The sequence below is a fragment of the Dendropsophus ebraccatus genome, chromosome 13 (genome assembly GCF_027789765.1).
Source record: "Dendropsophus ebraccatus isolate aDenEbr1 chromosome 13, aDenEbr1.pat, whole genome shotgun sequence".
Lineage (NCBI taxonomy): Eukaryota > Metazoa > Chordata > Amphibia > Anura > Hylidae > Dendropsophus > Dendropsophus ebraccatus.
In genome coordinates this window covers 63,190,336-63,241,421 of record NC_091466.1, presented here as the reverse complement: position 1 = coordinate 63,241,421, position 51,086 = coordinate 63,190,336, and the positions used below count along the sequence as shown (strand labels likewise).

The 51,086-nt window shown below is 43.8% G+C and overlaps 2 protein-coding genes across 6 annotated transcripts; one reads left to right on the top strand and one right to left on the bottom strand.

Moving 5' to 3' along the window:
- Positions 1-1,551: 1,551 nt before the first annotated feature.
- Positions 1,552-22,882, top strand: TMEM62 (transmembrane protein 62). Of its 2 annotated transcripts, XM_069950881.1 has the most exons (14): positions 1,552-1,825; positions 5,275-5,386; positions 7,150-7,287; positions 8,172-8,217; positions 11,717-11,858; positions 12,142-12,266; positions 14,249-14,371; positions 14,450-14,605; positions 16,207-16,366; positions 17,519-17,632; positions 18,036-18,120; positions 20,238-20,342; positions 20,574-20,692; positions 21,980-22,882. In XM_069950881.1, exons 1-14 carry the CDS (start codon positions 1,637-1,639, stop codon positions 22,304-22,306), a joined length of 1,941 nt encoding a protein of 646 aa, XP_069806982.1. In that variant the 5' UTR covers positions 1,552-1,636; the 3' UTR covers positions 22,307-22,882. The 2 variants fall into 2 exon arrangements, with proteins under 2 accessions (XP_069806982.1, XP_069806983.1); XM_069950882.1 differs by lacking the exons at positions 1,552-1,825; positions 5,275-5,386; positions 7,150-7,287 and having other exon boundaries at positions 8,189-8,243.
- Positions 22,883-27,997: 5,115 nt separating this feature from the next.
- PTGR2 (prostaglandin reductase 2) lies at positions 27,998-50,742 on the bottom strand. Of its 4 annotated transcripts, none has more exons than XM_069949243.1 (10): positions 50,658-50,742; positions 45,942-46,028; positions 43,754-43,872; positions 38,142-38,333; positions 35,735-35,905; positions 34,414-34,623; positions 33,609-33,643; positions 33,096-33,183; positions 31,993-32,032; positions 27,998-29,395 (listed from the first exon to the last, which is right to left on the bottom strand). In XM_069949243.1, exons 2-10 carry the CDS (start codon positions 45,976-45,978, stop codon positions 29,331-29,333), a joined length of 957 nt encoding a protein of 318 aa, XP_069805344.1. In that variant the 5' UTR covers positions 45,979-46,028; positions 50,658-50,742; the 3' UTR covers positions 27,998-29,330. The 4 variants fall into 4 exon arrangements, with proteins under 4 accessions (XP_069805344.1, XP_069805342.1, XP_069805343.1 ...); XM_069949241.1 differs by having other exon boundaries at positions 33,609-33,730; positions 50,658-50,741; XM_069949242.1 differs by lacking the exon at positions 31,993-32,032 and having other exon boundaries at positions 33,609-33,730; positions 50,658-50,741.
- Between the last annotated feature and the right edge of the window lie 344 nt (positions 50,743-51,086).

Here is a 51,086-nt window from a genome sequence, read left to right as displayed (position 1 = left end):
TCCCATGTAAATAACATCACACCGCTTAGCCTCCTGTAACATACAGTCCCATGTAAATAACATCACATCGCTTACCCTCCTGTAACATACAGTCCCATGTAAATACCATCACACCGCTTAGCCTCCTTAACATACAGTCCCATGTAAATAACATTACACCACTTAGCCTCTGGACAACAGTCCCATGTAAATAACATCACACCGCTTAGCCTCCTGTAACATACAGTCCCATGTAAATACCATCACACCACTTAGCCTCCTTAACATACAGTCCCATGTAAATAACATTACACCACTTAGCCTCTGGACAACAGTCCCATGTAAATAACATCACACCGCTTAGCCTCCTGTAACATACAGTCCCATGTAAATAACATCAAACCACTTAGCCTCCTGTAACATACAGTCCCATGTAAATAACATCACACTGCTTAGCCTCCTGTAACATACAGTCCCATGTAAATAACATCACACCGCTTAGCCTCCTGTAACATACAGTCCCATGTAAATAACATTACACCGCTCAGCCTCCTGTAACATACAGTCCCATGTAAATAACATGGCTTCCCTCTCTTCATTGTACTCTAACATACAGTCCCATGTAAATAACATTACACCGCTTAGCCTCTGGACAACAGTCCCATGTAAATAACATTACACCGCTTAGCCTCCTGTAACATACAGTCCCATGTAAATAACATCACACCGCTTACCCTCCTGTAACATACAGTCCCATGTAAATAAACTACACCGCTTAGCCTCCTGTAACATACAGTCCCATGTAAAAAACATCACACCGCTTAGCCTCCTGTAACATACAGTCCCATGTAAATAGCATTACACCACTTAGCCTCCTGTAACATACAGTCCCATGTAAATACCATTACACCGCTTAGCCTCCTGTAACATACAGTCCCATGTAAATAACATTACACTGCTTAGCCTCCTGTAACATACAGTCCCATGTAAATAACATTACACCACTTAGCCTCCTGTAACATACAGTCCCATGTAAATAACATTACACCGCTTAGCCTCTGGACAACAGTCCCATGTAAATACCATTACACCGCTTAGCCTCCTGTAACATACAGTCCCATGTAAATAACATTACACCGCTCAGCCTCCTGTAACATACAGTCCCATGTAAATAACATTACACCGCTCAGCCTCCTGTAACATACAGTCCCATGTAAATAACATTACACCGCTTAGCCTCCTGTAACATACAGTCCCATGTAAATAACATAGCTTCCCTCTCTTCATTGTACTCTAACACACAGTCCCATGTAAATGTCACCACTCCCCTCACTTCATTGTACTCTAACATACAGTCCCATGTAAAGAACGCCTCCTCCAACCTATGGTCCTATGTAAGCAACCTTCAGCTTCCCACTACATGCAGCCCTATGTAAATCCCATCGCTGTACACCCTGTCACTGCTCCCCCCTCCCGCCTCACACAGCTTCTCCTACGGTCCTCCAATACCTGTGTGCAGACCTGACAGGTCAGGTAGACAAGACGTGCGCGTCTGGCCACGCTTCCCGTCTCTATGGTGACGTTGACAGGGCAGAAGTGATGATTGCGGAAGCGGGCCGGGCAGCAGACAGATTGCCCGCAGTGGGGCGGGGCCGGCATGTTGCTGGCCGGCTGTCATGTCAGGATGCTGAAGGTGGCGACCGGCTTGTTTGTGGCGCTGCTCCTGGCTATTATGTTGGGCAAGTACAGCAGCACGGGGCGCAGGGCACAGCTGAGGGCCAGACATGCCAAGGAAGGGGGCCCCGTGCCCGGGAAGGAGCTCCACAACATCTTCTGGGCTGTGCAGGTACCGGGGTATCGGCTGGATTATTATAGGAAGCCCTGTGGCTTCACAACTGTTGCAAAACTACAACTCCCAGCATGCCCAGACAGCCGAAGGCTGTCTGGGCATGCTGGGAGTTGTAGTTTTGCAGGACAGGTTGGGAAACCTTGTGACTTCTGGAATTATTATAAGGGAAGTGTCTATGACCTCAATAAAGGGGTAGTTCACAAAAAAAAATTCTTTCAAATCAGCTGGTGCCAGAAAGTGCCAGAGATTTGTAATTTACTTCTATTAAAAAAAAAATCCCGTCTTTCAGTACTTATCAGCTGCTGTATGTCCTGCAGGAAGTGGTAATATTGTCAGTCTGGAGAGCAGGAGAGGTTTTCTATGGGAATTTGTTCCTGCTCTGAAAAGTTCCTGACATGGACAGAGGAGGCAGCAGAGAGCACTGTGTCAGACTGGAGAGAATACATCACTTCCTGCAGGACATACAGCAGCTGATATGTACTGGAAGAGTCGAGATTTTTTAATAGAGGTAAATTACAAATCTCTGGCAATTTTTTTGTTAACAACCCCTTTAAAGGGATAGACGATAACTAGGTGGTTGGTAAAGATCTGACTGCGGGGGATGCCCACCGATCACATGTCCAAGTGAATGGAGCAGTAGTGGGCATGCTCAGTCATCACTCTATAGTAGAGGCTGAGAATGCACACTATTGCTCGCTTCACTTTGTAAGATTCTCAGGATCTCTTCAGTGTTCCTGCAGTCAGACCTCCACTAATCGGCAGGTTACCCGTTATCCTGTGGGTAGGGGATAACGTCTAGCCGTCTTGGGATGATCCCTTTAAATCTGTAAAACTATTCTTTTCATTGCATATTAAAGATCTTAGTCTTAAAGTGTTAAAGGGGTTTCCAGCGAAAATCTTTTTCTTTCAAATCAACTTATATCATAAAGTTTTATAGATTTGTAATTTATTTCTATTAAGAAAATCGCATGTCTTCCTGTACTTATTAGCTGCTGTATGTCCTGCAGGAAGTGTTATTTTATTTTCAGTCTTACACAGTGCTCTCTGCTTACCTCTCTGTCCGAGACAGGAACTGTCCAGAGCAGTACAGGTCTTCTATGGGGATTCATAGAAAACCGAGACAAAATTCCTGTCTCCGCCAAAGATGTCAGCAGAGAGCACTGTGTCAGACTGAAAATATAACAACATTTCCTGCAGGACATACAGCAGCTAATAAGTATGAGAAGACTTGAGATTTTTTAATAGAAATAAATTACAAATCTATATAACTTTATGATATCAGTTGATTTGAAAGAAAAATATTTTCGCTGGCTAACCCCTTTAAATAATAATAATAATAATATTAATAAAAATAAGTTGTCATACTGACATGTCAGAAGTTTTAATCAAGGTCTGGGTGTTCAGATCCTTGGAGAATCATGTGGCTTCACTCCGCAGCTCATGTCTATTTACAGGAGAGGGACCTATAGACTTATAATTTAGTCTGTCATCTGCCATTGGACAGAGGTCACAGTTGTAATGACCGGTGGGGGTCTGAACACCCTTACCCTGACTGCTCTATGACATGTCAAAAGTTTTGTCCACTTACAGGAATACTTTAAAGGAGTATTCCACCTAAACATAACTTTCCATATGTTGCTGCCCAAGGTGAGACTAACAATTTCTTCCATACTTGTTATTATCTATTCAGCCTCCTTCCCCCAGTTCTGAGCTGCTGCTTTCTGCTGAAGACACAAACATCTGTATGTGAGTTTCTCTCTCTGTCTCCCCCTCCCTTCCCAGAAAGGTGATGTAAACCAGTCCCTGGCAGGCTGTATCTCCAACTTTGTAGCTTCTTTGTAATGCTGGGAGGGTTGATCTGAGGGCAAGTTGCTGATGAACTCACTTTGATTAATCCTTCTGGCATTACAGAGTTGTTACAAAGTTGCAGATAGGGACTTGTTTACATCAGCTGTCTCACAAGGGGGGGGACAAAGAGAAAAGCTCACACACAGATTTTTGTGTCTTCAGCAGAAAACAGCAACTCAGAACTGGGGGAAGGATACTGAATAGATAATAAGAAGTATGGAAGGAATTATTAGTCTCACTATGGGCAGAAACATATTAAAAGTTATGTACAATGTCCAACAGAGTAGGGAGCCGTCACTGTGTTTTATACTCCAGGGCAACAAGGGAAGAGCCCAGATGTGCGGGGGAAGGAAAGCCCTTGGGGGGCCCTACTTAAAGGGGCACTCCAGTGGGGGGGGCACTTTTTTGCTGGGACCGGGGAGGAGGTGGCCGAGGGAAAAGACGTCCACTCACCTTCCCGGTTCCAGCCGCGGGTCCCGCATCACGGCGCTCCGGTGCCCGGTTCCCGACAGCTTCCTGGTGTCTGATGCAGGACCGAGACGTGACGTCTCAGGGCCGCTCAGCCACTCACTGAAGGAGGCGGGATCCGTTTCAAGTCCGCTCAGATCCTGCCTCCTTCACTGAGTGGCTGAGCGGACCTAAGACGTCACGTCTCGGGCCTGCATCAGACACCCGGAAGCGGCCGGGAACCAGGCACCGGAGTGCCGCAATTCGGGACCTGCTGCTGGAACCGGGGAGGTGAGTGGACGTCTTTTCCCTCGACCACCTCCTCCCTGGTCCCAGCAAAAAAGTGCCCCCCCCTTCCCGCTGGAGTAGCCCTTTAAATGCAGCATAACAATATAAACATTAGAGGAAGAGAAGTTGGCACTCACCGGTTGAGCTGAATACTTCACTCTTTTTTTTTTACACGTGTATATTACAGCGAGGGAGGTGGATAGGTGTAGTGTGGGCGCATGCTGTAATATACATGTGTGGTAATAAAATGAAGTATTCAGCTCAACCGGTGAGTGCCAGCTTCTCTTCTTCTACTGTTTATATGAAAAGTTATGTTTAAGTAGAATACCCCTTTAATCCTCTGGGATCCATATGGCAACACTAACTGACCTCCAGAGTTGGTACACGACCACTGCTGCCATCACATTTGTTGACATGTCATTGCGGGAGGCCGGTTGTTCAGAGAATGGGTGTGAAGGTGACCGTATCTTTATGCTTCATTCACATTGTTACCCCTACAGGTTTCAGCTGATTTCATCAGGGGACATAATATGATCAGCATCTTGTCGGGGAATCCTAGCAATGCTTTGTCCAATGAGAAAAGCCATCCTGGCACATTTTAGATGAGCTGTTTGCACGCAGGTCACACTGGAAAACATGAAAATTGGGGGAGATTTATCGAACATGGCATAAAGTAAAACTGGCTCAGTTGCCCCTAGCAACCAATCAGATCCCACCTTTTATTTTCAAAAGAGTCTGTGAGGAATGAAAGGTGGAATCTGATTGGTTGCTAGAGACAGTTTCACTTTACACCATGGTTGATAAATCTCCCCCATTGTGTTTTTCATCTTTGTTACACAACTTCTCTCTCTCCATTGTCACAGGTGACCGATATCCATGTCAGTAAGTTCTTGGATCCTCCCCGGGTATCAGAGTTTGAATCCTTCTGCACTGAAAGCCTTTCCGTCATTGGCCCGGCACTTGTTCTAGTAACAGGTAAGTGTCTGATATACATCCCACTAAGCATCAGTCTTATAATCCGGCTCTCCCATATGATTTGCATAGTGCGAGGGCCTGGTGGATGTAGGGAGGAGTAGCTGATGCTGGCCAGTATGTGGGTTAGTATGTAGAGGCCTCTAGAACCTGTTTCTCTGCCTATACAACAACTTAAGCAGCTCAGCAATTCTTCCTGCAGCATCGTCTCCCATGAATGATAAGAAGTCACTGGTCTCAGGGTGGAGAATATTCCATGAACTGTGGTGCATTGAAGTGATAGATTTATTGAATTAAAGGGGTTGTCCAGGATGATAAAAAAACACAGCTATTTTCTTGCGAAATAGCACCACCTCATTCCTCAGGTTATGTGTGGTATTACAAGACCCACACCCAAACTGAGGACAAGAGCTGTGCTGTTTCTGGAAGAAAGCAGCCATGTTTTTTTTTTTTTTAAACCCTGGATAACCTCATTAGTGGCATACAAAAATAAGTTTTATTTGGTATTAATCCTGACAGCCCATGCTTTGTTGCAGTTTCAAAAAGTACAGCAAGCTACATCTCTGATCCTGACTATAGGTGACTGAAAATGGATGCTTTGTCTGTACATGGAATGCAGACATGTGGCACCGCAAGCCTTGGCTATGTGAAGAGATGAACGCAACTCCAGCACGCTTAAGTCCGTCATTTGGCATTTGAATGTCGGTGGCTGAAGAAGTTGGATGCAGCCTTTGGGTATGTTCACACTGAGCAAAATTGGTGGAATTCCGCGACAGAGCTCTCCGCCACAGAATCCCACCTGCTTCAGTGTGTCTATGGGAGGGCTCGTGCTCCTCCGCTCAAAGAATTGACATGCCTCAGCGAAAAAAGAAGCCGCGGAGAGTGGATTCGCACCAGCCCTCCCATAGACACACTTAGACAGGCGGGATTCCGCCAATTTTGCTGAGTGTGAACATACCCTTAGGGTCCTATTCCACGGGCCAAGGAGGGCCCGATTAACGATGTAAACGAGCAGCGATCTGCTAGATCACCGCTCATTTACTGGGCCTATTCCACGGCCTGATGATCGTTGAGCGAGGGCTGCAAGGACATCGTTACCGATGTCCTTGCAGCAGCAGCATACATTACCTGCAGGTCTTCTCCGCGCTGTCTTCATCCCAGGGTCCCGCGCGCTCTATCTTCTGAATGGCCGGTCAGCTGACAGGCCACACTCAGCCAATCACAAGCCGCGGCGGTCCCGGCCTGTGATTGGCTGAGCACTTCGTCAGCTGACCGACCATTCAGAAGATAGAGAGCGCGGGACCCTGGGATGAAGACAGCGCGGAGAAGACCTGCAGGTAATGTATGCTGCTACTGCTGTCAAATCGTCGGTCGCCCGCCGCGCACCGATATTCAACCGTAGCGATGCGCGGTGGGGGAACGATGATTTTCGGTCTGGCCCTAAATGAACGATCAGCCGATGACACGATCATCGGCTGATCGTTCTCTCTATTTCACCGAACGATAATCGGCCGAATTGGGCCAAATGGGGCCGATCCGGCCGATTATCGTTACTGTGGAATAGGGCCCTTAGGCTGTTTCCATGTTTTCCACGACTCCCTGGGGCTGCATAATTACTTACTGGTATTTAAATGCCGAATGGTAGACGTAAGCATGCTGGAGTCGCGCTCATCTCTAGTCGTGTGACCTGTCTCACTGCCAGAGTTGCCCTTAAGCTCTAGACTTACTAGAATCTCCAAGTATCTCACGTTACCGTTTTATTTCAGGTGATCTCACAGATGGCAAAACAAAGGACAAGTTGGGTTCGGACCAATTTGAAGATGAATGGCGGATCTACCACTCTGTGTTAAAAAAGTCACGAATCTTGGAGAAGACGACATGGATAGACATCCGTGGGAACCATGGTAGGAGATTAGTAGGGATCTTTTCTGGTCTATGCTGGGTCTTCAGGCTGCCATCTGCCATCCGAAATTAGGGGGAGGGCAGCCTGGAAACAGAGTTGGCTGGAGAGCAGTCGGGCTCAGACAGTGTCACAGACCCGCCTCCGTGACACTGCCAACCTGAAATAAAGAAGCTAGTTTTCCAAAGACCTCGGCTCATAGAGCAGCACTAAAGTATGTAGGCAATGCTCGTGTGATAGATAACTGGAAACTGGCAGCGTTACATTGTGTGAACAGCTTTATTTCCGGACGTTGTTCACTGAACAGCGTCCGGAGATAATAGGCAATACATTATTTTGAGCCGTTCTATAGAACGGGTGTTAACATAACACTGCGGACGTCAATGCAATGCCGCCCCCGCAGTAAAGAACGAGCGCTGATTCCAGACACAATATTGATGCTTCCATATCATAATCCATATCCATAGACGCACTTGGCCTTACTGCTACACGGCCTTACACGGAATTTCGGAGCCGATTCCATAGAGTGAACAGGACATTAGGGTTTATGATTTCAAATGATAAGATCACCTTACAGAACACACAGATTCACACATTCCCTATATATGGTACATGCACGGACTGAATGCATTGAGCTCTGAAATGGTTAAATTTCCTCGCTACTGTACTGGCACTAACATAGCATACAGTCCATGTATGGACCGTATATACTGAACGTGGATCAAAGTGTCCTGGACTCCTTTGCCCTTGCCTCTTGGAATTCTGCACCCCTTACCCATAATTCACTTGGATAAATAAATTGAACTTTATAATAATTGCATGTTTTTGTTGCCATTATGATATATTTGTGTTTGCGTTTTCATAATCCATGTATTTTTATGCCTCTAGATACGTTTAACATTGCAGACCTGGGCAGCAGCAATAACTACTACAGGTAGAGAACATGAAGTTACCATTGGGGTATGTGGGATAGACTACTGTGTTGTACCTAATGGTATAAGGAGTGTCTCATGATGGAGCATAGTAACTTCGAAAATGATCCCATAAGACTCTGTGTTTTTCATTTATTTTTTCCCCCATTATTATATATTCTTACACAATGGCAACACACAAATTAAAGATATTATCCGGGCTTGGAAAAACATGGCTGCTTTCTTCCACAAACAGCTCCTCTCCTGTCCTCAGTTTGGGTGTGGTGTTTTGCAGCTCAATACTACTGAAGTGAAAGGAGCTGAAGTGTAATACCACACACAACCTGAACACTGGGGGGGTGCTGTTTATGCAAGAAAGTAGTTATGCACTTCTTAAAGGGGTTATCCAGCATTAGAAAAACATGGCTATTTTCTTTAAAGACAGCACGATTCTTGTCTCCAATTTACATGTGGTTTGCAATTAAGCTCCATTCACTTCAATGGAAGTTAGGGGCCTATTACACCAACAGATTATCTGACAGATATCTGAGCCAAAGCCAAGAATGGATACCACAGTATATAGTGCTCATACTAGTAGGCTGGCTACACCACAGTATATAGCGCTCATACTAGTAGGCTGGCTACACCACAGTATATAGGGCTCATACTAGTAGGCTGGCTACACCACAGTATATAGGGCTCATACTAGTAGGCTGGTTACACCACAGTATATAGTGCTCATACTAGTAGGCTGGCTACACCACAGTATATAGTGCTCATACTAGTAGGCTGGCTACACCACAATATATAGGGCTCATACTAGTAGGCTGGCTACACCACAGTATATAGTGCTCATACTAGTAGGCTGGCTACACCACAGTATATAGGGCTCATACTAGTAGGCTGGCTACACCACAGTATATAGTGCTCATACTAGTAGGCTGGCTACACCACAGTATATAGGGCTCATACTAGTAGGCTGGCTACACCACAGTATATAGGGCTCATACTAGTAGGCTGGCTACACCACAGTATATAGGGCTCATACTAGTAGGCTGGCTACACCACAGTATATAGTGCTCATACTAGTAGGCTGGCTACACCACAGTATATAGGGCTCATACTAGTAGGCTGGCTACACCACAGTATATAGGGCTCATACTAGTAGGCTGGCTACACCACAGTATATAGGGCTCATACTAGTAGGCTGGCTACACCACAGTATATAGGGCTCATACTAGTAGGCTGGCTACACCACAGTATATAGCGCTCAAACTAGTAGGCTGGCTACACCACAGTATATAGGGCTCATACTAGTAGGCTGGCTACACCACAGTATATAGTGCTCATACTAGTAGGCTGACTACACCACAGTATATAGGGCTCATACTAGTAGGCTGGCTACACCACAGTATATAGGGCTCATACTAGTAGGCTGGCTACACCACAGTATATAGGGCTCATACTAGTAGGCTGGCTACACCACAGTATATAGGGCTCATACTAGTAGGCTGGCTACACCACAGTATATAGCGCTCATACTAGTAGGCTGGCTACACCACAGTATATAGTGCTCATACTAGTAGGCTGGCTACACCACAGTATATAGGGCTCATACTAGTAGGCTGGCTACACCACAGTATATAGTGCTCATACTAGTAGGCTGGCTACACCACAGTATATAGTGCTCATACTAGTAGGCTGGCTACACCACAGTATATAGTGCTCATACTAGTAGGCTGGCTACACCACAGTATATAGTGCTCATACTAGTAGGCTGGCTACACCACAGTATATAGGGCTCATACTAGTAGGCTGGCTACACCACAGTATATAGTGCTCATACTAGTAGGCTGGCTACACCACAGTATATAGTGCTCATACTAGTAGGCTGGCTACACCACAGTATATAGTGCTCATACTAGTAGGCTGGCTACACCACAGTATATAGGGCTCATACTAGTAGGCTGGCTACACCACAGTATATAGTGCTCATACTAGTAGGCTGGCTACACCACAGTATATAGTGCTCATACTAGTAGGCTGGCTACACCACAGTATATAGTGCTCATACTAGTAGGCTGGCTACACCACAGTATATAGTGCTCATACTAGTAGGCTGGCTACACCACAGTATATAGTGCTCATACTAGTAGGCTGGCTACACCACAGTATATAGGGCTCATACTAGTAGGCTGGCTACACCACAGTATATAGTGCTCATACTAGTAGGCTGGCTACACCACAGTATATAGTGCTCATACTAGTAGGCTGGCTACACCACAGTATATAGTGCTCATACTAGTAGGCTGGCTACACCACAGTATATAGTGCTCATACTAGTAGGCTGGCTACACCACAGTATATAGTGCTCATACTAGTAGGCTGGCTACACCACAGTATATAGCGCTCATACTAGTAGGCTGGCTAAACCAGTTAGATTCTTTTTAACCAAGTTAAAGTAAAACAAATGGTATTCATTGTCCGCCTTGAAATACCTTGAGTACAAAGTTTTTCTAACAAAAGTGTTGACACTGACACAGCAGATTTTGCTTTTGTAGACAAGGGACCTTAGCTGCAGAGAACACAGAACTTTCCACAAACTTTACTCATTGTGTACTCCAGCGAAAATCTTCTTTCAAATCAACTGGTTTTAGAAAGTTATATAGATTTGTAATTTACTTCTATTTAAAAATCTCAATTCTTCCCATACTTATCAGCTGCTGTATGTCCTACAGGAAGTGGTGTTTTCTGTTCAGTTTGACACAGTGCTTTCTGCTGCCGCCCCTGTCTGGGACAGGAACTGTCCACAGAAGGAGAGGTTTTCTATGAGGGTTTGCTGCTGCTCTGGACAGGTGGCAGCACAGAGCAACATATCAGACTGGAAAGAATACATCACTTCCTGTAGAACATACAGCAGCTGATAAGTACTGGAAGACTTGAGATTTTTAAATAGAAGTAAATTACATATCTATATAACTTTCTGAAACCAGTTGATTTTAACAATTAGATAGGGGCGATATTTAGACCCTGCTCATCTCGTCATGCAGACCATCACATATAATTTTTGCTCAAAATTTTATCAACCCCATGTAAATTATTTGTACTTGAAGGACACATTTTGTTTTAAAAAATGTCCACAGCATCTAAGGGGATTAGCAGCAGGGTCAGAACGTACTCTGATCCTGGCTGTGGTTTTAAGGTTGTTGGCTGTAAGTGGTGTGGCCTTACCCTGTATGATGTGAGAACTACTGTAATGTATTATAAGGGCATGTTCATGATAACTGAGGACAGGGTGACGCCACCAAATCTCCACCGGGTGTTGGAGATCTGACCCCGTTTTCTGCTTGGTGCTCGACAACAGTGCCAACAGGTTCAGGTCACTGCTTTATGAATGGAACGTTCAAGCGACTATTCAGACTCCATAGTGAGTAACTGCAACAGGACGCAACCTTTCAGAATAGAAATGTGTAAATTAATTTAAAAAATCATGAGAAATTTCCCATACGTTGTCTTTTCTAGGAAATATTCTAGATGGCGAAAAGAAGGCTCCTTCCACTATGTCCACCACACCCCATTTGGAAATTATTCTTTTATTTGTGTTGATGCAACCCTCATGCCAGGACCTAAGAGACCTTATAACTTCTTTGGCATACTTAATGAGGTAAGACAATACATATTAAAGGGTTTTACCATATAACAAAGTTATCCCCTATCCACAGGATGTGAGACAACTAACTCATCACAAGGGGCACCTGTTTGGTCCTTCATTACACAGACTAATCATTGGTTTGAACGGGAACGCTGTAATACCTCATTTCCCCTGTGGTGGCGCTGCAGGGAAATGGAATACTTACTTCTAGGTTTTGCTCCTCCTTTATGACGTTGTGCTTATTTTAGGGTTACGACATTCTGTTATTCAATATTCTCTGTTCAATTCTTCCTAGAGCCAGATGCAGACATTGTCCATGCTCGCCAGTGAGAGCCTGCAAAGTAACCAGTCTGTGTGGTTTGGCCATTATCCATCTTCAACCATTGTGTCACCGTCTCCCGGCATCCGGGCAGTGATGAGGTCAGTCTTATCAATTCACAGATCATACTGAAGCATTGTTCATACACTGTGACAGTACTTACCGGACACAACATAGATAGTGATTTATGCCTCTCCTGCTGTTGTAGAATGTTATCAGGGTTGTGCAGCCGCTTTTATCTAAGTGGTTGATGAGTAGAAATTAACTATTTTACTGCCAAATATATTGTATATCCACTAATAATATTATTATTATTATTATTATTATTATTATTTTCATCATTATTATTAATTATGCAGCTAGTCAGCCAATATCTATAATTCAGCTGGTATTACCTTTTATTTAGTTTTTCTTTTCTACCTGAAAATCACTGAAATCCTTTACATCAGTTTGGTCATGTGATCTCACGGTGACCCCCTGGTAAATACATGTGTTTCTGTACTCCCATTGCCTTTATCAATTTTCTATATGGTCAAGCCCTGAGGACTGTTCACACATGCCCTTCATATAGGGGGAGAAAGAAACTCCCATTAGAGTCACTGCTGATGATTATGCAGCTCCTCCTCCATAGTTATAATGGATTGAATGGCAGTTCAGCCTCCCAAACTGCATACCTATAGTATTAGCTTATTTAGAGATATATAGAAAGTAGAATTAAAGGAGAAGTCAGGGCTGTGACATGCACTTACCTCCTCGGCTCCAGTGCTAGGGTCTGCTGTCTTCCGCTCTGGTTCACGTGGGCTTCAGGGTCTGAGTGAGGACCTGGGACGTGACGTGTCAGGCCCGCTCAGACAGTCAGCCGCCATAGCAGGGTCCCGCCTAGGCCGTTGACTGGAGCTGTCCCACACTGGAGCTGTTTCAGGACAGAAAAAAAAAAAAAAAAGTCTGAGCCTGGACTTCTTCTTTAATACACCGTCCTCCCAGCAGGCAGAGATAGTACTTTGCAATCTGAAAAATAAAAAATGTGTGGATACAGTAGAGCTGCGATTAAACAAGATGACACAACTGGTATAGTGGTTATGAATGTGCATTATATGGGCCAAAAAATTGCCTTTTTAATAGAATTAGAAAAAACACAGCTGCTTTCTTGCAAAAAAAAGCAACACCCCTGTCACACCTGTGTGTGGTATTATTACAGTTCAGCTCCATTCACTCTAATGAACTGAGCTGCAAAACCCCACACCCAAACTGAGGACAGTAGAGGCGCTGTTTCTGGAACAAAGCGGCCATGTTTTTCGAGACCTAGGTAGCAACTTATTTAGCATCCAGTTCCTTAAAAGCTTAAAGTGTCAATGTCGTTTAAATTTTTTTTTGCAGAAATCAATGGTACAGGCGATTTTAAGAAACTTTGTAATTGGGTTTATTTGCTGAAAAATGTATTTTTATCACGAAAAAGCAGTTTGAAGCTCTCCCCCCTGTCTTCATGGTTCTCTTATGGAGAGGGGAGGGATTGAGGGAGATTAGGTACCAAAACAGGACAACAAAGAGTTAATTTACAGCTACATCACCGGGCTATTTCCTCTGAAGTCAGCACTGACCTCTCTGACCTCTGAAGACCGGCTTTCACCCATGTCCCGCTGTGTAATCCTTTGTTTTCTGCTGGCGACTAATCTCCCCTCTCCATAGGTTACACAGGCCCGACTGATGTAAAATAGTTGAGATTTCCTGATAATGAGCAGTGAATGAGACAGAGGAGGGGGGATTGGGACCTGGGGAAAGGCTTTTTGAATGCAGATAAAGGCATATTTGCCTAATAAACCCATTTACAAAGTTTCTTAGAATTGCCTGTACTATTGATTTCTGCAAAAAAATAAAATAAAATATATACACACACACGACAGTTGGCCACTGTTGCTTGATATCTGCATACTATTACATGTCTGTGGTCATATCCTGATAGTAGTATTATATCTGTGCCCGTTATGGTATATGTTCTATGGATGAATTGTTATACAAGAATGCATGTGCCTAATTGCGGAGCCAATTTGTGTGGTCATATCCTAACATTGTTTTTTTTTTGTAGTTCAGCTGTGGCGTACATGTGCGGTCACCTGCACACACTGGGAGGGTTAGCCCCAGTTCTGCACTCCCAGCATCAACAGGGAACATTAGAGCTGGAGTTGGGAGACTGGATGCATAACAGAAGGTAAAACTCTACTGGTATATAAAGTAAGTGTGGGTATATATCATGGCTTATTTCACATCATTACCCTTTACTTTTCAGATACCGCATCTTTGCCTTTGATCATGACCTGTTTAGCTTTGTAGACCTTCTGTACGATGAATGGCCTGCTATCCTTATCACCAATCCTAAATCTGCACTTTACACAAATCCCGGAGAGGAGCCGATACAGCGGATCCTGCACTCAACACATATCAGGTATTTCTGTCCTATCTGGTCATGGGTATAGCGTGTATGGAATATGTGTCACGGCCATTGAAGAACAAAGCATTTTGTCTACTGTTCCTATGCAGACATATGTGTCCTCACAGTGACAGACTACAACACAGGCCTGATCCTGCAGTCAATCCCATTTCTGTTTGTCTACTAACTTTTAATGTAAATTAACAAAAGGGGACAGTTTAAAGGAGAACTCCAGCCCAATGTAAAAATACAGGGAGAGCAGAGGATGGGTGGGAACATAATAAAGAAGTTGGGGTAAAACTGTCTTATATATGTTCCTCAAGTCGTTACGATTACAACGATATGTAACATGTATAACTTTTATTTCATTTGATGCTTGTAAAAAATTCAAACCATTGTTAACAAATATATGTTCCTTAAAATTGCTCCATTCCCAGGCTTATAACGCTTTTATCCTTTGGTCTATGGGGCTGTGTGAGGTGTCATTTTTTGCGCCATGATGTGTACTTTCTATCGGTACATTGATTGCGTATATGCAACTTTTTGATCGCTTTTTATTGCAATTTTTCTGGGTTTGATGTGATCAAAAATCATCAATTTTGCACTTTGGCGGGTTTTCACGCTTACGCCGTTTACCGTGCGAGATCAGGAATGTAATAATTTAATAGTTCAGGCGATTGTACACGCGGAAATACCAAACATGTATGTTTGTTTATTTATTTTTATTTATAAAATATGAAAAGGGGGGTGATTCAGACTTTTATTAGGGGAGGGGATTTTTTATTGATGGGAAAAAAACTTTCAACTTAACTTTTAGTCCCCCTGGGGGACTTTTATTATTACTGCAGTGATCTCTCATAGAGATCACTGCAGTGTACTTACAATACACTGATCAATGAGATCAGTGTTAGATTGCTTAGGGCTGCTGCAGCCAGAAGCAATCTATTGCCGAGCCGGGATCAGCGTCATACAGACGCTGATGCCCGGCCCGGGCGATCTCCCCCACTAGACATCAGGGATGGGCTGTAACGTTAGTTAGATGCAGCTGTCAGCTTTGACAACTGAATCTAAATAGCTAATTAGCCAGCCGTGGCGGCTAATACAAAACAGCCGGGTGCCACGCGCTGCAAAGAGGGATGGCGCCGGGAGCCCTCTCTGCATTCCCGTAACGGCGGCATAACGGGTATACCCCTCATGCGTCGTTAAGGGGTTAAATGCGGACCACAACAACATTAACCCCTTCCCACATACGAATGTGCCGGCACATTCATTTAAACCCCCGGAGGCCTCCGGTGTCATAACTATGGAAGCCGATCAGACTCTGCTATGCAAAGTACAGGAATCTGACAGGTGTAATACACTGCAGTGCATTATATATCTGACCAGACAGTCACACAGTCAAGTCCTCTAGTGGAACAGTAAAATAACATATAAAAGTCAGAAAAACACTAAAAAAAAAAAAAACACGTTATTGCCCTAGTGCAACTAATCAATAGAGGAAAAAAAAAAAAAAGATGTATACTGTATTCATCACTTTCAGCTGATAACACCATATTTAAGTGGTCACATTCTAAGAGTTCCGTTTTGTTTTTTTCCATTTTCTTTCTGTTCTAAAGAATCCTGGTATTTTCTCCAGACCCCATCACATCAGTGAAGGTGTTCATAGATGGAGTTGAAGCAGGAGACGCTGTGCACTCATCTGGTCCGTTATATATTTTAGAATGGACGGCTAAAAACTACAAGACCGGGCTTCATGAGATCAAAGTCAAAGTTAAGGTAAAAAAGTAGTAGTGCCTGGGATGACAGCTGCTCGGGCCCTCAATGATCTAAAAAAGAAGACCCCAGAATGGAGGGGACGGGTCAGGAACGCTGTTCTTGGCTGTTTTTGCGGCACCTATAGAGAATGAATAAACTCTGCCGTTCTCGAGATGGGATAACTTTGATTGTAGGTTACATCTCCCTATGTAATAGGAGATGTGCATATATTGGCGGATTTATCCAGAGGTCCTTTATGCACTCCCTCTCCCACAAGACACTTGAGCTGTGTAAGGGCCCTTGCACACTATGGAAGTTGCTTGGATAATTTGACGCGGATTACATTCGCTTGAAGTTCCACCGGTCCCTTGGGCTCCATTCTATGGTCAGGCGGTCATTCTGTTGTCCGCCCAAAGAAGTGACAACAATTTGGGTGGACGGCTGAATCCGCCTGAGCCTAGGATGAAGCCTATGGGACGGCCAGATGTTTAAGGGGGAGCTCACACAGAAGTTGTCGGCGCAATTTCCTTAGTGTGCAAGAGCCTTAAAGGGGTAGTGCACCCAAAAATTTTTTCTTTCAAATCAACTGCTGCCATGAAGTGCCAGAGATTTGTAATTTACTTCTATTAAAAAATCTCAAGCCTTCCAGTACTTATCAGCTGCTGTATGCCCAGAAGGAAGTGGTATTATTTCCAGTCTGGAGAGCAGGAGAGGTTTTCTCTAGGGATTTGCTCCTTCTCTTGACAGTTCCTGACATGGACAGAGGAGGCAACAGAGAGCACTGTGTCAGACAGGAAAGAAAACACCACTTCCTGCTGGACACACAGCAGCTGATAAGTACTGGAAGGCTTGAGATTTTTTAATAGAAGTAAATTACAAATCTCTGGCACTTCATGGCAGCAGTTGATTTGAAAGAAAAAATTTTTTGGTGCACTACCCCTTTAAGCAAGCACTGATCCACCAGATTGATGTTCATCTACAGTGCAGGGTTCGGCCATCTAATCAGACTACAAATGCCCATACAAAACCATTGATACCCACAGATTTTCCTGGGTACCCTTCCTTCTCCTACAGTGCTGCTGTATATTCCAAACCAGAAAAAAATTACAGCCAGTGTATATATAAGCAATGACTAATTTTCACCCCTCACAATCTCAACTTTTTCTTTTACAGGATGCGGCTGAAAGAAGTCGATCAAGAAGCCACTTGTTCAGTTTGGAAGATAATGCGGCCGTCAGCTTTAGCATTTTTCCATCTTTAATTCTTCTTACTGATCACTATGTTGTTGTAAGTTGTATGTCTGTGTTATACTAAGTCAGGCATGTCCAAAGTCCGGCCGGAGGGCCATTTGCGGCCCGCGTTCCGAACTTTTACGGCCCCCCAGGTATCCAGCTTGCTATTATCTGCCTGTGTTATAAAGCATATAGCATGTAGCATGTAAAATGGTCGGCCCTCGCACATGTTCACTTCATCAAATTTGGCACTCTTCGAAAAAAGTTTGGACATGCCTGTACTAAGTGACAACCAGTGTCTGCCATCTGGCAACACTTGTCTCCAGCCTGTGGCCTTTCATCTGCTTGAAAACTACAACCCCTATTATCCCACGACTGTCACTGTTAGGTCAATGTGTATGCAATGTATGTAATGGCGGTGGTCAGCTTATTATGACATATTTCATCTTCTTTTCCAGTCACAAGTGCTGTTTATTCTTATTGTACTGAGTCAGCTTATTTTACTAATCTTTTACCGGATTAGAAGGCGAACCGTTCTTAGGAGTAAGTATAAAGATTATTCCCTACCTAACAGACATTTAATGCCATGGTAAAATTATAGTGTTACAGCACGGTTATAGTCAAGATTCATTCTATTTAGAGGCAGGAATAGAAGACAGCCCTTCATTTACAAGGGCTGGAGAGCAAAGGGTTTCCTGCACTCCTAACCTCTAAACTTAAAGGGGTTGGCCACTTTATAGTAGAATAGATCAGTACAAAGTATTAGTAACTGTGCTCAATGTATATACTGACAGCAGCTCCCTATGTACCTCATAGAACTAAAACCAGACTCCCCTTCTTTAGGCTGTGCTGTCCTGCTCTATTTTGTTTCAGTCCATAAAATGGCCGACATGGAGGAGCATGTGACCCTGCCCTGTCCACTGTGTCCTCCATAGACACATACAGGCTCAGTGGTGGACACTGGGGGCGGGGCATGGTCACATGCTCCTCCATGTAAGCAATCTTATGGACCAAAACACCACAGAGCAGGGCAGCCCAGCCTGGAGGAGGGGAGTCTGAATTTAGCTCTGTGAGGTACACAGGGAGCTGCTGTCAGTAAGTAATGTGAGTACACTTACTAATACTGTACACTGAGTAATTTTACCATAAAGTGACCAACCCCTTTAATGAGGGCAGCATAAACCAGTGACAGAAATTCTGCACAGATCGGTGTATTACTTACATGATTCTGTTCAGCCGTTCTCCTAATGTGCAGGAGAACAGGATTATTGCCACACTCCTCCCCCTGCCCTCCAGCTGCTGATTGACAGCTAACTGCCTATACACAGCATGCATAGATAACTGCCAAATAGCAGCTGGTGGGCGGAGATTTCTGCTTTTCATGAATATCCAGGACTACTGGGCTCATGCACATAATGGGGAGAACTACTTATTGTCCATGTTATTCAGGAGGAGATCTCTGGATCAGCTGCATAGAACAATGTAAGTGATGCATCATTCTGCTCAGCTTCTCTGTCACTAGCTTATGCTACCCTGAGATAGGACACCATAATCCTACTGACAGAGTCTCTTCAAAGTCTATTCATCATCTGATATCTGCTAAATATGTAGGATCTGTCGAAATGTAGAGGCGTTCACAATAAAGAGAATCTGTTATCACTCTCATATCCACAGTATATGCCATAAGTGTCCCCTAGATGGGGGTCACACTTCTGGGACCTGCAACTATCTTCAGATTGAGGGTTTATTTTCTCCTTCTGGCCTGTTTATGGCTGCTGGAGGTGGTCGGAAATTGGGGGAAGTTGAACCATTGCCATTTTAAAGGGTATTTGTCAGCTGCAATTTGCATTTCAAACTGCTGACACTGTTAGATAGCGGTTAGGTTATAGAGACACATGGTACCTGTCATATATCCATCTGTGATTCCAGAAACCCCAAATCAGGGTCAGGAATGGGAGGGGAGTGAGGAGATGATACAGCTTGTAAATTCTCTTTGACACTGACAGAATAAAAGTAATTTTCTATGTTATGGAAGCACAGACTGATATGTGAAAGGTACCTAACCGCTAACAGTGTCACAAGAAAATAAATTCCAGCTGACAAATTCACTTTAAGGCATTGTTCACACTATTTTTCTTATGACAAGAACAGCAATTGTTTGCCATTAAAACAACGTCTGTTCTTGTCAGAAAATAATGCATTGCTTTGAAGTCTATGCAGTCTATGCAAACAGCGGCCGTTGTTAACACGCCGTTGTTCGCTAAGGCCGCACAAATAATTGACAATTATTTGTGGCTGCTAGTGCACAAACAGCCGTTTTTTTCCCGCTCTTAGCACACTGCATGTTCGTACTTTGCATAGAATCCTATGGTTAACTGGATTGCAGGCATACCCAAATGTGCCCACAATCGAGATAGAAATAGTGTTCCGCGGAACATGTAAAACAGCGGCCGTGTCAAACAACGGCCGCTGTTTTAACATTGTGTGAACATGGCCTAAGGCAGACCTTTTCACGTGTAATAAAATGTCATGCTATAAACCAAAAAAGCAAACCTTTCTCATCGGTTATGGAAACCCTATTATCACTAGTCGCAATGTTAATAATATTTGATTGACTTAAAAATGCCCTTACTGTGTTCTCTTTCATCTCTTCTCTTCAGGTCCCCCTGGGTATTTCACACTGGCCTCATTTTCCTTGCATGTACTAAGCAAAAACAATACCACCTTCTATGCCATCTTTCTGCTCAATCTTTATACAGCAGTTGGTAAGTGGAGAGTGTGTGTATGTATATGTGTGTGTGTATGTGTATATATATATATATATATATATATATATATATATATATATATATATTATAATATTCCATGTAGCTTCTAGTGATGATAATAATAGTTTTTAACACATTTTTGGGTTGAGAAACTACACGCACAAGAAGTCAGGTATAGATGGCCCCCTTTAAATGTTTTGAAACTAACCTCATATGATTACCCTACAGGTCCTTGGTTCATTGGAGAAGTCATTGACGGCCACATAGGAGCCTGCTTTGCATTCGGAGTGGTTGTAGGCGGTCGTTTCTTAGAAGGAAGCCTGACGTATATGGTTGGAATAACACAGGTTTGTAACTAAACACTGTACCATCATAGCACTGAAGGGATTTTCTCAAAGGAAAGGAGTTCTTTCATGACATTAGAATTCTGTATTTAGGACTTGTCCTTGTTTTTTATCGCCAATATACAATGGTACATGAGGATTACTGGATTGTTAAGGCAGGGTTCACAACTCTGCCTGCCCGGACAGGTTTGAACCCAATTCATTGCAAAAGGCCGAGAGTAGTCATTTTCCGAGTGTATCTGATTTTTGGTTTGGACTGAAGTGTGGCAAACCATGGGGGAGATTTATCAAACATGGTGTAAAGTGAAACTGGCTGATTTGCCCCTAGCAACCAATCAGATTCCACCTCTCATTCCTCACAGACTCTTTGGAAAATGAAAGGTGGAATCTGATTGGTTGCTAGGGGCAACTGAGACAGTTTCACTTTACACCATGTTTGATCAATCTCCCCTCATGTTTCTTAGTCTGAACAAAAACCTGGATACTTTCAGAAAATGGGCTGCCACCAGACTATGTTCAGGCCATTGAAATGAACGGGGCATGTGCTGGCCAAGAAGATATACGTTGGAATATCATTTGACTGTTTCCTGATGTGTCCCTGCCCCTGGTGTGAATGAGCCCTAATACTGCAGTAATGAGCAGCATTGAGCAATAAGTATACAGCATTCTCAAGCACGGTGGGGAAGGGATAATACACCGTCTCAGCCTTCTTTTTAGGGGGTTCTGATTTGTGTGCATTATTATATGTGGACCAGCTGGAGGTTGTAAGACATTTGGCAGGCCCCAAGTGAATACACAGAGAGGAGGGTGAGAACAAATGCCGCTTAAAGGGGTTGTCCAGCAAAAAATTTTCTTTCAAATCAACTGGTGTCAGAAAGTTATATAGATTTTTAAATTACTTCTATTAAAAAATCTCAAGTTTTCCCATACTTATTAGCTGCTGTATGTCCTGCACGTAATGTTTTATTTTCAGTCTGACACAGTGTTCTCTGCTGACATCTCTCCCAGAGCAGGAGAGGTTTTCTATGGGGATTCATAGAGTTCCTGTCTCGGCCAGAGATGCACTGTGTCAGACTGAATAGAAAACATGCCATACAGCAGCTGCTAAGTGTGGGAAGACAAGATTTTTTTATTAGAAGTAAATTACAAATCTATATAATTTTCTGATCTAAGTTGATTTGAAAGAAAAGATTTTCACTGGATAACCCCTTTAATGGTGAAACATCATAAATAAAGAAAAACAGCAGTGTCTGATACTTTTTAATGTATTTTTTTGTTGTTTCTTTGCAGATGGTGTTTTTTAATATTCCCTTGACTGTGTATCTCTGCTGGTGTCTGCTGCTGCGATGTAGAGGCTTTGGTTTCTTTTCCCATCTGAAGCATAGCCGGAAAATAGTCTGCATTCCCATACATTTCTTCATGGCTCTCCTGCTGGCATGGCAAATCTTTTCCGTCTTCTTCTTGATGTTGACCTATGGCACCTTAGCAACCTTCCTCTCGCCAATGAAGCTGTGGCTGGTGGTGGCTACATTGGTCTTGGGTAGGAGAGTATGGGTATACAATTCTACAGAACTGAGGTCTTACATAATTGAGCTAAAAAACTGCCAAAGCACTTGACCCCAGCTGACCCGTCAGCTATACCAGGTGGGCTGTATGCGGTGTATTTATCTAAATGACGTACGGCACACCAGATTGTGTTGGGACAACTAACTATTACCACTGGTTTTGGTTTGCTGCATTTCTTCAATCACATACAGCAATTACCTTGGAAGGTGTTATTTTACAATACCAAATGGCTGAAGTGAAGAAAAGAAAAAAAACTGTATGTTCAATGTACAAGCCAAGCCAACAATTGATACAAAATAATATTTAAAGGGAATGTATCATTAGGGACATTATTTAAAGGGCTGTTCCCATCTGCCGTTGATCCCCTAACTAGCTGATCATAGGGGGTCTGAACACTAGAAGCACCTATAATTTTGAAAACTGAGCATGCCACCACTCCATTCATTTTCTTTGCCGAATAGAGTGATCAGCAACTACCATAGAGAATAAATGGACAGGCGGCATTTCTAATGCAAGATTGTAGTCTAGTTCTCAAGAGTGCAGGTGGTCCCAGCAGTTGGACCCGCCATGATCAGCAGGTTACTTTTTTCAGATGGAAATACCCCTTTAAATCAGGTTAAAATTTTTATATATATATATATATATATATATATATATATATATATATATTTTATTTTTTTTTTATTTTTTTTTGTAATACAAAATTTATTTTTAAAAGTTTTTATATGAGCTTTAACTAAATATGTGATACATTCCCTTTAATCATAGTGGTGATAATCCCAAGACTGTAACTATTTACCTATCTACAAGATATGTGATGGGTATCTTATATGAGGGGGGCAGCAGTGTGCGTGCTTGACTGTGGCTCCATTCCACTTGCAAGAGGACTACCAATGGTGGCCAGTACCATCTCTGATAGTCCCATAGCAAGCGGCGGTCAAGCATGTAAGCTGCCACTTTATTGGGAGATGACAGACCTCCCTTTCTGTGAGCGATACCCATATGGATACTTACTTAACTTATCACCTATCCACAGGATATCAGCTTAGGTTGACCCCATTAAAATATGTATTGTGGAAAAGAAAATCAACAACACAGCAAGGGAGGGGAAAGAAAATTAAGAAGAACAGAAAGCATAATGGTATATAAGGTTATTTGATGTAATTGGTTATGTAATCTACTGTAATAATTCTTTGGGCATTTAAAAGGAACCTGTCATCACTGTCATGCTGCCTAAATCAAAAGTCAACAGGGATGTGGTAGATGCTGTACCGAAGCCGCACTAGTGTCGCTGAAAGATCTAGATCAGCGCTGAAATGCATTGTGTGAACTCTGCAATAAAAGTAAGGTTATGTTCACACTACGTAAGTTCCTTAGTAAACACGACCGTTGTAACAACAGCCCTGATTTCTGCGGTACTTACGTAGTGCTGCAGGCTGAGGGAATCCCGGCCGGAGTGTATACACATGGTATACGCTCCGGTTGGGATTCCTAGCGGTGCCACGCGAAACTGACATGTCAGTTTTCTGCGGCCGCAGAAAACCCTATCAGTGCGCGCAATGGAGCGTGCAGCTCCGGCCGTACGCTCCATTGTGTGCAGTGGGGAGTTCTGATGCGGGCGTGCACTGATGCACCCGCATCAGAACTCAGCGGCGCTAAAGATCATCCAGCCGGTACGATCAGCCGGGATGATCTTTTCTGAGACTGGCCGGGTCATGGAACGGCCGGTCTCTTACCAAATATGAACATAGCCTTAGGGCCCTATTCCACCGGACGATTATCGTTCAGATTATCGTTAAATCGTTCGACTCTAAACGATAATCGTTCGGTTGAAATGCAGTTAACTATTAACGACCGAACGAGAAATCGTTGATCGTTTTATAAGACCTGGACCTATTTTTATCGTTGCTCGTTCGCAAAACGTTCGCATTGAATAAGACATCGTTCGGTCGTTCGCAATAGATACAAACGCAATAGCGAATAAATAGCGAAGAAAAACGATCGCAATTACGATCATAAGTAACTATTATCGTTCCATAGAAATGAGTGAACGTTTTCAGGTCTTTCACAGTAGCGATTGTTTGAGATCGTTAATTGTTAACGATTATGCAAACAATAATCGTCCGGTGGAATAGGGCCCTAAGGTTGTGAATTTACTGAGCACCGTTTCTGGAAATTAGTTGAGACTGTGAAAGAATTATACCCAAAAGGGAGAGGTCTATCAGTCAGGGCTGGTTGGGTCTGCCCGGATAGTTCAGGCAGTATGAAAGTGATGACAGGCTCCCTTAAAAATATATAATTCTATAGGCTGCTATATTTAAAGTATCTGAACCTTTTTCCCTTCTGCCAACTTTTGATTTCTAATGAAATATCACAATGCTGGTTGCTGTAATATTGAATATTTCATACTGAAGCGGCTGTATGAGCACATTCCAGCTGTACCGCCCCCTTGTCAGATAACTACCTGCCCGCTGAATTCCAGAATGAATTGATATGATTGTGAAAGCTGCAGACAGCCACATTGTATTACACAGTGCTCATGCAGAGTTGAGTTCTCTGGCTAAGAAAGATACTGTAGGTCCAGAGCAGGAAGCCCTGTATGGGCCCTAACTAAGCAAGGGGGCACAGGGTGGCTTATAGACAACAGGAGCCTCTGGTGCAAACAAGAACAGAGCCTTGAACAATTATGGTGCTCGTAGACATTAGGTTAACGTTGATTAATGGTGCGTTTACACAGACAGATTTATCTGACAGATTCTTGAAGCCAAAGCCAGGAATGGATCTGAAATGAGGAGAAATCATTCTTTCCTTTATGACCTAAACTCTGTTTATAGTCTGTTCCTGGCTTTGGCTTCAGAAATTTGTCCGATAAATCTGTCTGTGTAAACGCACTATAAACCTGCTTAATTAAAGGGGTTATCCATTGCTACAAAAACATGCCCACTTTCTCTCTTGTCTTGTCTTGTCTTCAGTTCAGGTGCGGTTTGCAATTAAGCTCCATTCACTTCAATGGAACTGAGCAGCAAAATCCCGCCCAAGGTGGAGACAAGAGTCGGGCTGTCTCTGGAAGAAAGTGGCCATGTTTTTGTAGCACTGGAGAACCCCTTTAAGGTTCTTCTACATGGGCCAATTATGGGGTGTGATATTAGACCATGTATTAAAAGTGATAATTAAAGGGGTACTTCAGCAAAAAAAAAAATTCTCTCTTTCAAATCAACTGGTGGCAGACACTTGTAGTTTACTTCTATTTACAAAATCTCCAGTCGTCCAGTACTTATAAACTGCTGTATGTACTGACTCCCTGTATGCCCTTATAGAGCTAAAATCAGACTCCTCCCCTCCAGGCTGTGCTGCCCTGCTCTGTGGTGGTCCTGTCCATAAAATGGCCGACATGGAGGAGCATTGACTAAGCCCCCCCCCCCCAGTATCCACCACTGAGCCTGTATATGTCTATAGAGGACACATGGGGTGGGGAATGGTCACATGCTTCTTGATGTCAGCCATTTTATGGACAGAAACAAAACAGCACAGCCTGCATGAGGGGGTCTGATTTAGGTGCTATGAGGTACACATGGAGCTACTGTCAGTATATACAGTGAGTACAGTTCTGATCTTTTTTTTTTTTCTGCCGGAGTACCCCTTTAAACGTGTCCAGCGTCAGCTTAATCCCCTTTGCCCATTCAGGGCACATGCACTCTTTGTATGTGTATAGGGGGAATAGCTGTTGGCTTATTCATCTGACAGCAATGTAAAGTGCATGGCCAGCTTTATAGTCTGTCAGTGGACTCCAAGGGAAACTGTGATGAATCTGTTAAGGAGCAATATAGCTATAGTGTGTGTATATATATATATATATATATATAGTTACCTGAAATAGGTTCTTGACTACTTTGAAAGCAGAAGAATATGGAGGTGTATTAACTCACTAGAGGTTTATATGTAATGTATTATAGCGCCAAAATTCTGTGCAGAAACCCTCCGCGCCAAATCCTGCCTTCTATCTTTTTGAATGAGAGGTCTCGCACACCTCCGCTCTCTGTGCCTCTCCGCTCAAAGAATTGACATGCAAGCCCTCCCATTCAAAAAGATAATAGATAGGATTCGGCACGAAATTTCGGCGCCGATTCTGTACCGTGAACGTGCTGTGTTACATTTTAGGCAAGCATTAGGTAAGATTAACAAGACAGCCCTAGGGAGTCCTGGAAAACATGGATACAGTCTATGGCCGTTTTCATGTTTTCCAGGCTGCCTTGGGGGGGGGGGGGGGTCGGGGTTGCTCATCTCTACATCTGACTATGGAAGGATGTGAGCACAATAAAAGATGAATCTAGGATGATAAAACCTGCATCACTGCTGCTTACAAATGAACCCGATGTGCTGTAATTGATGCAGACGACTGTTCATTGTCTGAATCGATCTCCAAGATCCCATGACAATAGTGATTACCATAGCTTATCCGCACAGGATACATATTTATATGTGATAATTACTTGCTAATCATTATCTGGTCCAATTCACATTATAATGAATCTGAAGCTGGGGATTTAAAGGTTATTTTTTTCCTTATATTTCTTGTATTTTCCTTAAGTCTGATGGATTGCAGTCAAACTCATTTGAGAGGAGCACCCAAGATTGCTTTAAAATTGTGTCTTTCTGGGGGGGGGGGGAGGGGGGTTGATTTTCTTGAAGAATACATAACATATGGTGGACTAAATCTATAGCATGAATTATATTCTGAGTAAAGGGGTGGTCCTTTGTATATAGAGTCTTGGCTAAAGCTTTGGCTGTCCAGGCATGATGGGAGTTGGAGTTTTGCAACAGATGGAGAGCCAAGGTTCCCTACCCCTGCTATAGACTCAATCTCCTGGAGCTTAGGGTGGGTTCACACTGAGGAATTCTCGCTGAAAAATTTTGCGGAATTCCGTCGCCTGTGCGTGCACACAGCCGCGCGCCTTTCCGCCGGTTCCATAGACACCATTCTATGGGCCGACTGATTCCGCCAAAAGAACTGACGTGTCAATTCTTTCGGCGGATAGCGGAATCAGCTGGCCCACAGAATGGTGTCTATGGAGCCGGCCGTGCGCACATACAGGCGATTGAATTCCGCAGAATTTATCCGCGAGAATTCCTCAGTGTGAACCCACCCTTAGAGAGAAACACTGCAGACATCTATCATGTTTAGTAAATCAGTCCAGCCTAGCAGATGTCAGCAGAAAGCAACTGCAAACCTACACTATGCAATGTTAACTTTATGGGTACACTGAAACCGGCAGATCATGTGTGTCAGATCATGGGGCAGCTCCATAGACAATGAAAAGAGCGGTGGATGTGCAGGTGGCTGAACCATGCATAACAAGTCAGGCCCTACTCAAAAGACCCCCAGCAGTCAGATCTACCATGATCTGAAACTTATCACTAGAGCTGAGTGCAGTCCGATTGTTCGGCATTTGATTTAGAAGTTGGCTGCAGCCCTAGGGATATTGCCTATGGCTGTATCCATGTTTTACAGGACTCCCTAGGGTTGCATCCAACTTGTTCAAATGCCATATATTTGACCCTGTTTCTGAATGCAAATTATCTATGTGCTTGCTACCCGACGCATTTTCCATGCAGGATATGTCAGTGTATTTTCAGACAACTATTTTATTTATTTTTTATTTTTTTGGTTGGAAAAATCAATCATAGAACCCATGGCAGATTTCTGCCGCCGACTTGCAGAATGTATCCTGTAAATTCACCAGAGGTTATTCAGGACTAGGAAAAAACATGGCTGCTTTCTTTCAGTAAAATTCTAGATACCCGCTTGAATTCTTTGCCCAGGCTACCCAAACCTTTTTATGTGGATAAAAGAAAAAAAAAATGCATCCTGTGTAAATTTTTACAAAATCCAACTTGGAAGTCGGCATGCTGGACAACCCCTTTAAATGTGACTTGCGGACAGACCTAATTTTCAAGGGTGGAATCTAACCATAGGAATCTGATGTGATTGTGACCATCGGAGATCCATTGGTGAAGCTCAGAGCTGTCTGTCGGTGGATTTCCCTTATTCTGCATATAGCTATACAGATGTATACCTCATTTACAATGATCTATGGTTATTAAGCTGCACTGTGCACCCATTGTGCTAAATGTATTAACAAATGCTCTGAACAGAATGGTTACCGTTTTTATTTCTTTCAGTATGCACTTTTTTTTTTACAGATGTTATAATGGGAAAATTCTGTATTTTTTTTCTGTCTTTCAAATCAAATAAAAATTTAATATTGTGCATCAGAGTTTTTTTTCACAATTCTTAGCATTGATTTAGTCAGAGAAGTTGGACTCCAGCAAAATTATTTTGTCTTTCAAATCAACTGGTGTCAGAAAGTGCCAGAAATTTGTAGTTTACTTCTATAAAAAAAAATATTTTTTTTTTAGCAAGTTCCCATAAAACCTCACCTGCTGTGGACAATTCCTGACATGGACAGAGGTGGCAGCAGAGAGCACTGTGTCAGACTGGAACGAATACAACACTTCATGCAGGACATACAGCAGCTGATAAGTACTGGAAGACTTGCATTATTTTTTTTTTTTATAGAAATGAACTATAAATCTCATGTTAATTCTTGGGGCGAATGGCGGAATTTGCCGGCAAATATCATTGAGTCTATGGGACAGGTTGAACTTCAAGTGGAGGCTGCGTGGCGGAATCTGCTTAAAGTCTCTGTGCGTATTCCATAGGGGGAACGTACCCTAACTGTAGAGACTGTAAGCACATATGGCACGGCGCACACAAAATGCAGGCCATTGTAACCTGTAGGAGAAAAGACAAAATCGGCAACATTTTGCAGAGAAGACAAGGAATAAAAGGTGCCTCAAGCCAAAGTAATAAAACTCCCGCATGCATAACAAGTGAAGACAATACCAAGGGCCTATAATGTGGATTGTAATATGAAACCTATAAGTCATGTCCAGTATGCTTCAGGTGACCAAGACCATTGAATTCTAAATGTCATTAATATTAATCAGTCCCCTAATAGACGCTCCGCCTGGCCTCACCGAAATAAATGTGACCGCACCGACTAAGATGTAAGCGTCATCCAGATATCTGTACAATCTGTTTTCCTATATTTCCACCTTTCATCATGGAGACAAAAGCACCTGCAAGAGAATAATAAAAAACGATTACACATGAAGGTTAAGGTCCGGCCTGCACCTGTCATAGCTGTATATAGAGAGTCATGCGCAGCCAATAAAAACACATTCGTTATGGGCCAGTGCCAGTGTGGTTGGGCTAATGTCCTAGAAGACACTGTAGATATGATCATAGACACCCACCCACCCAGCATATGTGTTTCTTTGGCACGTGTTGGGGTATGTATCATCATCATTATTATTTTCTTCCCACTCTATAGGAAAACCTAGTCTACTGAGATTTTATATATTATAGGCCAGTAAAAAAAATAAATAAATATATATATATATATATATATATATATATATATATATATATATATATTTGTTTTTAATTATTAATAGTAATAATAATACTAATACTAATAATAATAATCTGCCATTGTGCACCTAGAAGAAACTTTGGACTAAGATGCCATTCAGGAACCTTGGAAAGATGGATTACGTCTAAGTGCTGTGTAGTGTGCTTAGGTATGGTTAGCTCACAAGATTATCATCGCCACCATGTGGACACTCTAGGAACTGCAGCCGTGTGACAGTGGCCTAAAGCTTTATGCTTTATGCTTTATAGGAGTGCAAGAAATAAGTGCTACGGCTCTGACTGGCTCAGTGTTACTTTACTGCTCATACATCAGTCATCACTGTTATGGCAACAACTCCACATGGCACGTCTTAAAGGATATCGTGATCTCTCACTTCTGGTAAAACATAGACTAGCTGGATGTTCTTTCCCGCACGCCATGCTGTCTGTCAGAGCAGTTCTCTCTCTCGGAAACATTCCAGTTTTTTGTTAATAAACCAGAATGTGGCTGCAGACAAAGTCATTCTGGCCCTGCAGGATTTACCCATTATGGTCATTTCATCAGCAGCCTGTCCGACATGTCTGAGTCACTCCACTGACAATGCTCAGGATATGCCAGGAACCTCAATCATTTTTTAACCTACATTTGTCTCCTTAAAGGGGTACCCCGGAGGAAGTGAATTGTTTTCAAATTAACTGGTTTCAGAAAGTTATAGAGATCTATAAATTACTTCTATTTAAAAATCTTCAAGCACTTATCAGCTGCTGTATGTCCTGCAAGAAGTTGTGTCTTATTTCTGACTATCTGTGTCAGGAACTGCCCAGAGCAGTAACAAATCCCTATTGAAAACCTTTTCTGCTCTGGACAGTTCCTGACATGGACAGAGGTGGCAGCAGAGAGCACTGTGTCAGACTGGAAAGAATACACCACTTCCTGCGGGACATACAGCAGCTGATAAGTACCAGATTTTTTTTTTATTTTTTTCATTAGAAGAAAAAAAAAAGGGTTACCCCTTTTTGTCTATGGGTACATCATGCAACGTTCCTGCAACAGGATTTGAATGTAGTCTTAAAGGGCATATCCAGTCTTATAAAATGGACAGCCTATCTTCGAGATGGGTCTTTAATAGTAGACCATTAGGGACCTGACAGGTGGCACTTCTGCCAATCAGCATTACTGGTGCAAGCTCAACAAAACTCTTTAGTGTTTACACGTTTTTGCATCGGCACAGTCATACCAATTGTAGTGGCAGTACAAGGAAACTGCAGAATTCCCCATTGCCAATACAGGCAGAGCTAGTGCCCTGCGGTTAACTGCATGGAGTTCTCATTGTAATTATGCATCCAGATCTGGTTTCTCCCCCACTCAAATTCATTTAAAATTGTCCATTATCTGTATGCGCTTCAGGTTGGAGAATTAGATAGACAACCAGCAACTGTGTAATTCCACATTCTTCCCTGTGGTGGCGCTGCAGTGTCAATGAATATTTCCTAATAGGTTACCCCACACATTACAGGATGACTAAGGGGGCCTAATACTCGGATCATTACCAACATTTTTTTTTTAATAAAATCTTAACTATAAAAAACAATATAAAAAAAATTAAGAAAAGAAAAGAAAATGTAAGGGGAATCTGTCAGCTCTGCATAATAATCAGAACTTAGGAAACAGGCTAATAGGGGGATAAAACTAATGATGATTGTGTTTGAAAAGTTATAAAAGTGTGTTTTTCTTACAAGCTCAGGAGTCATACAGGCCGTGCTGAGCTGCAGCATGCACGCCTCCTCCACCCCTCTATGTTCTGTTGGATTGATATACAGGGTTTGGCTTGAGCACTGTTTGTTTATCACACAGGGCACAGAGCAGGAGCAGGGAATCTTGGCTCTCCAGCTGTTGCAAAACTACAACTCCCATCATGCCTGGACAGCCAAAGCACAATGGGAGTTGTACTTTTCCAACAGCTGGAGAGCCAAGGTTCCCTACCCCTGGCATACAGCATGGATAGGGACTACAATTCCCATCATGCCTGGACAGCCAAAGCTTTATCTTTGGCTGTCCGGGCATGATGGGAATTGTAGTTTTGCCACAGCTGGGGAGCTGAAGGTTCCCCATCCCTGGCATAGAGGGATGGGTGATAGAAGAGGCGTGCATGCTGCAGCTCGGCCCGACCTATATGGTACTAGTAGCTTAGAAGGAAAACATGATTTTATAACTTTGCATAAAGCCATCAGCTTTAAAAAAAAAAAATTGTAAAAAAATTACCTGCTGTGTTCTCAATCCCTTGTACAATCGTCTCTTTAACCTGCACAGGAGATGTGAGAAAAACAGCCGTATATTAGAATGTAAGCAGACATTGCAGGAGGAGATGAGGAGGAGATGCGATCACATGATTTGTCTTCCTCTTCACAGTCTCCAGAACAGCTTGGTAACTAACGGCGAGTTACCGAGGAGAACAGATTCAGCGTTACATAACATTTCAAGGGGAACGGGGAGTGTGCACTGGGGAGAATAGAACCCAGGGAATCGGGAAGATGAATGGAAACAGAAAGACATGCCCAAGACTCCTGTCTGCCATCGCATTACCCAGCTAAATCTAGGGTTTTTTGGAAAAAACGCTCCCATTTTTATAGCAATTTTTTGGAGCCAAAGCCTGAAAACACACAGAAAACACGTACACTTCTCATTCCTTCTGCTTTTTATAAAAAAAAAAAAATAAATAAATAAAAATCCCACAATGTGTGAAGCCATTTAGACTCAGAAGCATTTAGTGACATGCTTTCTGGCAAGCCTCAGAGGCTTAGACACAGTAAACCTCACCAGACACATACTTAGTATGGGACACATTTGTAAGCATGCTCTGTGACCAGTGCATAGGTCATTCCACACAGAGCTGTGAGCATATATAGTCTTATCTATATACTGGTGTCACCTTTTGCTTTAAAGGGGTATTCTACTTACACATAAGACTAACAATTCCTTCCATACTTCTTTTTATTTATTTAGTCTCCTTCCCCCAGTTCTGAGCTGCTGCTTTCTGCTGAAGACACAGAAAATCTCTTTGTGAACATTTTATCTCTCCCTCCTCCCCCCTCCCTTCTGAGAAGGCTGATGTAAACAAGTCCCTATCTGCAACTTTGTAGCAGCTTTGAGGGATAATCACAGTGAGTTTATTCGCAACTAGATCTCAGTTTAACCCTCCCAGCATTATAATGGAGCTACAAAATTGCAGATACAGCCTGCCAGGGACTTGTTTACATCAGGAGGTCTCAGAAGGAAGGGGGGAGGACACACAGTATTTTTGTGTCTTCAACAGAAAGCAGCAGCTCAGAACTGGGGGGGGGGGGAGACATACCTTTAGGACATACCTTTAATTTTCCTGTTCTCAGCCACTGACTGAGCTGATGAATACCCGCTTCATGTTGATCTGCATAGCTTAAGACCATGAATCTTTCCCTGTCAAAAAAAAACATGAACATTTATATATATATATATATATATATATATATATATATATATATATATATATATACTGTATATATTTATTTGTAGTTTACTTATATTAAAAAAATCTCAAGTCTTCTAGTACTTATCAGCTGCTTTATGTCCTGCAGGAAGTGGTGTATTTTTTCCAGTCTGACACAGTGCTCTCTGCTGCCACCTCTGTCCATGTTAGGAACTCTCCAGAGCAGCAGCAAATCCCCATAGAAAACCTCTCCTGCTTTGGAAAAAGGTGGCAGCAGAGAGCACTGTGTCAGACTGGAAGAAATACACCACTTCGTGCAGGACATACAGCAGCTGATAAGTACTACAAGAATTGAAAAGTTTTAAATAAAAGTAATACCCATATTATGTTGTCAGAGTCTATAAGAAACACCAACCTTGTGATATTGCGCTCTTTTAGGATGGCCGCGGTCTGCGGAGGGAGAGGGGGTGGATAAGGGACATCCTTGTTGTACTGTGAGATCTGACCGCATAGAATGACATGGCTGTTCTTCGTCATCTACTTTCAAAAACAAAGTAATTTTTTGATCTCCTTTATTCTAGTATTTATGGGTTATCCAAGATGAAAGTTACCCCTGTCGACAAAATAGGGGATAACTAGCTGATCTGTGGGGGTCTGTACCCCTTATAGGTACAAAATAGAGTTAAAAGGGGTTATGCAGCAAAAATGCTTTTCTTTCAAATCAACTGGTGTCAGAAAGTGTCAGAGATTTGTGATTTACTTCAATGTAAAAATCTCAAGTCTTCCAGTACTTATCAGCTGCTGCATGTCCTGCAGGAAGTGGTGTATTCTTTTAAGTCTGATACAGAGCTCTCTGCTGCCACCTTAGTCTGTGTCAGTAACTGTCCAGAGCAGTAGCAGATCCCCATAGAAAACATCTCCTGCTCTCCAGACTGAAAAGAATACACCACTTCCTGCAGGACATACAGCAGCTGATAAGTACTGGAAGACTGGAGATTTTTAAATAGAAGTAAATAACAAATCTCTGGCAACTGTTCATATGAAAAAGAAAAAAAAATCCCTTTAAGCAACATTAAGTCAGGGCATGGCTGCAATACCAGACATTACCCATGGACAAGAGTGGCGCTGTTCTGGAAGAAGTCATCTATTATGGCAAATCAAACAAGAATCCCAGGGAAACTAAGTCAGCGCTTCATGACACTGAAACATTGCATATTTACCTGACTAATAACCAGATCGCTGATTTCTCCTCCGACATTGTCAAAGTACACATCCACTCCGTCAGGACAGCATATTCTTAGCTTATCTGTAAGACTCTTCTCCTTGTAATTCAACGCGGCATCAAAACCCAAAGCCGAGGTCAATAGTGAACACTTCTCATCCGTGCCACATATCCCAACGACGCGGGAGCAACCGAGGAATCGCCCAATCTACAGAACGTGTGTTATATGAAGGAGTTATATCTATCTGGCCTTTATATATTGCTACCTTAAGCACAGCAGGGTTTTTTTTGTAATCCGATATTAAAGGGGTATTCCGCTCAAACATAACTTTTCATATATTGCTGCCCATGGTGAGACTAACAATTCCTTCCATACTTGTTATTATCTATTCAGTCTCCTTCCCCCAGTTCTGAGCTGCTGCTTTCTACAGAAGACACAAAAATCTGTGTGTGAGCTTTTCTCTCCGTCTCCCCCCCCCCCCCCCCCCCCCCCTCCCTTCTGAGACAAGTCCCTATCTGCAACTTTATAATGCCGGGAGGAATAATTACAGTGAGTTCATTAGCAACTTGATCTCAGATTAACCCTCCCAGCCTCCCAGCCAATGTTGCAGAAAGGGAGGGGGAGACAGAGTTAAAAACACAAGTTAGTCTTCAGCAGAAAGCATCAGCTCAGAACTGGGGGAAGGAGAGTGAATAGATAACAACAAGTCTGTAAGGAACTGTTAGTCTTACCATGGGCAGCAACATATGAAAAGTTACATTTAAAGGTGTAGTGCGGCCGTAAAAAATTATTCACAGACTAACACACATTACAAAGTTATAAAACTTTGTAATGTATGTTATGTCTGTGAATGGCCCCCTTCCCCGTGTCCCACCACCCCCACACGTGTACCCGAAAGTGTGGTGCGCTATACATACCTGTCACGTGCCGACACCAGTCTTCTATCTTCAGTGAGTGACGTCTTCTTCGGGCGGACGGCGAACAGCTCCGTCTGTTCCGAATGCCGGCCGCCCTCTGCAGCGTCATCCGATGCTCAGCTGCGATTGGCTGAGCACAGTTGTGACGCGGCGGAGGGGGGACGGGCGGCAGCGACTCGGCCGTCCGTCCGAAGATGACGTTGGCACAAGATGGCGGACGACCCTCGACACGGATCAGGTAATGTATAATGCACCACACCTCCGGGTACACGGGGTGGGGGGACACGGGGAACGGGGCGATTCACAGACATTGTAATGTGTGTTATTCTGTGAATAATTTCTGAGCGCCGCACTACCCCTTTAAGCGGAATACCCCTTTAATGCCCCTCCATATCACTTACCTGTCCAGCCAATGACCCACAAGCTCCAGCAGCGCCACTGACAACCATCGTCTGATTAGCGCCAGGGATCACGTGACCTCTCTCTTTCACACCGAGGTAGGCAGTCAAACCAGTTAGTCCCACTGCACCCAGAAAATGGGACAGGTGCCCGTCCACAAGTCCAGGGTCCAGCTTTAAAAAAAATACGAGAACAGAGAAATAAAATAAGAAACAGATATTTGTTATCCCCTTCATTTGGCAAAAGGTTTAGCATTTTGTTTTGTGCACAAGTTAATAGGTGACGCATGGTAACTTCTTTTAACAAGACACAAAGATACTTGTCCAATGCTCTAATAACTTATGAAGTTATATAGATTTGTCATTTACTTCTATTTAAAAATCTCAAATCTTCCATTACTTATTAGCTGCTGTATGTTCTGCAGGAAGTGGCGTTTTCTTTTTAATCTGACACAGTGCTCTCTGCTGCCACCTCTGTCCATGGCAGGAAAAGTTTTTTAGGGGAATTTGCTGCTGCTCTGGACAGTTCCTGACATGGACAGAGGTGGCAGCAGAGAGCACTGTGTCAGACTGGAAAGAATACACCACTTCCTGCAGAACATACAGCAGCTGATAAGTAAAGGAAGATTTTTAAATAGAAGTAAATTACAAATCTATATAAGTTTCTGAAACCAGTTGATTTGAAAGAAAAAGATTTTCGCTGGATAACCGCTTTAAAGGAGAAGTCTGGCCTCAGCTCACTTCTGGGACAGGGGAGAAAATAACAACCATGTATTGCATACCTCTCCCCGTGCCCGCAACCTGCTGCCTGACCGGCTCCAGGACCCCCACTGGAAACCATCGTTTAATGTAATTGTGTCTCCAGTAAGGCCATTAGGAGCACCCTCCTGATCTCGGCCAGTCTGCAACTTGTAATGTATATTAATGGAGGGGGCTGGCCGAGGCTGGGTCGGAACGGTGCTTTGGGAGCAATTGCCCCACCCACATTGCTCCCAACGGCCTTACTGGAGACATGATTACAGTAACAACTGCCCTGGAATGGCGACAACGATTATCGTTCGTAGCGGCCGATATTGGCCGAATACGGGCGATAATCGTTCCGTGGAATAGGGCCTTAAGAATAAAGCATAACGTTATTCAGTCATTATCCAGGCTTAGCGCCCTATTCCACCGGCCGATTATCGTTTGCATAATCGTTAACGATTAACGATCTCAAACGACCGCTATTGCGAAAGGCCTGAAAACGTTCACTCATTTCCATGGAACGATAATCGTTACTTATGATCGTAATTGCGATCGTTTTTCTTCACTATTTATTCGCTATTGCGTTCGTATCTATTGCGAACGACTGAACGATGTCTTATTCACTGCGAACGATTTGCGAACGTTTTGCGAACGAGCAACGATAAAAATAGGCCCAGGTCTTATAAAGCGATCAACGATTTCTCGTTCGGTCGTTAATCGTTAACTGCATTTCAACCGAACGATTATCGTTTAGATTCGAACGATTTAACGATAATCTGAACGATAATCGTCCGGTGGAATAGGGCCCTTAGAAAAACATGGTTGCTCTCTTCCAGAAACAGCACCACTGCTGTCCTCAGTTTGGGTGCGGTATTGCAGTTCAGTTCCACTGAAGTGAATCGAGCAGGGTTGTAACACCACACACAATCTGAGGCCAGGGGTGGTGCTATTTGTACTAGAAAGTAGCTGTGTTTATTTTTTCTAAGCCTGGATACCATCTTAACCCCCTCCCGCCACTGTACTGTAAATTAACATTGCTGCAGCCTATGCCTGAGGCTGCAGCAACAATAATTTACAATCCAGGATGACACAGGCTCAGGAGCTGCGCCTGTGTCATCAGCGGCGGGTCCTGGCTATCAGTGATAGCCGGAGACCCGCCGCAACTCTCAGTTAACCCTATAGATACTAAGAGTTAACTCTATAGAGACCGCAGCAGCTATAGGGCTTCTGACAGAGAATTCTCCTTCTATAGAGGGAGAATTCTCTATCCGCTGTCCATCGGGACTCTGCGAAGTGATCACAGAGCCCCGATGGTATCCATGGAAACCGGAAGCCTCAGGCTTCTGGTTTCCTGGCTACGGAGGCCGGCAGGGGAAGGGAGGGAAGGCTGGGCACGCGCCCGTGAGCTCTGCCCCCTCCCCTCTCTTCCCTGCTGCTGTCATAAGATTGTAACAGCGGCAGGGGACAGAGGAGAGGGGGCAGACATAGGGACATCAGTTTATGGGATCATTATGATCCCATAATCTGATATCCTAAAACAACCTGGGCATTGATGCATTGATGACCCCAGGTCGTGAGAGGGTTAAATATAAAGCAATAGTTCCCGACCTGTGGCTCTCTAGCTGTCGCAAAACTACACTTCCCATCATGCCCAGAGCGTGCACACCTTTGTCAGAAAGTTTCCTTCCAATACACATTTAGTCTGCCAGGGCCAGTTAAAGCTTGTAACAACGTCCCCAGGCTTGATGTGGCCGTGTCTGCTCTGCTCCACCACTCCGATGGCACCGCTATCCAGAACTTCCGAGATCTTCCATGGCTGGATATAATCTGCGCCTGTGTCTTCGTTCATTCGACAGCGCTGGAAAAATAACATGTTACTAAACGTGCACAGACAATTTAGATTCTTACCGTGATAGATATAAAACAAGATACCAGTCTACCCAGACCTGTGTGTGTTAAAGGACTACAACCCCCATCATGCCTTGGCAGTATTTGGCTATGATGGGAGAATTCTAGCTCCAGGGGGCATGTACCACCAGTAGTGTGTTTACTGCAGGTTCAGAGCCACTGAGGGTCTATTTAAACAGAAAGATTATCTGCCAAAGATTTGAAGCCAAAGCCAGAAACAGACTATAAACCAAGATCAGGTCATAAAGGAAAGCCTGAGATTTCTCCTCTTTTCAAGTCCATTCCTGGCTTTGGCTTCAAATCTTTGGCAGATAATCTTTTTGTGTAAATGGACCCTAATGTAGTAAGTACAAAAAGGCAGGGGGGAGGAGGGGGATGCTGCTGCAGCACATACTCATATACACGCACTGGTCAGGATTTAGGAGGTGAAGGGTAGGCTTCTGCAAAAAATACGTCTTTCAAATCAACTGGTACAAGAAAGTGGCAGAGATCTGTAATTTCTATTAAAAAGTCTATTAAATTTCTAATCTGTAATTTCTCTTAAAAAGTCTCCAGTCTTCCGGTACTTATCAGCTGCTGTATGTCCTGCAGGAAGTGGTGTATTCTTTCCAGTCTGACAAAGTGCTCTCTGCTGCCACCTCTGTTCATATCATGTAGCAAATCCCCCATGGCAAAGCTCTCCTGCTCTTCAGACTGGAAAGAATACACCACTTCCTGCAGGACATACAGCAACTGATAAGTACTGGAAGATTTGAGTTTTTTTTTTTAAATAGAAGTAAATTATAAATCTCTGACACTGTCTGGCACCAGCTAATTTGAAGGAAATTTTTTTTGCTCATCTATAGTTGGTTTAAACCTAAACTAGACAGCGCTAAAGCTTTTCAAACACCATAAGACACGGTGTTAGATCTGGTGCAATATCAGACATTTGCAGTTATTAGTAAATTCCCTCAATGTCCGGATGACACTAAATCTTTTTGCTGGTCACCAATCTCGTGCGATTGTTCGTCCTAAGACGCAACCATCTGTTTGTTCATTACAACATGAAATCCTTTGGAATAAAAAAGGGCCAATAGACGATCGCACAGGATAAAGCCTGAGATTATAGAACTGTCCATAGCACCAAGGGAAGAGTTTCCTGCCCACAACACATGAAAAGCCCATCTGTGAGGTTTACAGGCTGCTTAAAGGAAACCAATCACTTCAAAAGTGCCCCCATAGCTATAAATATGTGATTATATGGCCCCAGCACTGTTTTCAGCCATATAAGTCATCGCTATGATTATTACTTGTATGGCCAGAAAACGTACTTTGTAAATCCTATTTTTTCTTTCAAATCAACTGGTGCCAGAAAGTGCCAGAGAACTGTAATTTACTTCTATTAAAAAAAATTGTCTTCCAGTACTTTTCAGCTGCTGTATGTCCTGCAGGAAGTCGTGTATTCTTTCCAGTCTGACACAGTGCTCTCTGCTGCCACCTCTGTCCTGAGCAGGAGAGGTTTTCTATGGGCATGCGCTAATGCTCTGGACAGTTCCTGACATGGACTGGGGTGGCAGCAGAGAGCACAGTGTCAGACTGGAAAGAATATACCACTTCCTGCTGGACATACAGCAGCAGACAAGTACTGGAATACTGGAGATTTTTTTAATAGAAGTAAATTACAAATCTCTGGCACCAGTTGATTTGAAAGATTTATTTATTTATTTTTTTGCAGAGTTACCCTTTTAAAAAGCAGACCAAAGGGAGCTAAGCTGCAGTAACCCAGCACAGCCAGTACACAAGGTATGGCGCTACGGAATTCTCGCGGATAAACTCAGCGGAATTCCGTTGGCTGTCCGCGCACACCGCCGCGCGCCTTTCCGCCGGCTCCATAGACACCATTCTATGGGCCGGCGTATTCCACCATCCGCCGAAAGAAGTGACATGAAGTGAAAAAGTATTGGAAAGCCTTTTTAAAGGGGCCTCACACAGGTGTAATACAGCTCCACTTTTGCATCCGCATCACAGATCAGGCGAGGACTTCCGGCCCTAATACAGATGTACAAATGTAGTCGTATTGCCATGTGGAAAGGCCTAAGGTCGCTCTTTTATGGCCCAATATGAGGCAAGAAACGCTGATCAGCAAGATCAGCGCTCATCTGCAAAGCTTTCACAATGTTCAATCATCCACTGATCACTGGCTATGTTACACAGGGCGATCATTGGGTAAATGACTGTTCCTATGGACGCTCATTACACTAGGCCTCATTCACATGTTCAGTGATTTTATCTGGTCCGTACAGTACATTTGTGTATCTTTATTTTTTGCGGACATTATAGGTCACATCCGTAACATCCACAAAAAATAGTGGATCCCATATACTTCTACTGGCTAATCCGATCTGCATTTATAGTCCATACTAGGACATGTTTTTTTTTTTCTTTTTGCAGTACGGATTTCCGATCTGTTAAACTACATATCTGTGAATAGTCTTATAAAATCAATGGCCACTTATTTCCACCATAATTGCAGATCCGCATCTAAGTAACATGAACAAGGGTGAACCAGGAGGCCCCCCACATACACATAAATTAGCGCACATAAATTAGCGGCACAGGGAGTAGAATGAGGTGAGCGGCACAGGGAGGGATGTGAGCGGCACAGGGAGGGATGTAAGCGGCACAGGGAGGGATGTAAGCGGCACAGGGAGGGATGTAAGCGGCACAGGGAGGGATGTAAGCGGCACAGGGAGGGATGTAAGCGGCACAGGGAGGGATGTGAGCGGCACAGGGAGAGAAAGAGGTGAGCGGCACAGGGAGGGATGTGAGCGGCACAGGGAGGGATGTGAGCGGCACAGGGAGGGATGTGAGCGGCACAGGGAGGGATGTGAGCGGCACAGGGAGGGATGTGAGCGGCACAGGGAGGGATGTAAGCGGCACAGGGAGGGATGTGAGCGGCACAGGGAGAGAAAGAGGTGAGCGGCACAGGGAGGGATGTGAGCGGCACAGGGAGGGATGTGAGCGGCACAGGGAGGGATGTGAGCGGCACAGGGAGGGATGTGAGCTGCACAGGGAGGGATGTAAGCGGCACAGGGAGGGATGTAAGCGGCACAGGGAGGGATGTGAGCGGCACAGGGAGGGATGTGAGCGGCACAGGGAGGGATGTGAGCGGCACAGGGAGGGAGGGAAAGAGGTGAGCGGCACAGGGAGGGATGTGAGCGGCACAGGGAGGGATGTGAGTGGCACAGGGAGGCATGTGAGAGGCACAGGGAGGCATGTGAGAGGCACAGGGAGGCATGTGAGAGGCACAGGGAGGCATGTGAGAGGCACAGGGAGGCATGTGAGAGGCATGTGAGTGGCACGGGGAGGGATGTGAGCGGCACAGGGAGGGATGTGAGCGGCACAGGGAGGGATGTGAGCGGCACAGGGAGGGATGTGAGCGGCACAGGGAGGGATGTGAGCGGCACAGGGAGGGATGTGAGCGGCACAGGGAGGGATGTGAGCGGCACAGGAAGGGATGTGAGCGGCATGGGGAGGTGGGGAAAGAGGTGAGCGGCACGGGGAGGGATGTGAGCGGCACAGGAAGGGATGTAAGCGGCAGGGGGAGGTAGGGGAAAAAAGGTGAGCGGCATGGGCAGGGATGTGAGCAGCACGAGGAGGGAGGGAAAGAGGTGAGCGGCATGGGGAAGGATGTGAGCGGCACGGAGAGGGAGGGAAAGAGGTGAGCGGCACGGGGAGGGAAGTGAGCGGCACGGGGAGGGATGTGAGCAGCACAGGGAGAGAGGGAAAGGTGAGCTGCACGGGGAGGGATGTGAGCGGCACGGGGAGGGAAAGAGGTGAGCTGCACGGGGAGGGATGTGAGTGGCACAGGGAGAGAGGGAAAGAGGTGAATGGCATGGGGAGGGATGTAAGCAGCACGGGGAGGGAGGGAGATTGGTGAGCGGCACTGTGAGGTAGGGAGGGGTTGAGTGGCGGCGGGTGGTGGTGGACAGCCTTACTGTCAGGGGGTGCCTTCCTTTTGAGGAGATGCCTTACTTTGGGCTAGTTGGTAGACTAGTTGGGGTGGCTTATTTTAGGAGGATGTCTTATTTTTGGGGAAACACGATATGAAACTATGAATTTATTTAGACAACTAAAACATGTTGAATATGTTGTAATTCTTGGTGTTTGCTAAATTCCGAGGCAGCAAAACTGAAATGATTGCAGTTCACACATAGGGAAGTGACAATATACTGCATATCACCCTGTCTCCTGAGAACGTGAATGCTAATCTGTGCTAACACGTCCGCCTTCTGATAGGCCTGACACACTTCTTTCTGCTGGATTTCTCTACAAAACAAATTGTATCCAAGATTGTTCAAGTATGAGTATGCAAAAACCCCAGCATTAACCATTATATGTTTAGCCTCCTTTCCCCATGTTACTTGCATAGTGTAGCCAGGTCACGGGTGAAAGCTTAAAGGGGTACTCCAGCAAAATAATGTTTTTCTTTCAAATCAACTTATTTTAGAAAGTTATATAGATTTCTCATTCACTTCTATTTAAAAATCTCACGTTTTCCAGTACTTATCAGCTGTTGTATGTCCTGCAGGAAATGGTGTATTCTTTCTAGTCTGACACAGTGCTCTCTGCTGCTACCTCTATACATGTCAGGAACTGTCTAGAGTAGCAGCAAATCCCTATAGACACTTCCTGACATGGACAGAGGTGGCAGCAGAGAGCGCCATGTCAGACTGGAAAGAATCTTCCTGTAGGACATACAGCAGCTGATAAGTACTGAACGACTGGAGATTTAAATAGGAGTAAATTACAGATCTATATAACTTTCTGACACCAGCTGATTTAAGAGAAAAAGATTTTAGTTGGAGTACCCCTTTAATAATGTTCATACACATGATGATCGATGTCCCAAATGTCTGGATGGAGCGTTCATGAGTTCTAAATGGAGAGAGGAGGGATAACCTGCTGTAAAGACTCTTATGGCAGTGGATTATTACTCCAAGAAATAATAATATACTGTCCGAGTATAGGAAGAGATCTATCAATGAAGGCTAGTGGGGAGAAGCCACCGGTGACCACCCTGGTTCAGGCATCACAAAAATGATGACGTTCCCTTTAAATACATAGGATGAGCTGCAATACTGCTCACAATCCATGGACAGGCGTAACGCTGTTTATAGCAGAAAGCAACCAAGCTCTTTGTAATTCTGTACGATCCCTTTAAAGGATTTAAATAAGTAAATGCCTGATAATTCAGTGTAGCTTGCACCAACAAGGTGCTAGACTAGTACTCTTCCACACCATCGCCCAAGTTCAATCACATTACGGGGAGCTATGCCTCCTCTCTTCTGCACTCGGTTCTCTCTACATGAAGACGCACAGACTGCTCACCAGGTAAGGATCCACAGAGATGTACAAGGTCCGGGCCAGGACTTGTCCGTCCGTGAGCTCCTCTGTGAGATCTGTTTCCTCCAGACGGAAGTTTTCGGTTGCCGGCTCCCCATCATTTCCTGAAGAAGAATACATAACGTTACCGTGTATATACTCACATTCACTGCATCAGTTAAAGGGGAACCATCACAAGTCGGAGGAATCAAACCTACCGATAGCCCCCTATAGTGCTGGGGACAGTGAGGAAGGTATGCATCTTACCTCTCACCAGTCTCGCAATGTTATTTGGGGTAAACTCCGCTCCAGAGCACCCTTTGGATCACTCCCCCGTAAGCCGGCCCGTCCCTTCTAATGATAATGGATTGTCCCCTCCATAGTGCATAGCTACTTCTCATTCTATATACACGGATAAACCAGCAGCACTCAGTTTCTTTAAATTCAAATAAACGTGATTTATTCCATTACAAGTGCGACGTTTCAACCGCCTCTCGCTGTCTTTTTCAAGCATGAGGCGGTTGAAATGTCGCACTTGTAATGGAATAAATCACGTTTACTTGAATTTAAAGAGAACGGAGTGCTGCTAGTTTATCCATGTATGAACTGCAGTGGGCCCTAGTCTACGGTCCAACCCGCTGGCACCACATATCACCTGAAGTAGTGCTGCTCTCATCCTTTGAATATACTTCTCATTCTATCTACTTCAGGGTTGGGAAAAAAGCTGGGCTGTTTGCCATTAGCACACACAAAGGACTTCCTCCTCTACTTCTATGGCTGGTGAAAGTGCACGAGGGAAGATTGCACTGTACAAGGGGGTGATTTATACAGTGCAGAACTAGATACCATGTGGAGAGGGAACGGGTTACTGATGCACTGGGCTGGTGCAAGGTGCAAGGAAAGAAACAGCACGGCACTGTGCTGGGGGGATGATGTACACAGGTAGAGTGCTATAAACAGCATGTGGGGGAGATGGGGTTACTGATGCACAGCGCTATGAGCAGAAAGGAAATGAACAGCTGCAGCCAAGCAAGGAAACGGTTACACTAAGTATACCGTGACAAGAAGACACCTAAAATATCTGTCTGTGCTTCCATAATGTAGAATCAGGCCTTTATTCACTGGTGCAAAGAGTCAGTCCCAAGCTCCTAAAGTGCAGGTAACACCTCCTCTCTCCGATCTCATTCTGTCAGTCAAACAGAAATATGGCTGGGAGGCATTCCGGCTTGCTGTACTTCAAAGCGAATGTACAACTAGTACAGAAAAAAAGAAAGAAAAAGCAGCGTTTTTCTACATTACGGAAGCACAGACAGATATATGATGAGTCCCACGTGTCTCCTTCCCCTATCAGCTATCTAATAGCTTTGGCAGGATGGATTACATGAATTACAGCTGACAGATTCCCTATAATTCAATGATGGCCGATTTCTCTCCAAGCTGGGATGTGATCCCTGTAGATGTTGGCACTACCACAGGGTGAGGTGGCAAAAAGCATAATAAATGTATACAGGCTCATTGAGATAAATGTATTAAATTAAACTGATTATGCTCTTTAAGTTGTCCCATAAAGTCTCCATTACTCATAGAGAAGCAATTCTGATGCATACGGTCCATACACTGCTGCACGCTGGGGTGCATAGTGGTGAGATAGCAGTAATCTGTGCCAAACAGGGCTCGGCAAAAACCGGACCCTTCTAACAATGATAAATCTTCTGGCATAGCAGGTGTTAACATGGTGAGAAGATGCCGGAGGTCTGGCAACAGGGAAACTAAAGACTCCATTACTATCTTTTTTATCTTTAGATTTCATATAGTTTTAGGCTGGGTTTACACTGCGTTTTTGCCGTCTGTTCCATTTAATGGTAAAAACGGATGAAAAGACGGATGCATTTGTGTGCATCCATATTGAGCCATTTTTCCATTGACTGCTATTATAACAAAAAAATTTTTTTTTAAAAAGGATCAAAACGCATCCTTTTTTTAGCGTACACAAAAATGTTGTCGACCATGTTTTTTTAGACGCTAAACAAATGGATACATTTTGATCAGTTTTTTTTATAATGGATGTCAATGAAAAAAACTGATCAAAACAGATGCACACAAATACATCAGTTTTTTTTATTAAAGGAACCATTAAACGGACAGCAAAAACGCCATGTGAACTTGAGTCTCAAGTTTGAAAAAAATCACCTACCTGGCCTTGATGCCAGCACAACTCTTGTAACCTTCATGCTTTCTAGTTCTTTTGTAGTTTGTCTTTTTTCTTCTTCATGAAATAAACCTAAAATGAGAACAATCTTTAGGACAAACCTTTTTTCAATAGATTCTCGGTGTATTAAATGGCCAAAGTCCAGTATAAGGATATGACCTCCTCACACGAAGGAAGTAGTTTCAGCAAGACAACCTATGAGGGTGTTTAGAATCTGACAGATTGTTAGATAGAATCAGAAGAAGCACTCAGCCCAGCGCTTCACTCCTTGGCTTTCTGCTTTTTCCATCTGGCTTCAAAAAGACTATCTTCTCTAGCGAGACAGATTGCAGCAAGCGAGCACTTCTCCCTGCTATATCAATGGGGGTCTTAACATCCCGGTCAAAACTTCTGACGGCTCTAGGACAGGACCAATAGCACTGTATGCGGCAGCACTAACAATAAGTAACTGTGATGGGACCAGGGTTTGTGCAATCAGTAGAAGACATGTTGGGTTGCACTCACACGTTCCGTAAATACGACAATGTCAGTACAGTAGCGCGAAGATTTACCTATTTCGGGGCTCACGGCATCATCATGAATAATGATGCTGGGAGTTCCGAGGTCCGGTCCATAGCAAATAGTCCGGAAGGTGCAAATGCAGCCTTAGGCTATGTTCACACCTTGTAACAGAATGGAAAGGGTGGTCTCAGAGAAGATCATCCTGGCCGGCGCACCCGCATCAGAACTCCCCATTGCAATGCGGCCGGAGCAGTACGCTCCATAGTGTGCACTGAAAGGGTTTTCTGCGGCCGCAGAAAACTGACATATCAGTATTTTGCGGCGCCGCTAGGGATCCCGGCAGGAGTGTATAACATGTGTATACACTCCGGCCGGGATCCCTCAGAAGGCAGCACAATGTAGGGTTCGTATAAATCACGGCCATTGAGCGGTTTGAAGCCAGGGAGACACCGGGGAGCATGGGAAGGTAACTTATATACTTGATTATTCACTTTTAAAACAAGGTCTGCACAGACATCACTAATGATACACACACATATATATTATATATATATATATATTTATTGCAAGATTATTAAGCCGTGTAATAGGGTCAGTAAGTGAGTGGTGATCTAGCAGATTGAGGCTCGTTTGCATTAGTCAGGCCGTGTAATACATCCCCAAGACTACACTCAGACACTCCAGGTACAGATAGTCTTACATAGTATTTGTTTGTTTCCACCCTGTATAAACCACTTTAAGTGGAGGACACTTAGCTGCCAAAACATCACGGTGTTGGTGGTTACAGGGATAAACAATGTGTCTGTATTGTCAGAGGTGAAATAGAAACCTGAGAGGATGGAGGATTCCTTCTGACTCCATGACTTCATACTGTGCTCGGCAATCCTTGGCACAGATGTCAGAAGAACTCTATACAAACCATTAAAAAAAAAAATAAAGAAAGAGGCCTAAAGCATACTTGTTCAAAATTTCTAAAAATTTTTAAAATCCGGCTTAGTTTTATTAGGTTAACCCTTTAGAGAGGTGACAAGAAGATTTTAGTACTCTCACTGCTGTTATTGAGCCCCTGAGAGCCCCCTCTATGGTGCACAGCTATGTGTAATTCTCTATATATCAGGGGGAAGGAGCAGGGCTGAGCCACTCACCAGCAGTACACACACAGCGCTTCCTTTCCCTTAGCTATCTGTCCACTCAAAGCACAGTATCTATTCCCCTCTGCCATACCATAATATAGTGCTGGTGAAAGTGCACTGGGCTGGGGATGATACAGTACATTACTATAGATGTGTACTATCCCATAGCTGCTTTTAATCCAAGATCCGTCCTGGGGTCCATTCGGCAGGTAATGCAGTTATTGTCCTAAAAAACAACTTTTAAACTGGCAGCCCGTGTCAAATTGGTGTGGCCTAAAGTGTCTGTGCCCTAGGCCTGCACCGCCTCTCCGTCCCTCCTCATCATTATCCTTCCTTACTGTTGATAAGCCCTGCCCACACTTCCTGTGTTCTGTCCTGATCTAGCTTTCACTAGAGACAGATTTACCCTAACAACAGGCAGTGGACAGCAGAATTCAATGAAGAGAAACACCTAGTGGCTAAAACCTTAAAACTTTACGCTTTCCAGAGTTCCTGATCTGCTCAGGCTGGAATGCTTCCTTGTTCCCCCTCCCATCCCTGTTTGATTGTCAGTAAAGCTTAGTTTCCAGCTGACTGACAATGAAGCATGTATACAGATGGTAGGGGGAGCGAGGAGGCATTTCAGCTTGCTGAACTTCAGGGATGAAACTGCCAACTCAGCAGTCACTACTGCTCAGTTCTTCATTAAGAGAGCGCTTAGATTCAGACACTGTTACCGTCTATGGAGGGGAACTCAGTTGAAAAAAATCAACTAGTTTCAGACAGTTATATAGATCTGTAATTTACTTCTATTTGAACTCAAGTCTTCCAGTACTTATCAGCTGCTGTATGTCCTGCAGGAAGTAGTGTATTCTTTCAATTGTGATACATATTACCAGGAGGCCAGCCATGTTTCTTCACAATGCTTCCAGCTAGAGGTGGACCCTCCACTACAATCAGTCCTGTTGGCTATACTACAAGTACATGTACTACCATCCTGTGAGAGGATCAGGAAATAAATGAAGATTCTACCTTACTTCTTCACCTTTGACAGAAGAATTTCTGAAAATTCTGATGTGAGATTAATTATAATCCCATTCATTGTCATGCTGCGACATCATCATCACACCGCTAAGTGCATGACTCATAGCAGAAGGTCTGACTTATTATTTTTTTCCCAGTGAACGTCATTAAAGAGTCATTAAAGAGATTTAGAAATACATTTAACTATGAAAATTTTTTTAAAAAAACATGTACTCACCTGATACTGATAGCCTGGAAGGGCCACTGCAATAAGACTCACAGCTTCCTGTTCTCTGCCCTGCTTCCTCAAGCCAATGGCCACAGCCCTGACCTTTCTCAGCCAATGGCCACAGCGCTGACCTTTCTCAGCCAATGGCCACAGCGCTGACCTTTCTCAGCCAATGGCCACAGCGCTGACCTTTCTCAGCCAATGATTGGCTAAGTGGTCACCTGTTTGTCAGTCTGAGCTCACCAATTTATGGAAGCCCCATACAGATCTAATGGAGTGCTGCAGACTGGTGACCAGATCTCAGTGTTCGGACCCCTACAGATCAGCTAGGTATTCCCTGTAATGTGGATAAGGGATAACACTGAATCTTTGGATGCAGTACTCTAGAGAAAACAATTCTTTTTGGTGTCAGAAAGTTATAAACATTTGTAATTTACTACTATTAAAAAGTCTCCAATTTTCCAATACTTATCAGCTGCTGTATGTCCTACAGGAAGTAAAGTATTGTCTCCAGTCTGACACAGTGCTCTCTGCTGCCACCTCTGTCCATGTCTGGAACTGTCCAGAGTAGTAGCAAAACCTCAATCTGTAGGCATCATGTTATAGAGCAGGGGGAGCTGAGCAGACCGATATTATAAAAAGTTTTAGGATAACTTGTAGTTTATTCATGTAAAACTCTGCTCCTTCTGGGTAGGTGGTTCAACTCTCTGTACATACAGTGAAACCAATCAATGAGTAGCACCGCCCACTTGACTCCTTAGCCCAGAACAGGCAGAAATTTACATAAGTAAATGACAACAATCTATTCAGCTCCTCCTGCTCTATATCATGAGGTCTGCATACTGGATTACAATTTTTACGTGACAGGTTCCCTTAATCACCATCTTTAATTGTATTCTTTAACCCCTTCACAACCCATGACGTAACTGTACTCCATGGCACCACTAGGGATCAAAAACTCGCACATAAGGAAGTAAGATACCAAAAGAAAGTACAGATCATGGCGCAAAAAATGACGCCTCAAATAGCTCTACAGATCGAAAAATAAAAGTGTTATAATAAGGACGGTAATAGAGACATTTTAACATTTAGAGTTTTTAATAAAAAGGTTTTAAAGGGGTACTCCGAGCTAGGTGTATTTTCTGTGTACATATGGGGGAGGGGGTGGATATAGACGCCAACGGTCACTTACCCCCCCCGTTTCAGCGCCGGGATACGGCGTTGGAATCGGAGAGGTAAGTGACCGTCGGCTTCTATATCCACCCCCTCCCCGTCCGTACACTAAAAATACACCTAGCTGGAGTACCCCTTTAAGTTTATTAAAAGCAGTCAAAATAATTTATATAAGTTTCCTATCATTGTAATCGTACTGACTTAAGGAACATAAGTAACATGTTAGTTTTACCATAGGACGAACGGCGTAAACGCAAAACCCCTCAACTTTCACTGCACTCATTTTTTTTCCTGTTTTCACAGCATTTTTTATAGAAAAATTCTAGGACATTCTATAACAAAATGACTTTCTCCCAGAAACAGCACCACTCTGGTCCTCAGTTTGGATGTGGTATTGCACCTAAGCTCCTATGAGGTAAATAGGGCGGAGTTGTAAGCCCCTTCAACCCCTATAAACCTAGTCCCATTCTAATAAATGGCGGCTCCCTGTACAGCTCCACGTGTTTTATATCTCTGACCTCTATGTTTGTAATCACTCATGCAACATTATAGGTCACGGCAGCAGTGACATAAAAACCGCATGCAGTGTGAACTGGTAGAAAGCCGCATACAGAAGAGGGGTGACCGCAGCACGACAGTAAGGCAGATCACGTGACCACTCACCTGGGGACCCGCACTAGAACGTCCTACGGCAAGTCAAAGGAACTATACTGCGCATGCGTGATTCTTCTTAAAGCGGCAACCACAGAAGGCGTGTACGGTGATTTAAAGCGGGCTGTGAGGAGAAGAGCACTTACTAGGTATTGTGCAATAGGCTTGTACTGTCAGTAAGGTTTCCCCAACCAGTGACCTTCCAGCTACTGCAAAACTACACATCCCCTCATGGTCACATGGTTAAATAACTATTATAAAGACTACAGTATATAGCGCCATGCTACTTCACCAGAGATCTCCCCATCCCTGAACTACGAAGGCAAAACTTACCGAAAGCTGCCGGCAGGGGGAGCTAGCTGCACAGTCTTCTCCTATTGGCTGCTAAGGAAGCTGGGCAGGTAATGAGCTCCACCGAGAGGCTACAGAGGGTAGCTGAAA

What these genes read in the sequence shown, in the direction of transcription:
- TMEM62 (XM_069950881.1), top strand. Translation starts at nt 1,637, where the DNA reads ATGTTGCTGGCCGGCTGTCATGTCAGGATGCTGAAGGTGGCGACCGGC. An exon ending in AGATCAAAGTCAAAGTTAAG is followed by an intron (nt 16,367 to 17,518) that starts GTAAAAAAGTAG and finishes TTTCTTTTACAG; the next exon opens with GATGCGGCTGAAAGAAGTCG. An exon ending in AAGGCGAACCGTTCTTAGGA is followed by an intron (nt 18,121 to 20,237) that starts GTAAGTATAAAG and finishes TCTTCTCTTCAG; the next exon opens with GTCCCCCTGGGTATTTCACA.
- PTGR2 (XM_069949241.1), bottom strand. Translation starts at nt 45,978, where the DNA reads ATGAAGGTTACAAGAGTTGTGCTGGCATCAAGGCCAG. An exon ending in GCGATCTGGTTATTAGTCAG is followed by an intron (nt 33,731 to 34,413) that starts GTAAATATGCAA and finishes TTTTGAAAGTAG; the next exon opens with ATGACGAAGAACAGCCATGT. An exon ending in TGAGAACAGGAAAATTAAAG is followed by an intron (nt 32,033 to 33,095) that starts GTATGTCCTAAA and finishes TCTCCTGTGCAG; the next exon opens with GTTAAAGAGACGATTGTACA.